The sequence below is a fragment of the Anomaloglossus baeobatrachus genome, chromosome 1, assembly GCF_048569485.1.
Source record: "Anomaloglossus baeobatrachus isolate aAnoBae1 chromosome 1, aAnoBae1.hap1, whole genome shotgun sequence".
Taxonomy (NCBI): domain Eukaryota; kingdom Metazoa; phylum Chordata; class Amphibia; order Anura; family Aromobatidae; genus Anomaloglossus; species Anomaloglossus baeobatrachus.
In genome coordinates this window covers 599,099,059-599,171,147 of record NC_134353.1, presented here as the reverse complement: position 1 = coordinate 599,171,147, position 72,089 = coordinate 599,099,059, and the positions used below count along the sequence as shown (strand labels likewise).

The following is a 72,089-nucleotide window of genomic DNA, read 5'->3' as shown; positions in this document are numbered from 1 at the left end:
TTACAGGGTGCAGGGTGGTGAACACAAAATTGCAGCGTGTAGACATGACGCACCCCATGGCTTTGGGGTTCTCGGTCCCAGGCCTTGTATTCACTGGGACGTATCACGAGTGGCCGTTGCCAAGTTCCGTGACCCTGGGGGTCGCTTAAAAAGGGGATTTGTACAAGGGAAAAATAAAAATAAAGTGTTTTTCGTGACACCACTTGCAGTAGGCGGGAATGGGGAAAGCTGCAGCTGCAAAGTCTCTCACTGCTGGGGCTGGTGGTATTGGGCAGCTTGGATATTATGTCTCTCCGCAAGTAGAGCTAAGCCCCAGGGGAAGATGATGGTGGTTGTAGCATGGGGATGCAGAAGTGTAGGAAGAATTCAGACAACACAGGGGCTATGGTTTAACTTGTGCTTTACTCACTGGTTTGGAGTGGCTGCAACCCGGCTTGTGCTAGTTTCTACCAATCCGGTATTCCCTTTGTGCCAGTGTAGTGACCTGGTGAGCTTTACTTCCATACACCCATCTGTAGTTGGTGGGTCCCCGTAGTCTGGAGTGTTTTGGGGGCCCCTCCTGTTGTCACAGCCTGGCCCATATGGCAGGCAGCTTGAACCTCTCTTGGGTCGGACCTCTGTCCCCATTCCCGGGTTCCCTCTTTGCTACTGTGCCCTGGACACTAACGTCGGTGAGGTCCTGAATGGTCCCCTCACCGGGCAGATTTTAACAGGTGAGCTTGCAGCGTCATCCTGAACTAGGGCTCTGTACCCCGCTGGTGCTCGGTCCAGTGAGTACTCGCATCGTACTCTCCCTGGCAACAGTACTCCTTTTACTCAATCAGTTACTTTACACTTTCCATCTGTGTACTGACTTCTGACTGAACGTCTTACTGACTTCATGTCTTCCGACTTACTGTCTAACTGACTTCTGTCTGAGAAGATGTCCATCTCCCATCATTTCACTGACTAGCCCCTCCACCTCCCAGGTTTCTGACTGGTGGATTAGATGAGTCCCAACCAATAGGTGGCCATCCATCAGGTCCATCTCTAGCTTGGTACCCAGTCTAGGGAAAAGGGCGTGGATTTGTGTGTGTGTTGTGGTGTTTACCGCCACTGATCTTCCAGGAATCCGGGGTTAGATGTAGTACCCTGTAGCACCTGATACTCAGGGGCGCCACATTCATTCCCTCATAGAAAACATACGAGCCAAGCCCTCCTGTATGGAGGAGTCACGGAAGATAACTGTCAACTGAACGATCATTCGGCCAGCAGCCATCTAATAAGTATCTGAAAACATATATTCTCAGCCAAAATCAGTCTCTATGATCTGTCCTTTGATCTGTCCTCTGTCCCCCTTGAGGAAGTCGCTACGAAACATGCGCGCGTCGGGGCAGGCGTCGCATAACTGGAGGAGGTTGTGCTCTGTGGCCATTGGTAATTATACCATTGCTTAATATTTCTTCCTATTAACTTTGACATTTTTACTGTGCCGATTCTGACACTTGCTTAATGTTACATAAACTTAAGTATATCTTCCTTTCCCTCTGGCTAATACCATCTGAGCCGTCCTCCTTTTTCTATATCCCACCTGCATTTTTTAGGCCATCGGCTTAGTATTTCGTGGAATTCATGCATGATGTGTTTATAGGGTGTCAGCAGCTGTAACTTTTGCTGATTGTCAGCTGCAAATTTTGCTGATGATAGTTTCAAATTGTGATATAATTGCTGCTATAACCCCTCAGCACTTGACACTTTATTCCATGTCTATATATATATATATTTTTCTACGTCCATATTTATTTATTTATTTAATTAGTATGCCTATGCATAGCCTCTGAATTCCCGTATACTACCCTTTGTCCTATTGTACTATTGTTTGATTAAAATTATGACTTATTAATATTGTTATCATATGATATGTAGGTTTTGACGCCGTTTTTCCAGTTCACAGCTCTGTGTTTTTTATATTTATTTTTATTCAAGTGTGTGTAATTTTACATTAATAAAGATATATTAAGTGACCATATTGTTCGGTTCCTCTTCTTTGGTTCAGTATTTAATCCGAATGGTCCCATTGATCCTATATCCCCACATTTTGGTTATATATCATTGACCTTATATTTAAAATATACTGTAAATATACTAGTAATATAAATGTGGTACGGATTCTATCCTTCTATTATTGGTGTTATGATCTGTCCTTTGTATACATTTGTTTGGATATCATTGGTATATCTCCCGGATTTGTGCATTCCTTAACTAAGAATTAACAAAAACACTAGTGCATGCCCTCATCATCTCCCACCTCGACTACTGCAACTTCATGCACTTCTAACACTCTTGCACCCCTCCCATCTATCCTAAACTCTGCGGTCCGATTAATCCACCTCTCCCCCTGCTATTCCCTGGCCTCGCCACTCTGTCAATCCCTTGATTGGCTTCCCATTGCTGAAAAACTACAGTTTAAAACACTAACCATGCCATACAAAGCCATCTGTCTCATCTATATATCTGTGACCTAGTCTCCCGGTACCTACACGCACGCAACCTCAGATCCTCACAAGATCTCCTTTTCCACTCTTCTCTTATCTCCTCTTCCCACAATCGCATAGAAGATTTCTCCCGTGCCTCCCCCATACTCTGGAATGCTCTATCTCAGGATATCAGACTCTCAGCTACCGTAGAAAGCTTCAAAAGGAACCTGAGGACCCACCTCTTCTGACAAGCTTACAACCCCCAATAACTCTCAGACCAGTACACCACTGCGCAAACAGCTCTGTCCTCACCTACTGTCCCCTCACCAATCCCCTGTAGTCTATGAGCCCACTCAGGCAGGGCCCTCTCTCCTCCTGTACCAGTCTGTGCCTTGTATTGTTCATGATTATTGTACCTGTTTTTATGTATACCCTTTTCACTTGTAAAGTGCCATGAAATAAATGGCGCTATAATAATAAATAATAATATAAAAGTGGGTCACGGTATCAGTCTATGGACTTTTCTATGCTTGTATGGAAATCATAATAATATCATAGGTTAAAGGCTTGAAAAGATTATTACCATTTATTTTTCAGGTCTACATAATTCATTCTGACATCACTGAAAAATCAACCTGTACAAAATCTATCATCTATTACATGTTCTACGAAAGGCCATAAAAGTAAAGAAAAGTGTCCTCTAAGCATTGTTCATTTCACCTTCTCTGATGATCAGATACATGGAAGTGGACAGAGTTCAAAGCTTTGTCAGAGATGAGCTGGATCATTTAGTTTATCTGTACAAACAGTAGATAAGACCGTGTGTATTTATGGTGGACAATCTTGACAGCTTATCTGCAGAGGGAATTTTGTAATGCGGAACAAATCTACACGAGGGAACATTTTACATTTCAACTTTTCAATAGTTCATGTCTAGATTCGTTTCATGTAGTTTCTCTTAATAAAAATAATAAAGCATTGTAAAAAGAAATAAAAAAAAAATACATCTGTTTTTTCAATTAAGCTCCATTCATTTGGCATCAATACGGTACTTCTATTTTTCACAGGATGAATGATGGATATGACAGAAGCATTTTATAATCGATCTTGGCAACTTATAATGAGTTTGTCAGGATAGATTTTGTTATTCTGACGGTAAAGGAATATAGAAAGATGATGAAGTAAAACAATAACATGAGTGTGAACAGAGATTTTATAGGCATTGTCTCTTTTTGACTTTACTTTTTGTTAGAAAGTCATCCAGTAAAAAGATGATTCTAGAGTGTTCTGCTTGTATGGAGAAACTATTAAATTCCTGTAAAGTAACCAAAGGAAAATGAACATCTCTTATAGCAAGGATGTATGGCACACAATAAAACTTGTACTAACATGGTATTGGTACTCAAGTGGTGTCTAAACAATGAAATTCTCATATACACTCATGTAGAATAGCTCAATATATCCTAGATGCTGCTGTTCAAGTCTAAAGGCCGCTTTACATGCAACGGCATCGCTAACGAGATGTCTCTGGGGTCACGGAATTCGTGACACACATCCGGCCTCATTAGTGACGTCGTTGTGTGTGACACTTACGAGCGACGATCCCAAATAGTCACCAAATCGTTGATTGTTGACACGTCGTTCATTTTCAAAATATCGTTGCTCGTTCTGGACGAAGGTTGTTCGTCGTTCCTGAGGCAGCACACATCGCTACGTGTGACACCCCAGGAACGACAGTGTTCCTGCGTCCTCCGGCAACGAAGTGGGAGTGATGTTTATGAGGCTGCTCTCCGCCCCTCCGCTTCTATTGGTGGCCCGCTGTGTGACGTCGCTGTGACGCTGCATGAACCGCCCCCTTAGAAAAGAGTTTGTTCGCCGGCCACAGCCACATCGTTAGGATGGTACATTCGTGTGATGCGCACTACTGATATTGTTCGCCATGGGCAGCGATTTGCCCATGACGCGCAAACGACAGGGGCGGGTGCGATCGCTAGCGATGTCGCAGCGTGTAAAGCGGCCTTTATTCTATTAAGTGATACAAATACTACTCACATATGAGACACATGGAGCGCACACTGCTCATAAATCAGACACATGCAGAACATACCGCTCACAAATCAGACTCATGGAGCATACACTGCTCACATATCAGACACATTGAGCATATACTGCTCACATATCAGACACATGGAGCATATACTGCTCACATATCAGACACATGTAGCACACATACACCACTCACATATCACTCACAGGCACACCACTCACATATCAGACACATGCAGCACACACCACTCACGTAGCAGACACATACAGCACACACCACTCACATATCAGACACTTACAGGCACAACACTCACATATCAGACACATACAGTATAGCACACATAATCCACTCACATATCAGACACATACAGTACATATATATCACTCACATATGAGACACATGCAGTATACATATAGCACTGACACATCACAAACTTTTTCAAGTCTCCCAAGAAGGCTTTGTCTCCCTCAAAAGACAAATACAAAAGAGAACAGGATAATGCAGAGAATCTCCATGGGTAATCGTTTCAACACTGCAGCTGGAATTGCTGGCCAGTTCAGCACTGAACAGGTAAGGATCTGTGTCGTCATACAGTGTCATGACGTTTAAGAGCAGTTGGACTGAAAGCCCACTCTGAAGTGAGCAAACCTCTCATTAGCAGAAAGAATCAAAAGCATAGACTCACCTTTGGGGAGGAGCATGTTGTGTGGTCAGAGCAGTAGTGGTCCAAAGTTCATTTTAGGCTGGAAACACATCTATGCGAGTAAAATCGGTCCGACTGGGCTGAAAAAAACTCGGCTGATTTTAGTTCACGTTAGGTGCGAGTGCAACGCAAGTGCGATGCTATTTCTGAATAAATTAATGATTTTACTAGCGTGTGTAATGCGTGTGTAATGCGTGTGTAATGCGTATTTTTTACTATGTCATCTGCCATTCAGCGCTGCTACATGGTCGCTGACAGCAGACACAGACAGCCATGTAGCAGAGCTGAATGGCAGATGACAGCAGACACAGACAGAGCCACACAATCAGAATGAACTCGGGTGAACTTCACCCGACTTCATTGTCATGCTGCGGCTCTGTCTGTGCCGCATCCTGATTAGCGGTCACCAGTGAAGGGCTCACCGGTGACCACTAATCCCCCGAGTGACTGAAGTTACCAGCCCTCTCTCATACTCACCGATCCCCGGCGCCGCGCTGCACGGCATTCACACTGCTGCGGCGGCTTTTACTATTTTGAAAAAGCCGGCCGCTCATTAAACAATCTCGTATTCCCTGCTTTCCCCGCCCACAGGCGCCTATGATTGGTTGTAGTGAGACACGCCCCCACGCTGAGTGACAGGTGTCTCACTGCACCCAATCACAGCAGCCGGTGGGCGGGTCTATACTGTGCAGTGAAATAAATAATTAAATAATTAAAAAAAATGGCATGCGGTCCCCCCCAATTTTAAAACCAGCCAGATAAAGCCATACGGCTGAAGGCTGGTATTCTCAGGATGGGGAGCTCCACGTTATGGGGAGCCCCCCAGCCTAACAATATCAGCCAGCAGCCACCCAGAATTGCCGCATACATTATATGCGACAGTTCTGGGACTGTACCCGGCTCTTCCCGATTTGCCCTGGTGCGTTGGCAAATCGGGGTAATAAGGAGTTAATGGCAGCCCATAGCTGCCACTAAATCCTAGATTAATCATGTCAGGCGTCTATGAGACACCCTCCATGATTAATCTGTAAGTTACAGTAAATAAACACACACACACATGAAAAAATCCTTTATTAGAAATAAAAAACACAAACACATTCCCTCATTACCAATTTAATAAGCCCCAAAAAGCCCTCCATATACGGCGTACGTATTTAGAAAATCGGATGTCACTAGGATGGTGTGAGTGCCGTCCCGTGACATCCGATTTTTTACACGCTCCCATAGACTTGCATTGGAGAAACTCGCAGTAGAAACTCGCAAAAAAGCAGCATGCTGCGATTTTTTTCTCAGTCCGATTCGGACTGAGAAAAAAATCGCAGATGAGAGCTGAATCATTCACTAACATGTGTCCGATTCCAATGCGAGATTTTCTCGCATTGCTCTACTGCGAGAAACTCGCAAGTGAGAAGCGGCCCTAAGTGATGAAAGCAGTTTAATTTACTTGGGTTTGATGGGAAACATTATGTTCGCCGACAAACTGTGGAAAGACAACCCAAAGTGTGTTAAGAAGTCAGTGGAAGGTGGTGGAGGAAGTGTCATGGGTTGCGGAATGTTTTCTGCAGCAGGAGTTGGCCCTCTCATACAGCTACATAGCAGAGTGAATGCAAGTGTGTATCAGAATCTTCTTCAACAACACACGGTTCCTTACTTGTGTTCATCACTCAATCAGCCAACAATTTTCATGCAGCCAATGCCCCCTGTCACGCAGCAAAACGGGTAAAGCAGTTCCTTGAAACCAAAACATTGAAACAATGAAATGGCCAGCCCAGAGTACTGATCGAAACACTATAGAAAACATCTGGAAATTCTTGGTGACAAAGTTATGGCCAAGAAACCCACAACAGTCAAAGAACTGTGGAAGAGACTGGGAGAAGAGTGGACCAAAATCACACCAGAGCAGTGTGAGAGACTAGTGATGTTCTATGTCTGTAGATGTGCTGAAGTAATTGAAAGCAAAGGTTTGTACATTTCCTACTGATTGGTGACTGTTGTTACCTTCAGATAATTTAGTTATAATTGTTCTCTGTGCTACAGTCATTGTTGTTCTCTAATTATGATCATCACATTTTGGTCAAAATATAGGTTTTATATTGATAAACTTTAGATCTTTTGTAAAACACTTTTCTAGTAGCAGGGTGTACCCCTTACAAAAAACCTTCAAATGTTGAGCAATGTAGAATACATTATTTCTGAAAACAGAAAGAGATCATAGATTGTTGTCTAATTTTGATCTCCAGAGTATACTAAACCACTCACATATCAGACACATGCAGCACACACATTGCTCACATATCAGACACATACAGCACACACATTACTCACATATCAGACACATGCAGCACACACATTGCTCACATATCAGACACATACAGCACACACATTACTCACATATCAGACACATGCAGCACACACATTGCTCACATATCAGACACATGCAGCACACACATTGCTCACATATCAGACACATGCAGCACACACATTGCTCACATATCAGACACATACAGCACACACATTACTCACATATCAGACACATGCAGCACACACATTGCTCACATATCAGACACATGCAGCACACACATTGCTCACATATCAGACACATACAGCACACACATTACTCACATATCAGACACATGCAGCACACACATTGCTCACATATCAGACACATACAGCACACACATTACTCACATATCAGACACATGCAGCACACACATTGCTCACATATCAGACACATACAGCACACACATTACTCACATATCAGACACATGCAGCACACACATTGCTCACATATCAGACACATACAGCACACACATTACTCACATATCAGACACATGCAGCACACACATTGCTCACATATCAGACACATGCAGCACACACATTGCTCACATATCAGACACGCCACTCATATATCAAACACATGCTGCACACACTTGATTCACATATTAAACACATACAGCACACACATTACTCACATATCAGACACATACAGCACACACATTACTCACATATCAGACAATACAGTGCACACATCAGTCACATATCAGACACATACAGCACGCATATACCTCTCACAAATAAGACACATGCAGCACACACATCATTCACATATCAGACACACCACCCATGTATCAGACACACACAGTCACACCACTCACATATCAGATACATTCAGCACACACTTCATTCACATATGAAACACATACAGCACACACATTACTCACATATTATTATTATTATTGTTTATTTATAGAGCACCATTGATTCCATGGTGCTGTACATGAGGGGGTTACATACAGAATACATGTACACGTTACAATAGACAGACTAGCACAGGGGGAAGAGGGCCCTGCCCTTGCGGGCTTACATCCTAAAGGATTTTGGGGAGGAGACAGTAGGTGGGGTGTAGGTGGGGCGGCAGCTCCGCACGGTGGTGGGGCGGCAGCTCCGCACGGTGGTGGGGCGGCAGCTCCGCACGGTGGTGGGGCGGCAGCTCCGCACGGTGGTGGGGCGGCAGCTCCGCACGGTGGTGGGGCGGCAGCTCCGCACGGTGGTGGGGCGGCAGCTCCGCACGGTGGTGGGGCGGCAGCTCCGCACGGTGGTGGGGCGGCAGCTCCGCACGGTGGTGGGGCGGCAGCTCCGCACGGTGGTGAAGTAGTGAGGTCATTGAAGGTTATAGGCATTTCTGAACAGATGAGTCTTTAGGTTCCGTTTGAAGCTTGCGAGTGTAGTAGATAGTCTGACGTGTTGAGGCAGTGAGTTCCAGGAGACTGGGGATGCTCGGGAGAAGTCTTGGAGTCGGTTGCATGAGGAGCGAATGAGAGAGGAGGATAGAAGGAGATCTTGGGAGGACCGGAGGTTACGTTTTGGAGTGTAGCGAGAGATTAGTTCAGAGATATATGGAGGAGACAGATTATGGATAGCTTTGTAGGTCAGTGTTAGTAATTTGAATTGGATACGGTGGAAGATTGGGAGCCAGTGGAGGGACTTGCAGAGAGGAGACGCGGGGTGGTATTGAGGAGAGAGGTGGATCAGTCGGGCAGCAGAGTTAAGGATGGACTGGAGAGGGGCAAGTGTGTTAGCAGGGAGACCACAGAGGAGGATGTTGCAGTAGTCGATGCGGGAGATTATGAGGGCGTGCACTAGAATTTTTGTAGATTGGGGATTGAGAAAAGGGCGGATTCTGGAGATACTTTTGAGTTGAAAACGGCAGGAGGTGGTGAGGGATTGGATGTGCGGTATGAAGGACAGGGCAGAGTCAAAGGTCACTCCGAGGCACCGAACTTTGGGTGCTGGGGAGAGCGTGATGTTATTAATTGTAATGGATAGATCAGGTGGAGAGTGCAGGGGAGATGGAGGAAAGATGATCAGTTCAGTTTTGGCCATATTGAGCTTTAGGAAGCGAGAGGAAAAGAAGGAAGATATAGCAGATAGGCACTCTGGGATTCTGGACAGCAGAGATGTGACATCTGGACCAGAGAGGTAGATCTGAGTGTCATCAGCATATAGGTGGTACTGGAAGCCATGGGACTTTATGAGTTGTCCCAGGCCAAATGTATAGATAGAAAAAAGTAAGGGTCCCAGGACAGAGCCTTGAGGGACACCAACAGAGAGAGAACGGGATGAAGAGGTTGTGTGGGAATGGGAGACACTAAAAGTGCGGTTGGAGAGGTATGAAGAGATCCAAGAGAGAGCGAGGTCTCTGACACCAAGGGAAGAGAGGATCTGTAGTAGCAGGGAGTGGTCAACAGTGTCAAAGGCTGAGGATAGGTCTAGGAGTAGGAGTACAGAGAAGTGGTTGTTAGCTTTGGCGGTAAGTAAGTCATTTGTGATTTTAGTCAGGGCAGTTTCAGTGGAATGATGTGGACGGAAGCCGGACTGTAGGTTGTCAAAACATATATGACAAATGCAACACACACAGCTCTCACATATCAGACACATGCAGTTGACATGTTATATACTTTAATCACTAATCGATTGGACAGATGTGTGTAACTTTTGATGTGCATCATTTTACCAACATCAATTAAAGGGATGTCCACTACCATACTCAGAATTGCTATATAAAATAAAAACAGCCTATACTTGCCAGCAGAGCCGGCACCATTCCAGTGACTGCGGTGCTGGGGCTCGCATGACGTTGTTATGCCACGTGAGCCCTGCAGTCAATCTGCAGCTGTTTCCCTCTCAAATCCTTGGGACTAAACTGTTTAAAAGAACTGAAGTCCTTAGTGATTGATACCTTTTAATGGCTAACTGAAAAGATGGTAATAATAGCAAGCTTTCGAGACTGCTCAGGTCTCTTCTTCAGGCTCAAGAAGAGACCTGAGCAGTCTTGAAAGCTTGCTTTTACCATCTTTTCAGTTAGCCATTAAAAGGTATCAACCACTGAGGACATCAGTTCTTTTAAACAATTTTTTCTCTCTATTGGCTAACACGGTACAAAGATATACTTTACCTGGGACTAAACTGACATATAGAGAAAGTCAGAGCAGCAGCAGCTCTCACTTCTTACAGATGTCAATTTCCTCTGAAGGAAGTGAGAGTGAAGCAGGCACTGAGTGGATGCATGGCTCATGTGGCATAACATCACTCCAGCCCCAGGAGACCTGCCGCTGATGTTGTAGGAATGGCGCCAGCATCAGAGGTTAGTACAGGCTGCTGTTATTTTACATTTAGGTATATAGCAATTGAGACGGGATTGTCTGCATATTAGACATCCCCCTTTAAGGCCAATTTACATTAGCTGATAATTATCCGTTATAATCAGGAATCAGCGACAGTTGCAGAGACTGTATAGGGACAGGTGAAGATACTATGGACAGGTGTCCAATCTACCCCTGTAACTAGCTACAGGGCCCTCAGGATATCTGCACATTCTCTCATCACTAAGTGCCATAGCTTTTTTTTTATGTTTTGTTTTTTTTTTCTGAATGAGCCATTTTAGGGCTTGCTTGGTTTTTTTTTTGTTGGACAGTGTGATGTTTTCATCCCTACCATTTTTTTCTTTTTTTTACATATGATATATTGATCACTTTTTATTAGATTTTTGTGTCAGTATGATCCCAGTTTTACACCGGGTTGTTCCAAACACAAATACCAATTATGTGTACTTTTTCCTTTATAGTAATGGCTGTATGTTGAGTTACTTAGAGGGTACACCAAATTTACACTATTACACAAGCTCTACACTGACTACTCTACAGTGTATCAAAGTGTCATATCTGGCCTCGATTCCTTAGGCCCCATACTGTTACATCACTGGACGGAAACCAGATTACTCTGGCTCCGCCCCAGTTGACTTTTCCGAATTCAGGTGATTGATAGGTCTCTGTCTATGTACATGGGAGGGACAGACCCATCAATCACCTGTAACCACCATACAAGCTGAGGAGGCCCTATACAGGGGAGATACCTGTGATGTTACTGAAGTCACATGGGGGGCTAAAACATAACATTAAAAATAAAAGCAATCTAAAAAATATAAGGTTGAATTACTTCCCTGTCCTAATCCAAAAGTATGGGAATTGGGAAAAAAAAACAAACAAAAAACGATTCAATATTATTGCATCCATAACAGTCTAATCTATTAAAATATTAAATTGTTTAAACCATAGGATAAGCACTATAAAAAATGCCATTCTCCTGTCATGGCCACTATACCCTCCCCACCACCAAAATACAATTTAAAACAATGAAGATGTCCCAAAATGGCTAAAGCTTGGCACACAAAACAAGCTCTCTTACAACTCCATCAATGAAAAACTAAAAAACATATGGCTCTCTAAAATGATATGGTAAAAGGAATAGTGTCATTCAAAAGTATAATTCCACCCACAAAAAACAAGCCCTCATATGGTTTTAGTTAGGGAAAAATAAAAATGTTAAAGCTCATGGAAGAGGAGGTAAAGATCAAAGTGCAACAACAAAAGTTGGCATAGGCTTTACATCAAGCAGCAATGGCTCATTCAGACATCCGATTTTTTTGCATATCAATGGTATCCATTATTTCCATGCTTAGCACTCATCCCTTTAAAAGTCTATGGGGACATTTATGTCCGGGATTTTTTTTTCCATCCAAGGCGTCGTATCAAAATTGGCAATACAAATCTATGGGTCTATCAAGAAAAAAAAATAAAAAAAAATCAGACAGCACTTAGCGGACATCGAAATGAGGACAGATTTTCATGGACTGTCAGAGCGAAGGGGGGAATTATTTTTGCTTGGAAGGTTTTGTGCTGGTATAGAAAAAAAAAAAAAAGGAAGGAAGAAGCCAGAAAGAACTACGCATTATCCTTGGGTAAGTTAATCATTTCTATACATTCTACTTACTCATGCAAATTCATAAAGTGTGAGCACATGTGACACGTTTTCAGGTTTTATGACTATACATTCATGTCACTTTAGCCTACAAAATCTATAGCAGTAGGTAAAAGTATGCAGAACTGTTTTTTTCATTGGTTAAGTTAAAAGCACCACTCCAGTGTTTTTTGTTTTCTTTTATTTCAGTACTGGAGTGGAGCTTTAAATCTAAGGGGCCCTTTGCACACTAAAACATCGCAGGTGCGATGTCGGTGGGGTCAAATCGAAAGTGACGCACTTCCGGTGTCGCTCTCGACATCATAGTGTGTAAATCGTTTTACCTACGATTACCGAGCGCAAAAGCGTCGGTATCGTATGATCGGTGTAGTGTCGGTCATTTTCATTATTTTGGCTGCAGCTACGGTACGATGTTGTTCCTCGTTCCTGCGGCAGCACACATCGCTGTGTATGAAGTCGCAGGAGCGAGGAACATCTACCTGCGTCCCGTCTGCAATGAGGAAGGAAGGAGGTGGGAGGGATGTTTACGTCCCGCTCATCTCCGCCCCTCCGCTTCTATTGGCCGCCTGCAGTGTGACGTCGCTGTGATGCCACACGACCCGCCCCCTTAGGAAGGAGGCGGGTTGCCGGCCAAAGCGACGTCGCAGGGCAGGTAAGTGCATGTGAAGCTGCCGTAGCAATAATATTCGCTACAGCAGCTATCACAAAATATCGCAGCTTCGACGGCGGCGGGGACTATCGCGCTCGGCATCGCAGCATCGGCTTGCAATGTCGTAGTGTGCAAAGGGCCCCTAAATCCGCTGCCCCGTCTTATACTCATCTTCCGGCATCTTCATCTATTTTCACCGACATTCCCGTCAGTGTCAGGCAGTTGTGGCACACCAGTAGCTCGAGTGTTTCATGGAGCGCTTGGGCGGTCACAACTCAATGTAAGTCTATGACAGACTCGTTCTGGCTCTCATAGACTTGTATTAAGCGCTTATGATGTAATGTAACTTCTGTCCAGTCAGAAGTCATGGGCACAAGATGGCTCCATAGGACTGGAATTCTGCTGAAAAGAGGTGAAGACACCAGAGTCATGTCCAAATTATTGCATGAAACTCTATGACAAAGGCTCTGGGTCAAAGCCGAAAACTATTTTGCGTGTTTTAAGAATTTTCCAATACAGGAATGATGCCCACAATTTTTGAGACTTCTTCTAGGCCCCTTACACACATGCGCATAAATGCAAGTGTGGCATAGTCCGTTTTGACCATCAGTGTGTAGTACACCAGATCTGTCATAGTCCACAAATTAAAACCTGAAAAAAAAACCCCACACAAAACATACAGAGAAATAAAATAAGACACTTTCCCTAGTTCACCACTTTATTTAAAAATTAAATAAACTCCCAAACAGTTTAAACATAGCCCAGTGAACAAAGTCTATGGAGCATCCTTCTGACACTCCATACTTTGTTAATGTCCACTTCCGAGTCCTGCTGTGGAGCGCAAATACAGACCACACTAAAGAGTGATGACAGCAGTAACATTACTGCTCTTTAGCATCACAGAATCATGAACAGTGCAGCATGATCTGGCGACTCTTAAGAGCAGTAACACTACTGCGGTCACCACTCTTCAGTATCACCGGGTCTCGTGCAGGGCAGCATGACTCGGAAGCGGCAATTAGCAAAGTCTTTGGAATGTCAGAACGACACTCCATAGACTTTGTTTGTCAGACCTGTGTGGGAGGAGTTATTATTTTTTTTTGTAATAAAGTGGTGAATGAGGATAAAAGTGCGTTTTATTTTTCTGTAATTACAGTGCCTTGCGAAAGTATTTGGCCCCCTTGAATTTTTCAACCTTTTCCCACATTTCAGGCTTCAAACATAAGATAAAAATGTTAATGTTATGGTGAAGAATGAACAACAAGTGGGACACAATTGTGAAGTTGAACGAAGTTTATTGCTTATTTTTTTTTTTTTAAATAATAAATAACTGTAAAGTGGGGCGTGTAATATTATTTGTCCCCTTTACTTTCAGTGCAGCAAACTCACTCCAGAATTTCATTGAGGATCTCTGAATGATCCATAGTGGTCCTAAATGACTGATGATAATAAACAACATAATCCACCTGTGTGTAATCTAGTCTCCTTATAAATTCACCTGCTCTGTGATAGTCTCAGTGTTCTGTTTAAGCACAGAGAGCATCTTGAAGACCAAGGAACACAACAGGCAGGTCCGTGATACTGTTGTGGAGAAGTTTAAAGCCAGATTTGGTTAGAAAAACATTTCCACAACTTTAAACATCAAAAAGAGCACTGTGCAAGCAATTATATTGAAATGGAAGGAGCATCATACCACTGCAAATCTACCAAGACCCAGTCATCCATCCAAACTTTCATCTCAAACAAGGAGAAGACTGATCAGAGATGCAGCCGAGAGGCCCATGATCACTCTGGATGAACTGCAAAGATCTACAGCTGAGGTGGAAGAGTCTGTCCATAGGACAACAATCAGTCGTACACTGCACAAATCTGGCATTTATGGAAGAGTGGCAAAAAGAAAGCCATTTGTCAAAGATATCCATAAAAATTGTTGTTTAAAGTTTGCCACAAGCCACCTGGGAAACACACTAAACATGTGGAAGAAAGTGCTCTGGTCAGATGAAACCAAAATCGAACTATTTGGGCACAATGCCAAACAATATGTTTGGTGTAAAAGCAACACAGCTTATCACCCTGAACACACCATCCCCACTGTCAAACATGGTGTTGTCCGCATCATGGTTTGGGCCTGCTGCTCTTCAGAAGGGACAGGGAAGATGGTTAAAATTGATGGGAAGATGGATGGAGCCAAATACAGGACCATTCTTGAAAATCTGTTGGGAGTCTGCAAAAGACCTGAGACTGGGACGCAGATTTGTCTTCCAACAAGACAATGATCCCAAACAAAGCAAAATCTACAATGGAATGGTTCACAAATAAACGTATCCAGGTGTTAGAATGGCCAAGTCAAACTTGCAGGGTGGATTTGATTTAAATCTAACTGATTTAAATCACGATTTAAATCACTAGTCAGTAAGGCTTGATTTAAATCAGTGATTTAAATCAAAGTTTCTACCTAAACTAGTTCTTGCTACTTTAGCATGCAAGTAGATGAAGATTTTTAGAATCACTTTTTATATTACTTTTTTCTCCCCAGTTTAATGGGTTAATCATTCATATTTGGACACCACTGTTCTGTTGTACTTAGGAAGGAGAAAAATAATCCTGACCTTAATAACAATTTAAATAGATTTATTCAACTGAAACAATAACAACATTACAGCATAAGTTATTTGCTTAAACAAACATCCATGTTTGTTAACTAATTTGGCTAAACAAAATATATATATTTTAAGAAACTTAGGCTGTCAGCCCAGCCAACACATAAAAAACTTAAATACTACTGTCCCTGCTGTCCTCTGTAGCTCACTTGTCGTCATCTTCATCATCATCTTCTTCTTTGTTCCTATTCATAATCTGGAAAAGAAAAACAAGCTTTCCTGCTTTATTGGTCCCAACCGATTTCTCAATTTAGAATGAATGAGTCCAAAGGAAGAGAATATTCTTTCAACGCCTGAAGAAGAAGCTACTGCTGTTAAAAGTGAAATCATTACTTGAACAGTCTCTAAATCCAAGCGCTTAAGTGACTTCCACCAGTTTACTGGTGTGACCTTCCTTAAAATATCTTCAGCAAACATATATTTCTTGAATGGTTCCCCCTTAGCTCTGAAGTTTATTATAGTTGGCATTAAAGATGGATGATTGCTGGATACCCATGTCATAGCTAACTCCTCTTCCTCAGCACTTAGGTTTTGACCCTGATATTGGATATTGACAATATTTGCCAAAAAATGAGCTGGAGTCAGTGCTTGTCCCATTCGTTTGTTTACGGCTTGTAATTTAATTCTGTCCATGTGTAGTTCTGTTTTTAAGTGTTCACTCAGTTCCTTCCAAATTTCAACAGCATCCGCAATAAAACAGCTATTTTTCTGTATTTTGTTTAACGCTTGAGAGATGGGTTTCAGGAAGCTCAGGATATGTTCAACATTTCTCTTAAGCCCAATGTTGAGGATTTTGGCCGTGACAGTGCCATCTATTTTATCTCGATTTTCTTCACAAAGTGTCATCAGAATAGGCCAGTTTTTGATATACTGCTCAAAACAGTCCACCGCAGAGTTCCATCTAACATCTTGTGGGAGCGTTAGCTTGGTTCCACCCATCTTTTTCAGAGCTGCTGCAGCAAAATGATTATTACGGAAGTATTTAGCAATTTCAACAACATTAGCTTTATTTCTGGAACACTTAAGTCTTTGGCTAAGAGGTGCAGCAAATGAGCACTGCAACCATATGTTATATTCCCTCCCTGCTCTTCTAAATCTCTTCTCATCTTGGATACGTTTGCAGCATTGTCAGTGACCAAACTGCGTACTAGACATTTGAATTTTTGTTCACATGTCGTTATAGTTTTTACTGCCACTTCTTGTAAGTATTCTGCTGTGTGTGCATTTCGTGACGTATCAGTTGTTTGTGCAAGGAAGACTTTACCTTCTTCTGTTATACAAGCACATACAATAGGATCATTGTGGACATTACTCCACCCATCAATACTTAGGTTAACAATTTTACCCTCCAGAGCTGTTGCACATTGCTCCATTTCTCTGTCATACACTTGATCCAGCAGTTTCCCTGCAACATCAGCTCTGCTGGGTGGACTGTATCCTGGTCTCAGTGACTGAACCATATTAATGAAATGTGGGTTCTCAATCAGACGGAAAGAAGAGTTCGTTGCATAAATAAACTGGACAATTTTTTCATAATCAACTCTTTTTCTAATCTGCTAGTTCTTATCACAAACCTATCTATAGTGGTTCCAGGAGGTAAAGGTTTTTTCTTCCTTTTGGGTGATGGTGATATGTGGCTGTGGGTGTCTGATGATGATGATGCTGCTGCTAATGAAGCACTATCCTGGATGGATAACTCTGAAACTGTAGAACAGGATGATGGTGATCTTGGAGGTGGATAGTTTCCAGAATCCATGAATTCCCCTAAACAAAAGTCAATGCTGTTATTTTTTTGTTTATTATACAATTTCTGCTTATTGTACACAACACATCACTGCCCCTGCCCCAAAAGGAATATTTGTTTTTTTTCATAACTGTACCAAATGACAGTAACATGCAGTAATAATAAGAAATATAATTTTTCTCACACATGACAGTTCAGTCTTTAGAAATAGGATTCAATAAAAATGTTTACCAACCTGAAGATCCTGCCTGTTCAGAAGTGTTTCATCTTCATCACCGCACTTCTCATGATGTTGCCTCATTCGCGCCACCAGGCCTTGCATCTCTTTGTTGCATCGTTTGCATTTTGCACGCATGCCTGCCTTACCGATAGGCGAAGAAGCTTCATTAAAATATTCCCAAACTGGGTCTCTCTTACGGCCTGCTGCCATTATAAGGAAAGAATGTAATAAACCTCAGATCGTACACGCAAACAGATCCAGACTTGTCTGTCTGTGGCTATGCTGCAGTATTGTGCTCAAAGTTTCACTTTCATTTTCTTGTCTGCTTGCCCTTCCTCCTCCTCACACTTAGATTCACATTCTTCTTGTGTTGTGCAGATCTATTCTACTCCAAACAATCAGAAACATATTGTCTAACTTCTTGGACTTGGCACTGAAGGGGTTGATTCTGTATTCATAGGTTTGTAGAACAATAGGATTAAGGTCTTTTTCTCAACTCTGTTCATATTGTAATATTTTTGCCGTGAAGAAGAGGCTTGGACCTCTGCAAAGTCAAATTCAGTTTTGAGAACTGCGTAAGTAAAGCGAGCGTCTGTGATAATATAGGAGAGAAACTGCCCACTAATCCTACAGAAACCTCTGGAAGAGCATGGCATTGTGAATGTTACACATATACAGCCTTTATTCTACCGAGTTAAACAACTCAGCTTTATCTCATGATGGAAGAAAAGCAGTTTATTAAAAAAAATCCGATTTTTTTTATTTTTTTTAAAAAAAACATTGATTTTTATCCACCCTGAATCAAAGTCTAGACCTGAATCCAATCGAGAATCTGAGGAAAGAGCTGAAAACTACTGTTTATAAACACTCGCCATCCAACCTCATTCAGCTCGAGCTATTTGCAAAGGAAGAATGGGCATGAATGTCAATCTCTCAATGTGCAAAACTGATAGACACATACCCCAAGCAACTTGCAGCTGTAATCGCAGCAAAAGGTGGCACTACAAAGTATTAACTTAAAGGGGCCGAATAATATTGCACGCCCCAGTTTTCAGTTATTAATTTTAAAAAAAGTTTAAAATAAAGATAAAAATGTTATGTTTGAAGCCTGAAATGTGGGAAAAGGTTGAAAAATGCAAGCAAGCAAGCTGAATACTTTCGCAAGGCACTGTATATGTTTTGTTTATAGTTTGTTTTTTTAGGTTTCAATTTGTGGACTAAGACAAATTCAGTTGACCATGCCAGACCTTGACATATAGCACCACCAGATTTTTTTTTTTATCTCCCAGCAACATGGTCGCCATTTCTGTTTGAAACCTTAAAGTGGTTACCAGTTACATTGTTTCACTATTTTGTTGAGCTCAGTTCACTCGGTTGGTCATTCCCCATCTGCCTTGTGACTGATGTAAAGACAGACATGAGAGCTAGCTGAGCTAATCAATGGAGCCAGGAAGCTGACACCCATTAAATCCCATCACAAGTCACTTGCTAGCACAGAGTTGAAAGTAGTTTTTTGTGTTGGAGTCAACCTAGAAGTAGAGAGGACTAGGTCTGAGCTTGGGACATGTCTTGATTGTAATTGTGACAAATGCCTGTATTCCCCCAATTTCGGCTACTGTCCAATATACTTTTGTTCTTTTTTTGAAGAAATGGTCAGCGAGGATGCAGACCAGACTATGTGCCTGTGTGAGCCACACGTGTTCTCATGAGAACCATACTGGGACATCTCCATGTTTTTTACAGCAACACAGACGGAAAAAGTCAATATACTAGTCTATGGTCAGAGTAAAGGGGCAAAACACGTACAGTGTGACATGTACCAGAGCAAAATGCATCAATTATTTGTATCTATTTTAAAGATGATAGATATAGTGAGTTGGGGGGGGGGGGTAATATTTGATCCCTTGCTGATTTTGTCTCACTGCCAAAGACATGAACAGTCTATGATTTTAAACGTTAAAATTAACCTAACAGTGAGAGATAGAATATCCAAAATAAAATCCAGAAAGTCAAATTATATAAATTCTATCTACATTGGTCTAGTGGCATGATTGTCATTTGGGCTGCGAGAGGTCATAGGTTTGAATTCTGGCTCATGGCCTCTGGCAGGCTGTTGGGCTGTGACCAATGGTTTGCTCCAATGTTGGGAGCCACCTACATGTGTTTCTTTGAAGACCGAGCCTAGGTGTTGTCTTTATCTACAGATTTTGAAATTTAACATGACGTAGCAAATTTAAGGTGCCAAATCGTGATTATACAAACCATCAGAAGGTTTTTGCATGAAATTGGGCAGCTATAGACGTCTAACTACGTGTTTCATTGGGTTCACACCACCATTCTTAAAAGCCATTTTGGTGCAGAGGAAGAAGGTAACAGAGGTCTGTCCTTTTCAATTAAGAGTCCTGCTTTTGTCTTTGATGCAATGATAGCGAGAGATTGGTCTGGAGACCACACTATACTATTAAAAGGCCCGCACAAGGCACTTGAAATTATCTGATACATTTTTTTTCCTTCATAGTAATGCCAGCCAGCATGTTGTTAGTGCCACTGTGAGCAGCTTGTATGGCCTAAATATGTTCCCTTTCTTGCCAGCACCTCAACTTGTGCCAGATGTGCCTTATGGTAAGCGTTAGGATTCAGTGACCGAGGAGGATCAAAAATGCAGAAACCCAAAAAGTAACCAGAGTGGCTGGAACCTTAACGGACTGCAGACCTTAACCTGACAAACAACTAGAAGTAGCCGTGGGACGAGCCTGCGATGACCTAGTAGCCTCGACACAGCTGGAGAACAATATATTCTTACAGATAGAAAGAAAAGCTAATCTGCCGCGGAGCAATGCCCAAAGATATAGATAGCCCCCCACATGTAAAGACTACGGTGATATAGGAAAATACTATACAAAGCTAGAAAACAGATTCAGCAAAGATGAGACCCAAACTATCTTTATAGGAAAGAGCACTGTCTGCAGCCATAAAAACCCTAATAAATCTCAGCACGCCCGATATGGAAAGACCCTGAGCCCACACAGGCTCTCCCCCACTATATCAGTACTTTGAGGTTACTGGGATCCAAAAACACCAATATAGATGAGGGACTGAATTTAATACAAAGCATGACAAAACACAATACATAGCAGAATCATGGAGCCAAGTATACAGACACTCCAAGCAGGGAATAATCAATTCCACCAAGAACTCCACACAGGCAAAATAGGAATCAAGCATTAGTATCAAAAACAGAAAAAAAAAACAAAACAAGAAAGTGGAAACAATAAGCAGAGGTACAAAGACCAACTTATCTGAGAGGAGTTCTGGTCGAGAGAAGGGCTGGTTTCAGAATGTCCTTAGCACACAGGAGATCCATTGAGCATCGGCAAGTAACAGGAGAAAAACTACTCAGTTATATAGGCCTCATCTGAAAGACCCCATTGCCAGTCCTCCACAGGTGTCTGGCTGTCATTCCACAAGTCAACTGCACAGCTAGCACTGACCACAAGAAGGAGCCCCAAACTGGAAAATGTATTCACAACAGGTAGATATCACTGTTTGGCAATTGTAAAGGAAGCTGCCAGCAGCAGACCTTGATGATTTGCATGCCCAAGTGCATTCAGGGGAACATTCCACATACAACCATTAATAATCTAATTGATAGCAAGCCAAGGAGTGCAAGTGCATATTTTTCTGTATTTGGTGCTCATACTTTATACTGAGTAATATTAACCTCATAACGACGGCCGTACGACTTAAAGCGGCGGCAAAACAGGGTACTTATTCTGTTCCACCGTTTTAAAGCGGCAGCCCAAAAAAACCCTGTAGCGCCCCCCAGCGACCGAAAATCTCGGGGGTTTCAGCTACCGGGGGTAGCCGAGACCCCCCAGATTATGAATCGGGGTGTTTTTTTTGGACCCCGATCATGTGATCGGCGGTATACACTGTATACCGACGAACACATGAAAAAAAAAGAAATGGCCGGTAAAACTGATTTCTTTTTCATCTGACATGATCAAATATGTCAGATGAGAAAGAAATCTAAACCCCTAGTGCCCCCAAAGCCCCCGGTACCGGAGAGTCCCCCCACCCCCACCCCTACCCCCACCGGACATCCAAAATGGCGCCGAAGCGCACAGAAAACTGCTGCCGGCGCCGGCTCTGCATTCATTTCCCTCCGATCTGAAATGATCAAACATTTCAGATCGGAGGGAAATGTCCTCCCCCTGACCCCTCCTCCGGTACACCGGAGATCTCTGGTCCCCGGAGCCCCCTCCGGTCTCCAGAGCCGCCTCCCCCCTCCGAAGCGTGGAAGATGGCGGCGCGCGGCCGCATTCATTCTGCTCTTTCTGCCGCATGTGACACGTCACATGCGACAGAAAGGTGTCCCCAGGTCCCGCTAGGTCACCCCCCCCCCAGCCCCCGGTCATACGTTACCTGTCTGGTGATCCGTCCCACGATCACGCCGCCTCCTTCTTGAATGCTGGCGGCGCATGCGCAGACAGCGGCTGTCAGCTGGATCCCTGGGACGCTGACGTCGCTGCTGCACAAGCTGCTCCACTGTGGACCGGGGGAGAGTGAGTGCAGTAATCAGCAGTCTCTCCATGTGAGGAGTGTGGTCCTCACATGGAGAGACTGCTGTTCCAGAAAATGGGGGGGTACGTTCTGTGAGCGTGCCCCTCATATTCTGGAATGAGGTTACTGCAGGTCACTCTGCCCTAAGTTGGACCGGGGCAGTGTGAGTGCAGTAATTCTCAGATTACTGCACCCACACTGCTCATGGAGAGCTTGCTCTTCCAGAAAATGGGGGATACATTCCCTGAACGTGCCCTCCATATTCTAGAAGATCCAGAGTCGGCGTGGGACCTCCAAAATGGATTACAGCGACCGGAATTTCTTTATTTTCAATAAATTGGGGAAAGAGGAATGTTTCGGGGAGTGTTTTTTCAAATAAATTTTTTTTTTGTCTTTATTTTTTTCTATTACTTACTGGGTTAGTGATGTCGGGTATCTGTTCAGATGCCGTGACATCACTAACCCCAGGGCTTGATGCCAGGTGACATTACAGCTGGTATCAACCCCATATATTACCCCGTCTGCCACCGCACCAGGGCGCAGGATGAGCTTGGGCGAAGCGCCAGGATTGGCGCATCTAATGGATGCGCCACTTCTGGGGCGGCTGCGGCCTGCTATTTTTAGGCTGGGAAGAGTCCAATAACCATGGCTCTTCCCACCCTGAGAATACCAGACCCCAGCTGTCCGCTTCACCTTGGCTGGTGATCTAATTTGGGGGGGACCCCACGTTTTTTTTTTTTTTTAAAAAAAAACGCCTGGGGAGCCCTCCAAGTTGATCACCAGACAAGGTGAAGCTGTCAGCTGTGGTTTGCAGGCTACAGCTGTCTGCTTTACCCTAGCTGGCTATCAAAAATAGGGGGGACCGAACGTCGTTTATTTTAATTATTAATTTTTTGGGGGGCTAAATACAAGGCTAGGCACCCTTTAGTGCCACATGAAAGGCACTAAAGGGCGCCAGCTTAGAATATGCAGGGGGTGGGACGTTATATATGTTTGACATGTATTCATCCATTGTAGCATTTTAGGCTGTGCGCCCATAATCGGGATTTGCAGCGTTTTGGGCGCAGAGTGTGTCCATAGTGTTTTCCCTGCGTCCATAGTGCTGCGTTGTGCAGTAGAAGCACAGTGGAAGGATTTTTGGAGATCCCGTGCCCAATGTGCTTCTTTTCTCCGCAGCATAAACCGACCTGTGGCGCAGCTTCCCGAGCCTCAGCATGTCAATTTATGCTGTGGAGATGAGTGTTCTCTGCAGGTAGCATAGCGCTCCACAGCGGCCTGAACCCAAATCGTGGGCATGGGCAGCTGCGTTCTCCCGTGGACAACACTCACATCTCTGCAGGAGGCTGACACTGTGTACTAGACGCCGTGTCGCTGGATCATGGCCACATAGCCTAAAAGTGTGACATTTGTTGCTACAGCAACATTTTTGTGAAGTACCTGTGGATTCAAAATGCTTACTATACTCCTGAATAAAATCCAGTTTCCAAAATGGGGTCACTTGTGGGGGGTTTCTAATGTATAGGTACCCAAGGGGCCCTGCAAATGTGACATGGTGCCCGCAATTTATTTCAACTTTTCCAGAATTCAAATGGTGCTCCTTCCATTCCAAGCCCTCCCATTTATCCAAACAGAGGTTTTTGTCCACATGTGGGGTATCCCTGTGCTCATAAGACATTGGATAACAACCTGTTGGGTCCACGGTTTGTTGTTGTCTCTTGAAAAAGTGAGAAATTTGATGCTGAAGCAACATTTTTGTGAAAAAAATGAAAATTTTCAATATGGCAACCTAAGCTTATCAAATTCTGTGAAGTATTCGTGGATTCAAACTGCTCACTATACACCTAGATAAAAGCCTTGAGGTGTCTTGTTTCCAGAATGGAGTCACTTGTGGGGGACCGCCACTGTTTAGGCACCTCAGGGGCTCTCCAAATGCAACCTGGCGTCCGCTATTGATTCCAGCCAATTTTGCAGTCAAATGGCACTCCTTCCCTTCCGAGCCCTGCCATGCGCCCAAACTGTTGATTTCCACCACATATAAAAGGTATCGCCAAACTCAGGAGAAATTGCACAATAAATGTTATGCTGAATTTTTTCCTTTTACTCTTGTAAAAAAAAAGCTGCCTGGTTGAAATAACAATTTTGTGGTAAAATTTTATTTTTTTTTTCATGGCTCAACGTTATAAAATTCTGTGAAGCACCTGGGGGTTCAGGGTACTCACCAAACATCTAGATAAATTCCTTGAGGGGCCTAGTTTCCAAAATGGGGTCACTTGTGCGGGGTTTCTGCTGTTTAGGTACCTTAGGGGTCCTCCAAATGTGACATGGTGCCCGCAATCTTTTTCAGCCAAATTTCCTTTCCAAAATTCAAATATTGCTCCTTTCGTTCCAAGCCCTCCCATTTGTCCAAACAAAGGTTTCAGACCACATGTGAGGTATCACCGCGCTCATAAAGAAGGGAATTTTGTTTACTTACCGTAAATTCCTTTTCTTCTAGCTCCAATTGGGAGACCCAGACAGTGGGTGTATAGCTACTGCCTCTGGAGGCCGCACAAAGAACTACACTTAAAAGTGTAAGGCCCCTCCCCTTCTGGCTATACACCCTCCCGTAGGAGTACGGATTCCTCAGTTTTAGTACCAAAGCAAGAAGGAGGAAAGCCAATAACAGTTTCAAAAACAAATTCAATCCGATAACAAGATCGGAGAACTTAAGAAACAACATGAATAACATGTGCACCCGAAAAACGAAACCCTAAGAACAAATAGGGCGGGTGCTGGGTCTCCCAATTGGAGCTAGAAGAAAAGGAATTTACGGTAAGTAAACAAAATTCCCTTCTTCTTTTTCGCTCCTAATTGGGAGACCCAGACAGTGGGACGTCCAAAAGCAGTCCCTGGGTGGGTAAAAAGATACCACATGAACGGGCTGTCAGACAGCCTCTTCCTACAGGTGGGCCACCGCCGCCTGAAGGACCTGTCTACCTAGGCTGGCATCTGCCGAAGCGTAGGTATGCACTTGATAGTGTTTGGTAAACGTGTGCAGACTCGACCAGGTAGCCGCCTGGCACACTTGCTGAGCCGTAGCCTGATGCCGCAATGCCCAGGACGCACCCACGGCTCTGGTAGAATGGGCCTTCAGTCCAGATGGAATCGGAAGCCCAGCAGAACGGTATGTGTGAAGAATTGGTTCCTTGATCCACCGCGCCAGGGTGGATTTGGAAGCTTGCGATCCCTTATGCTGACCAGCGACTAGGACAAAGAGCGCATCAGAACGGCGTAGAGACGCCGTGCGAGAAATGTAAATCCTGAGTGCTCTCACCAGGTCCAACAGATGTAAACCCTTTTCAAATTGGTGAACTGGATGCGGGCACAAAGATGGCAAAGTGATATCCTGATTGAGATGAAAGGAAGAAACCACCTTGGGAGAAAACTCTGGAATTGGACGCAGTACTACCTTGTCTTGGTGAAACACCAGGAAGGGAGATTTGCAAGATAACGCCGCTAGCTCGGACACTCTTCGAAGAGACGTGACCGCCACAAGAAAAACTACCTTTTGTGAAAGCCGAGAAAGGGAAACCTCTTTCAAAGGCTCGAAAGGCGGCTTCTGGAGAGCAATGAGAACCTTGTTCAGATCCCAGGGTTCCAATGGCCGTCTGTAAGGAGGAACGATATGAGAAACTCCTTGGAGAAACATGCGTACTTTAGAAAGCCGTGCCAAGCGCTTCTGAAAGAATACGGATAGCGCGGAGACTTGACCCTTAAGAGAGCTAAGCGACAAACCTTTTTCCAACCCAGACTGCAGGAAGGAAAGAAAAATTGGCAATGCAAATGGCCAGGGAGAAAACCCTTGAGCCAAGCACCACGCTAAGAATATCTTCCACGTCCTGTGATAGATCTTAGCTGAGGATGGTTTTCTAGCCTGTCTCATTGTGGCAACAACTTCATGAGATAAACCTGAGGCCGCTAGGATCCAGGACTCAATGGCCACACAGTCAGGTTCAGGGCCGCAGAATTCAGATGGAAAAACGGCCCTTGAGACAGCAAATCTGGACGGTCTGGTAGTGTCCACGGTTGGCCTACCGTGAGATGCCACAGATCCGGGTACCACGACCTTCTTGGCCAATCTGGAGCGACGAGTATGGCTCGATGGCAGTCGGACCTGATTTTCCGGAGAACTCTGGGTAACAATGCTAGAGGTGGGAACACATAGGGGAGTCGGAATTGCGACCAATCCTGAACCAAGGCGTCTGCCGCCAGTGCTCGGTGATCGTGAGACCGTGCCATGAAAACTGGGACCTTGTTGTTGTGCCGTGACGCCATCAGATCGACGTCCGGCGTCCCCCAGCGGCAACAGATCTCTGAAACACGTCCGGGTGAAGGGACCATTCTCCTGCGTCCATGCCCTGGCGACTGAGAAAGTCTGCTTCCCAGTTTTCCACGCCTGGGATGTGAACTGCGGATATGGTGGACGCTCTGCTTTCCACCCACGTCAAAATCCGCTGGACTTCTTGAAAAGCTTGGCGACTGCGTGTTCCCCCTTGGTGGTTGATGTACGCCACCGCCGTGGAATTGTCCGACTGAATCCGAATCTGCTTGCCTTCCAGCCATTGTTGGAAGGCTCGCAGGGCAAGATAGATTGCTCTGATTTCCAGAACATTGATCTGCAGGGTGGACTCTTCCTGAGTCCACGTCCCCTGAGCCCTGTGGTGGAGAAACACCGCTCCCCACCCTGATAGGCTCGCATCCGTCGTGACCACTGCCCAGGACGGGGGAAGGAACGACTTTCCCTGTGACAATGAGGTGGGGAGAAGCCACCAACGCAGAGAGTCCTTGGCAGTCTGAGAGAGGGAGACAGTCCTGTCGAGGGACGTCGATTTCCGATCCCATTGGCGTAGAATGTCCCATTGTAGAGGGCGCAGATGAAACTGCGCGAACGGGACTGCCTCCATTGCTGCTACCATCTTTCCTAGGAAATGCATGAGGCGCCTCAGTGAGTGCGACTGGCTCTGAAGGAGAGATAGCACTCCAGTCCGTAGCGAGCACTGCTTGTCCAGTGGAAGCTTCACTATCGCTGAGAGAGTATGAAACTCCATGCCAAGATAAGTCAGAGATTGGGTCGGGGTTAGATGAGACTTTGGAAAGTTGATAATCCACCCGAAACTCTGGAGAGTGTCTAGTGCCACCTTCAGACTGTGCTGGCATGCCTCTTGAGAGGGTGCCTTTATAAGCAGGTCGTCTAGATACGGGATGACCGAGTGACCCTGCGAGTGCAGAACAGCTACTACTGCTGCCATGACTTTGGTGAAGACCCGGGGGGCTGTTGCCAGACCGAAAGGTAACGCTACGAACTGCAGGTGTTCGTCGTGTATGACGAAGCGTAGGAAACGCTGATGCTCTGGTGCAATCGGCACGTGGAGATACGCATCTTTGATATCTATTGATGCTAGAAAATCTCCTTGAGACATTGAGGCTATGACGGAGCGTAGGGATTCCATCCGGAACCTCCTGACTTTTACGTGTCTGTTGAGCAACTTTAGATCCAGGACGGGTCGATACGATCCGTCCTTTTTTGGGACCACAAACAGATTGGAGTAAAAACCGTGACCTTGTTCCTGAAGAGGGACGGAGGTCACCACTCCTTCCGCCTTTAGAGCGGCCACCGCCTGCAACAGAGCATCGGCTCGGTCTGGTGGTGGAGAAGTTCTGAAGAAACGAGTTGGCGGACGAGAACTGAACTCTATCCTGTACCCGTGAGACAGAATATCCCTCACCCAACGGTCTTTGACGCGTGACAGCCAAATGTCGCCAAAGTGGGAAAGCCTCCCACCGACCGCGGGTGTGGGAATCGGAGACTGCAAGTCAGGAGGACGCCGTCTTGGCAACGGTTCCTCCGGCTGTCCTTTTTGGGCGTGACTGAGACCTCCAAGAATCTGAGCGTCTCTGGTCTTTTTGAGTCTTTTTTGACGAGGCGAATTGGGACCTGCCCGGTCCTCGAAAGGACCGATAACCAGACTGACCCTTCCTCTGTTGGGGTTTGTTTTGTCTGTGTTGCGGTAAGGATGAGTCCTTACCCTTGGAGTGTTTGATGATTTCATCCAAACGCTCTCCAAACAATCGGTCACGAGAAAAAGGCAAATTGGTTAAGCACTTCTTGGAATGAGAATCTGCTTTCCAATGTCTCAACCACAGGGCCCTACGCAAAACAACGGAGTTGGCTGACGCCACTGCCGTGCGGCTTGTAGCGTCAAGAACAGCATTAATCGCGTACGACGCGAATGCCGCCATTTGCGAGGTCAATGGTGCTACCTGCGGGGCAAATGCACGTGTGACTGAGTCGACTTGCGCAAGCCCGGCTGAGATAGCTTGGAGTGCCCATACGGCCGCAAAAGATGGCGCTAACGACGCTCCAATCGCTTCATAGATGGATTTCAGCCAGAGCTCCATCTGCCTGTCAGTGGCATCTTTAAGTGCCGCTCCATCTTCAACTGCAACCAAGGATCTAGCTGCAAGCCTGGAAATTGGAGGATCCACTTTTGGACACTGGGTCCAACCCTTGACCACCTCAGGGGGAAAAGGATAGCGTGTATCTTTAAGCCGTTTAGAAAAACGCCTTTCAGGATAAGCGTGGGGTTTCTGGATTGCGTCTCTAAAGTCAGCGTGGTCCAGAAAAGTGCTTAATGTACGCTTAGGGTATCTGAAATGGATTCTCTCGTGCTGCGAAGCTGACTCCTCTACAAGAGGAGCTGGTGGGGAAATATTTAACATCTTATTGATGTTAAATATAAGATCATTAACTATGGCGTCACCATCTGGTGTATCTAGATTGAGAGCGGTCCCAGGATCAGAATCCTGATCAGTTACGTCCGCCTCATCACCCATAGATTCATCTCGCTGGGATCCTGACCATTGAGATGAATGTGAAGGCCCGTCATAGCGAGCCCGCTTAGGCTGCCCGGGGCCATCGTCCGAGTCAGAGTCTTCACCCTGAGGTGTATGTGCCCGTCCCGGAGCTTGGAGGTAATTCAGCTGAGGGGGACCAGGGGGCAATGATTGCACAGTGTCCGTGGCCTGAAGTACAGGCCTAGCTCGCAATGTGTCAAGAATTTGTGACATAGTGAGAGACATTCTGTCAGCAAAAGCTGCAAACTCAGTTCCTGTCACCTGGACAGCATTCACAGGTGGTACACCCTGGGTCACGTCCAGCAGAGGTCCCGACTGTGCAAGCGCCGCAGGGGCCGAGCACTGCACACAATGGGGGTCCGTGGAGCCTGCCGGTAGAAAAGTCCCACATGCGGTGCAGGAAGCATATAATGTCTGTGCCTTGGCACCCTTGCGTTTTACGGACGACATGCTGCTGGCTCTCTGCAATGTGAGAGAGTCTATAGCCAAAGGGCGACCAGCGCTATGCAATACAAAGTATTTGTAGAAACAAAATACTAAGAATACTACTGGCACAAGAGGGGGTGAGCCCTGAGGGCTGCTTACCGCCCGCTGAACAGCGGGTAAGAGGCGCAGAATTCCTTGTCTGGGTCTCCCCGGCTCCCCTCTGCAGCTCAGCGTGTCAGCAGGAATGGCTGCCGGCGTCTGTGGAGAGGGGCGGTCCGTGGGAGTTCCTAAACAAAAGTGCGGGAAACAGTGTCCCCTCTGTGCCGATTGTGAGGGCTGGAGTATGTAAAAACGACTCCAGCCCTCGGCGCTGATGCACTGACCAGCGTCCCGCCCCTCTCCTGACTGGCAGGTCTGGGGGCGGGAACGAACGGAAGCAGGCCGCAAAAGCCGGGGACTCGAGTTATCAGCGCGGCCGCCGTAAAAGCGCGGCCCGCGCTGAAGTCCCCGGCGCACCACAAGTGCCAGCCGCGCCGCAGTCCCAGCGGCCGGCGCGACCGATTCCCAGAAGTGTGCCTGCTTCAGCGAAGCTGAATGAGGCCATGGCACAAGCGCCGCAGCGCTGATGTCCCCGGCGCACTACAACACCCAGCATGCTGCGGTGTGAGCGCCAAATGCACGGGGACACAGAGTACCTTGAGGAAGCAGGGCCATGTCCCTGATGTACTCCGCTCCATCCAGCATCTTCTCCAGGGGCTGTAGATGGAGCACGGTCTCAGTGCCTGGAGACCAGTAAATCCCACTTCACCCAGAGCCCTGTAAAAAGGGATGGGGAAGGAATCAGCATGTGGGCTCCTGCCGCCGTACCCGCAATGGGTACCTCAACCTTACAAACACCTCCGACATACAGTGGGGTGAGAAGGGAGCATGCTGGGAGCCCTGTATGGGCCCTCTTTTCTTCCATCCGACATAGTCAGCAGCTGCTGCTGACTAAAAACAATGGAGCTATGCGTGCGTGTCTGACCTCCTGCGCACAAAGCTAAAACTGAGGAATCCGTACTCCTACGGGAGGGTGTATAGCCAGAAGGGGAGGGGCCTTACACTTTTAAGTGTAGTTCTTTGTGCGGCCTCCAGAGGCAGTAGCTATACACCCACTGTCTGGGTCTCCCAATTAGGAGCGAAAAAGAAAAAGTGGTTAACAAACTTTGAGGTCAAATTTTTGGAATTACCTCTTGAAAAAGTGAGAGAATTGATGCTAAAGCAACATTTTTGAGAAAATTATTAAAATTTTCAATATGACAACGTAACGTTAACAAAATCTGTGAAGTACCTGTGGATCTAAAATGCTCACTATACCTCTAGATAGAAGCCTTGAGGGGTCTAGTTTCTAAAATGGTGTCACTTGTGAGGGGTTTCTTCTGTTTAGGTACCTTAGCAGACCTGTAAATGCAACATGGTGCCCGCAATCTATTTCAGCCAAATTTGCTTTCCAAAAATTCAAATATTGCTCCTTCTGTTCCGAGCCCTCCCATTTGTCCAAACAGAGGTTTCTGACCACATGTGGGATATCGGCGCACTCATAAGAAAGTGGGGAACAAGTTTTGGGGTCCATTTTGTTGTGCTATTTCTTCTAAAAGTGAATAAATTTGGGTTAGAGCAACATTTTTAGGTAAAATTTAATTTTTGCTTTTTTTCATTCCACATTGCTTTTGTTCATGTGAAGCACCTGAAGGGTTAATAAACTTCTTGAATATGGTTTTGAGTACTTTGGGGGGGGTGCAGTTTTTAGAATGGTGTCACTTTTGGGTATTTTCTGTCATCTAGGCCTATTGAAGTCACTTCAAATGTGATGTGGTCCCTAAAAAAAATGGTTTTGTAAATTTTGATGTAAAAATGAGAAATCGCTGATAAACTTTGAACCCCTCTAACTTCCTAACAAAAAAAAAAATTTTGTTTCCAAAATTGTGCTGATGTAAAGTAGACATGTGGGAAATGTTATTTATTAACTATTTTGTGTCACAGAAATCTCTGGTTTAACGATATAAAAATTCAAAAGTTGAAAATTGCTAAATTTTCAAAATTTTTGCCAATATTCAATTTTTTTCATAAATAAACGCAAAAAATATTGTCCTAAATTTGGTACTAACATGAAGTCCAATATGTGACGAAAAAAGAATCTCAGAATCACCGGGATCCGTTGAAGCGTTCCAGAGTTATAACCTCATGAAGTGACACTGGTCAGAATTGCAAAATTTGGTCTGGTCATTAAGGTGAAAATTAGCTCCGTCACTAAAGGGTTAAGGAGATGTTTTAAGAAAGAAAAAAAAAAAAAAAAAAAAAAAAAAAAAAAAAAAAGTGAAAACATTTATATATCATTAACATGTCAATCTTCTGATTTCCACAACTCCAAGACTTGTCCTTCGAATGTTGGCAGCCAGGCTTTGAATTATGCGGTCCATGATTTAACACACATATATATATATATATATCTCAAGACCAGTCTGGAATTATGATAAAACATTTGCAATTTGTATGAAGACCTTGTATGCATTAAAAACAAGACACCTACATACTATGCACTTACTACAATACACATTTTATTATCTTTGCATAAAAATATGCAGGCACATCAATTGTCTCAGGACAATATTTTGACCTCTATTTACAGACAGGAAAAATAAAGTACAAGCAGTCTAACCAAAGATGAGGAATTGTCACCAAATTAGTAACCAAATGAATATGTATAACATATGGAATTCCCAGCACGCGCTGAAATAAGTCTTCCAACAGTTGGCACAAGTCTTGACTTATAGACAGGTAGCCAGGGATGTGTAATAATACAACCTAATCTTAAAGAAAGGTTATTGCAAACATCACTCATAAGAAAGAAGGCAAGTACTATTGGGTTTTTGCTACATGAGATATTGACAGTTTACAAACAAATTTATACACTATGAAAATAGCTTATTTGTTAAGAGCCATCCTTTATACAGTAGCGATATGAAAATAGAATGCATATTTGCCGCGCAGCTCATCACTGATGAGTCTCCTTGAAGTGTCTCATGAAATCTGCCAGTTTTTCAACATCATCCACAGTGACAGCATTGTAGAGAGAAGCTCGGATTCCTCCTACAGATCTAGAGGAAGACACAAATTTAACCCATGAAAGTCCAAAACATGTCAATTAACAAGGTCTGTACAATAAATAAAGCTTGTAAAACCATGTTCTCATAGACAACCTCGATACACATGACAACAACTTCATCCCAAATATTACAAATTTTAGGACAGGTCCATACTGTTTGTGCCCAGTGTCAGCACATACGCTTAGGAGATACATGCCCGACAGTGGGCAGTCAGGATGTACATTGAGGTCTCCATTATCTATATAGAGACCCTCTAGTAAAGCACCCCCCTAAGCAAATTATCTAGCACTGCAGGGGTGCTTTTACTACAAGGTCCCTGCCCCTACTCTTGTACTCGCCCTCAAGCAGCTTCACATTTTACCAACACTGCTACAGTACTGCAGTGCCAACATCTGAAAGCACAGAAGCCTGACGTTACGCCACAAGCTCTCAATGAAAGCCTATGAGAGCAAGAACGAGGTCCTCAGACTTACATCGAATAGTTTTATCCAGTTCACTAAATGAAACATTAGAGCGCACCAGTAGGTCACAAACTGCAGTAGACCAATAGGAGCGGCTGTGATAGAAGATGATGGAGGCGGGTAAGTATAAGAGTAGGGTCAGGGAACTTAGATTTAAAGCACCACTCTAGCAGTAAAATAATAAAATAACCAAACTCTGGAGTGGTGCTATATGAAACGTTCACCATATGGTATCTTATACCTAATGGTAGGTTTCTTTGTAGTGGCAATTTAAACAGTATGAGAAAATTAAGCAGACAGCTTCCCTATACATACGGTACGCATGCACTTTTGGCCTCCATGTGAAGAAAGCTTGCCTATGGCAATATTACAGCATAAATCGGAAAAAGCTCAAAGTATACTGTAGGCTAGGTGTACAGATAGGTGTACCTAGCCTTATTCTATGTTTACACCCCAACTGTAGAAATCAGTTACTCAAGTAACATCACTTTCACTTAAGATAACCCCTTTTTAAATAGGTATTTGATATCTGGGACTTCAATTTTTTTTCTCATTGGGCTAAGGCTATGTGCGCACTGCACTGCACCTAAAAGGTGCGCTTCAGAGCGCAGCTGAAAAGCTCCGTTCTGAAGCGCATGGTGCCGGCAGAGAACGTGCGCTCTGCCTGCAGCTCCTGCCATAGACAGAGCAGGGGCTGCCGGCAAAGCGCACGGAAGAAGTGACATGTCACTTCTTAGAACGCAGCGATTCGGGCAGCAGCCGAAGCGCTGCGCTCTAAGACGCCACGTGCGCACGGCTCCTGCACAATCTCCATAGATTGTGCAGGGGACGCAGGACGCATGCAGTTACGCTGCGCTACAAAGCGCAGCGTAACTGCATGAATTACGCACATATCACCTGCCTGTCAGTTCTTAGGCTAACTACCTGCCTGTTCTATCCGGAGCTATCGCAAAGCGATCATAGACGCTCCTGCTGTTCACAACAGAGCAGCTTTTCTCCATTCTGTGGTTTACAGTCACAAGAGTGATCCGTGACCACTCTGTGCCAACAGAAACCACAAGTTCATAGGCCCATTAAAAAAAAAAAAAAAAATTAAATAAGAATAGTCCCAGATAACCCCCTTTAAAATCATCATAAATTAGATACTGCCAGAAACAATTTCTACCTGTGTCCTTTAAGAGACATCATGCCAAGAGCCACAGCTTTCTCAAGGAATTCTTTCTCCAAGGCACTGTCACCCTTGATACTTCCGATATGGAAAGGAATGTTCATTCTGCTCCTGCTTTTTCTCTCAACAGGACATCTTAAAAAAAAAAAAAAAAAAAACAAAAAAAAAAAGGTATGGTTCGTCTGTAAGACAAGACAAATCCTGGGAGAAGCAGAAAGCTGAAGGTTTGAAAACCATGGACCGCGAGCTGCACCATACTCTCCCTGACACCCATCTGCTGCCGCCTGCTTCCCCAAGATACAGACACGGCAGTGAACACATTGATGAAGGACTGTGCTGCTGGCTCCATCTTTCATAATCCCCGTGAGTAGCAGCAGATGCCATGACATCACATCTTCACGTGTGCCTCGGTATTTTTGTATGTGCATTGGATGTTTACACGTATATAGGAGGATGTGGGTGCTCAGAATTTTGTATAGAGGGGATATGAAACCTATATAGGAGGCTTTATAGGTGCTCAATGTATTGAGACTATGTGGGGGTTCAATGTATATAAGAAGATTTGTAGGTGCTCATAATTTATATAGGAGGCCATGTAGGGGCTCATAATGTATTTAGGAGGCCATGTGTGAGGTGATACTGTAGTTAGGTGACTGACGGGGCTCACACTGTATATAGAGTGGCTAGATGGGGGGGGCTCATAATGTATATATAGGGGCAGTGGGCATTCATACTGTATTTATGGGGAATTCAGCATACTTCATTATACACAATATTAAGTGATATATATATATATATATTCTTTATTTTCATGACTCTGAAAATTGTAGATTCACATTGAAGGCATCAAAACTATGAATTAACACATGTGGAATGAAATACTTAAAGTGTGAAACAACTGAAAATATGTCTTATATTCTAGGTTCTTCAAAGTAGCCACCTTTTGCTTTGATTACTGCTTTGCACACTCCTGGCATTCTCTTGATGAGCTTCAAAAGGTAGTCACCGAAAATGGTTCACGTCACAGGTGTGCCCTGTCAAGTTTCATAAGTGGGATTTCTTGCCTTATAAATGGCGTTGGGACCATCAGTTGTGTTGTGCAGAAGTCTGGTGGATACACAGCTGATAGTACTACTGAATAAACTGTTAGATTTTGAATTATGTCATGATAAAAAGCAGCTAAGTAAAGAAAAAACAAGTGGCCATTATTACTTTAAGAAATGAAGGTCAGTCAGTCCGAAAAATTGGGAAACCGTTGAAAGTGTCCCCAAGTGCAGTGGCAAAAACCATCAAACGCCACAAAGAAACTGGCTCACATGAGGACCGCCCCAGGAAAGGAAGACCAAGAGTGACCTCTGCTGCAGAGGATAAGTTTATCCGAGTCATTAGCCTCAGAAATCGCAGGTTAACAGCAGCTCAGATTAGAGACCAGGTCAATGCCAGAGTTCTAGCAGCAGACACAACTCTAGAACAACTGTTAAGAGGAGACTTTGTGGAGAAGGCCTTCATGGTAAAATAGCTGCTAGGAAACCACTGCTAAGGACAGGCAACAAGCAGAAGAGACTTGTTTGGGCTAAAGAACACAAGGCATGGACATTAGACCAGTGGAAATCTGTGTTTTGGTCTGAGGAGTCCAAATTTGAGATCTTTGGATCCAACCACCGTGTCTTTGTGCGACGCAGAAAAGGTAAACGGATGGACTCTACATGCCTGCTTCCCACCATGAAGCATGGAGGAGGAGGTGTGATGGTGCTTTGCTGATGACACTGTTGGGGATTTAGTCAAAATTGAAGGCATACTGAACCAGCATGGCTGGCTACCAGGGCATCTTGCAGCAACATGCTATTCCATTCGGTTTGCGTTTAGTTGAACCATCATTTATTTTTCAACAGGACAATGACCCCAAACACCTCCAGGCTGTGTAAGGGCTATTTGACCAAGAAGGAGAGTGATGGGGTGCTACGCCAGATGACCTGGCCCCCACAGTCACCAGACCTGAATCCAATCAAGATGGTTTGGTGTGAGCTGGACCGCAGAGTGAAGGCAAAAGGGCCAACAAGTGCTAAGCGTCTCTGGGAACTCCTTCAAGACTGTTGGAAGACCATTTCCGGTGACTACCTCTTGAAGCTCATCAAGAGAATGCCAAGAGTGTGCAAAGCAAGAGGTGGCTACTTTGAAGAACCTAGAATATAAGACACATTTTCAGTTGTTTCACACTTTGTTAAGTATTTCATTCCACATGTGTTAATTTATAGAATTGATGCCTTCACATTGAAGGCAATGTGAATCTACAATTTTTAGAGTCATGAAAATAAAGAAAACTCCTTGAATGAGAAGGTGTGTCCAAACTTGGTCTGATATAATATAATATAATATAAATATATATATATATATATATAAAAATTATAATCCATGTTAATATTAAGCAGAATTAACTTTAGCTTACTGGTTCAGCCCTCCACACCAGTCAGTGTCTCTTATGTGGCCCCAAGGGAAAATTTCTTAACCCCTCCCCCTAATAATACGATCCCATAGGGTGGTGTAATATTCCAAAGATAAAAAAAAAACGAAGTGGGATTTTAGGTTTTGGGCTTCCTTAGAAGAAAAAGCCTTCATTTCATGTCTACCATGTAATATGCAGAAACTCATTCAACAAAGAATAGGTTACAGCTTAAAACTTACACAAATAATCCATTGGATTCATCTATAATATTGTAAATCATATCCGATTTGATGATGCTTAGCTTCTCCATGCACGCGGCACCTCCATTATTCTTAATCCATTCCAACACCAATCCCATTATGTAGATGCTGAAAGACAATGTCATAGTGTATAAGCCCAATACTACCAAATTATGTTGGTTACATTGTGCAAGATCATCTAATGCTCAGCTGTGATAAAACACAGAAATGGTATTTTTATGTTTTGGGGGTGTTTTGTTTTTTTTTTGACAAGGGGCAGACTAACCAGTTTGCCAAAATCTTACATTAAATAAAAGAAAATGATCACATATATTCTAAAATGTACTCACAGCAAAAAAGGGCAACCAGTCCAGTTAGCCCAGGCCAACACATCTAATGCACAAACAGGATGCAGACAAGCCTCTCAACATGGACACTTCACAGGTGCAAGGTAAATTGCACACCAGTGGCGCGCATAGGGCACTGTTCACACTTGTATGCGCATGGTGTCCAGCCAGCAACCTATTACCACGCCCTTACTATTAGATTAGGCGGGCTACTCGGACACTACTCACTGCAGCACGCAAGGGACAGAAATTCCACTATGCACGGCCGTATTAAGAGGCCCGGCTGCACCCCGCATAGTCAAAGTGCAAAAAATACATATAAAATATGTGAGGTATTAGTTTGTAAATTGGCCAATGTACGTAAGCCCACAATCCTCATCACGGATCCTCACGCTTGCGGGTCCCTATTTTTGATATTTATCAGTGTAGGGACCCGCAAGCGTGAGGATCCGTGATGAGGATTGTGGGCTTACGTACATTGGCCAATTTACAAACTAATACCTCACATATATTTTATATGTATTTTTTGCACTTTGACTATGCGGGGTGCAGCCGGGCCTCTTAATACGGCCGTGCATAGTGGAATTTCTGTCCCTTGCGTGCTGCAGTGAGTAGTGTCCGAGTAGCCCGCCTAATCTAATAGTAAGGGCGTGGTAATAGGTTGCTGGCTGGACACCATGCGCATACAAGTGTGAACAGTGCCCTATGCGCGCCACTGGTGTGCAATTTACCTTGCACCTGTGAAGTGTCCATCATGTTGAGAGGCTTGTCTGCATCCTGTTTGTGCATTAGATGTGTTGGCCTGGGCTGACTGGACTGGTTGCCCTTTTTTGCTGTGAGTACATTTTATAATACATTTTTGGGGGAGTTTTTATCTCCTCTTTTTGTTGCTATTTTTCACATATATTCTAAGTAACAAAGGGGAAACATCATGCAGAAGTCAGAAGTCAGTACATAACAATTGCTGTACAGGGGATTTGCCTAATAGGCTATGGAGACTTGGCAATATCATAATTTTGGCGATATTACGCCTTTGCTATTAAAGACCACATATGACAGTTACATACCTGAAGCACGGAGGAGTATTATACAGAGAGCCATTTCCTGCCTGGATTTTGTAATCAAGAATCGTAGGGCATTCTTTCAACGCAAAACCCAAGAGATCTTCTCTTACTATTACTACTGTGACCCCGGCACAGCCAATATTCTTTTGAGCTCCAGCAAACACAAGTCCAAACTAGAAAGTAAAAACAAAAATATATAGAAATATAATATATAGACACACATTTTTTTTTTGTAGAGTGATAGCAGTTGTCAGCTCAAAGCCTTGTTGAGCGTCTGCATGCTATCAGCTGGTACTAAATTGGTTGCTTTCTGCATTATGTAGCCTCATTGTCAGGGCTTATGTACACAGGAAGAGGTTACCATTGGATTCAATAAGATTCAACTACCACCATGGATATGAAGAGTGAAGCCCCCTGTATGGCAGTGCCTAGATGGCTTTAACCTCAAGGAGCCACACAGGCATTGTCTCTGTCTCAAGTGTACGTAAAGGTACCTTCACACTTTAGCGATGCAGCAGCGATCCGACCAGCGATCTGACCTGGTCAGGATCGCTGCTGCATCGCTACATGGTCGCTGGTGAGCTGTCAAACAGGCAGATCTCACCAGCGACCAGCCCCCAGCCAGCAGCGACGTGCAAGCGACGCTGCGCTTGCACGGAGCCGGCGTCTGGAAGCTGCAGACACTGGTAACTAAGGTAAACATCGGGTATGGTTACCAGCGCACACCGCTTAGCGTGTGCAGGGAGCAGGAGCCGGCACTGGCAGCGTGAGCTGCGGAGGCTGGTAACGAAGGTAAATATCGGGTAACCACCTTGGTTACCCGATGTTTACCTTGGTTACAGCTTACCGCAGGCTGTCAGACGCCGGCTCCGGCTCCCTGCACATTCAGGATTGTTGCTCTCTCGCTGTCACACACAGCGATGTGTGCTTATCAGCGGGAGAGCAACAATAAAAAAAACGAACCAGGGCTGTGTGTAACGAGCAGCGATCTCACAGCAGGGGCCAGATCGCTGCTCAGTGTCACACACAACGAGATCGCTAATGAGGTGACAAAAAAACGTGACTCAGCAGCGATCTCAGTAGCGATCTCGCTGTGTGTGAAGCACCCCTTAGTCCTTCAAGAAGTTGTGATTACTACGACTAATAGCATACAGTGATTTGTTTCCCCCCCCTCCCTCCCCAACCCTGCACCTACCACCTGATCACAATACATAGTCCTGTTTGCTTCACTTTAGACATCTTTATGCCCAGATTATAGCCTACATTTTATTCTTCTGAGGTCGTCCACCAATCCCATGATGCATTAGTATAGAGACACCTGGACAGCTGGACATACATTTCATCTTTACCTGCTGCTAAGAGGATACCAGTTATTCTTCCCTATCCTCCTAAATGAACTACTAAATTTTTAAAGTATAACATTTATCTTCTTCAGCAGGGTTTCAAAGTAGCTCTATGACAAGCATGGAGGTTTTCAGTAGACCCCTGGCCGTCAGTGCAAACCACTCAGGATCAGCGATCACATCACGAGTGTAGTGATGGGAGCTTCAAATGGTGCAACCCTATGCTAGCGCATATTAAAGGGAATTTGTCACCAGGTTTTTGCTACTTCTGAGAGCAGCATAAGGTAGAGACAGAGACCTTGATTCCAGCAATGTGTCACTTACTGAGCTGTTTGATAAAAATCAATGTTTTCTCTGCTGCAGATCTTGCAGTTATACAGAGCTCATGAATATGCAGGTGTACCTGGCAGCAGCCAAGTAGTCCTCTAATGAGAACATCACTGATTAATCAGCAGGAGACAATCAAAACTACACTAAGCAGCCCAGTAGGTGACTCATCGCTGAAATCAGGATCTCTGCCCCTACGTTAAGCTGCTCTCCAATTAGGTGGCAAGAACCTGGTGACAGAATCCCTTTTAATGTCTTTCAGTTGTCCAAATAAAATGTAAAAAACAGCAACCACAGACTAACAACTGCCAAAAGAAGCATAACTAGAAAGTAGGAAGCGTCATAAGGCTGTGTCCGCACTTTGCGTCATCATAGTGTAGTTGCAGTTCTAAACGCATCCTCTGGCAGAAATTGCTTTTGCCAAAGTTGCTTTTGACCACAAAATCGCGGTAAATACGCGTGCCTTTTTTCTGGCTTTTAGCCGCATTTTTAACCTGTGTTTCCATTGCTTAAAGTCAGATGCATTTTGATTACAAAGACACTACAAAATAAAGTTTTGACATACAAACTATGAAAAAAAAAATTATTTAAATCATAACGAAAGTAGTTATATTTAATATAATTATAGCAGTTTTATACTATTTATGGCTATAATTAAAATAAATTTATATTTTTCATTAATATAATTGTCAGACTATGTGTGTATGTAAAGGGACATATTATTCCATTATTTTGAAGTCAGAAAAGCATGCATTTATGTAGTCCAAAACGCATTCTTTCTGCAGCCAAAAAGCATGTAAAACGCTGGAATTTTGATGTTGCTTGCTTTTTACAACTGCTCATTGACTTCAATGTTAGCAAAACGCAGCCCAAATGGCAACAATTGACATGCTGCTTCTTTGAACGCAGAGTTTTTGTTCAAAATTATGCAAATTAAACGCAGCGCTTAATACTGCAAAGTGCGCACAAGAAATCCACTTTTCCCATAGACTTTGCTGGAAAATCAAAACGAATGCATTTTGGCATGAAAACGCTGCAGTTCAAAATGCTGCAGAAAAGCAGGTGAAAACGTAAAGTGCGGTCACAGCCTAAGGGCAGCTTTGCACGTTGCAACATCGGACGTGCGATGTCGGTGGGTCAAATCGAAAGTGACGCACATCCGGCGTGACTTTCAACATCGTTGTGTGTAAATTCTAGATGATACGATAAACGAGTGCAAAAGCGCCGTTATCGTATCATCGTTGCAAGCTCCGACTTTTCCATAATGTTGCTTCAGCGATTGTACGATGCTGTTCCTCGTTCCTGCGGCAGCACACATCACTGTGTATAACGCCGCAGGAGCGAAGAACTTCACCTTACCTGCCGCTGGCGGCTCTACGGAAGGAAGGAGGTGGGCAGGATGTTTACATCCTGCTCATCTCCGCCCCTATTGGCCACCTTCCGTGTGACGTCACTATGACGCCGCACAACCCGCCCCCTTAGGAAGGAGGCGGGTCGCCGGCCAGAGCGACGGTCGCAGGGCAGGTGAGTGCATGTGAAGCCGGCATAGCGACGGGGGCGGGGACTATCGCGTGCGACATCGCAGCATCGGCTTGCGATGTCGCAACGTGCAAAGCCCGCCTAAGAGTTTGTATTCTATGGGACCAATCAGAAGGCGGTTTGCAAATCTTAATATAAAAACTTATTTGCACAATTTTTTTTTTTTTTTTTTTAGAAAAGTAACAAAAATAGCCATATACCTTGGAAATATCAATTGGTCTGGACAGGAAGTTTGAAGACATATCACAAACCAAGATTGCGCCTTTCACATCAGGAATATCGTGAAACTCCACGCCATGTACAGTTTCATTGCCACAGTAGTAAACATAGGAAGCTTCTGGATTAAGATTCCAGCTGTCTGAATCTGGGATTTCTGAAAAACAATCATTCATATTTATGTCCTAATAAAAGCGAAGATTCATACTCATTTTGACTTTGCTCGCATAAATACGATGGACATTTTTAATTTTCTGTAAAGCAAATAAGTCAGCGAGGTTTTAGTATTCATCTGAGAGTAGCATAATGTAGGGGCAGAGTCTGATTCCAGGGATGTGTCAATTAGGAATGTTTCACACGTCAGTGAAAAACAAAGACTTTTTTTCCACCGACGTGTAAACGCATATGGTTCTCAGTGTGCCGTGATTCATGGCACACATGGGTTGGCCATGTGCAATCCGTGATACATACTCCGTGATTGCACATGGACGTTTACTCACCTGTCCCAATTCCTGCTGTCCGTGGTGCTGAAGTCTCCAGCTCTACAGCAACCAGCCCCCGCTGTCTCTCACCTCTGCAGCTACTTCTGGGTTGGCTCTGGCTGCATACATGAATATGCATACCATACTGAGCCAGCCAGGAAGCTGCAGACAGCAGAGGCAGAACACAGCATCGCTGGAGAAGGGGAGTTGAAAATGTTTATTTTCAATGTACGTTTTTTTCTGGTACGGATTTCACGGACCACACCATAGTGTGGTCCGTGGGACATCAGTGATGCCAAAACAAAAACAAAACCACACACACACACACACACACACACACACGTGTGCGCAGACCCATTGATTATGAATGGGTCTGCATATGTCATCGATTCTGGTACATATATATATAAGCTAGCACATACGTACCAGAATCACTGATGTCTGAAACAGGCCTTAGACTGTGTTGTAGTTTCAATACAATCAGTGTTTTATCAGCAGGATAATATCACTAGAGTGCAAAGTTTCATGTGCAGAACAGTCCAGCTAAACTGTACAACCCCGCCCACAACGATTGGCAGTTTATTGACAATGAACAGTGTACACAGGAAGCTGCCAGTCAGTGATGTGGGCGAGGTTCTACACGGCTCAGCTACATATACAATAGAGAAAACAGGGATGCTTTCAAAACTACACAAAGAAGCCCAATTAGTGACACATCGCTAGAATCAGGATTTCGGTTAATACATTATGCTACTTTCAGATTACATATCAAAAATCTGCTGACAGATTCCCTTTAAAGAGCAGCTTATAGATCTGCACTGTGACAACCATATTGAAGAGGACGTGATAGTTAGCCAGTGCTCTTTAACCCCTTTGCAGTAAACACGAACTACAGACTTTCCCTTAATTTTATTGAAAACCCAGCCTAATAAATATGCAAAGAGCTGATTTAGTACCTGTGTAAGTTGCGAGCTTAGGGTGGACGATGTTTACTTTTCCATACTTCTCCGCCTCCTTAGCCGCTTTTGCTGACCAGGCGCCTGTAACTATGTAATCTGCACACTTCGCTTCTTTCAAAGCAATAAGATTAAGAGGCACGGCACAAAACTGGCCACTTCCACCTCCTTGAAGGAAAAGTACTTTATAATTGTCTGGAATATTTCTGTTTAAAATAAAAGCAATACATAATAATGTAGAAATATGAATTTAGCACATAAAGGACAATTTGCAACAGACTCATTGGACTGATCATGATTTATGTGAAGGCAGCATGTGACAGATATGATGCCAATGAGAAAGAATGATATATATAGAAAGACTTGATTATTCAATTTCCTCAACCACACTCAATTTCAGGTAGAAAGAAGCAAATAATCCTGTGTACAGGAGCATGGATTTAAAGGGAGCATGTGTTGGGCTAACATTCATTCAGAAATAAGCAACTGCACTGCAATGAACCGTACTGGGGTTGCTCAAAGGAGGAAAAAAAAAAAAAATATAAAATGTGATCTACTTTTGCAGAAAACCATCTTGTGATCTGATGATGTACCATATTTTTGGTTTAAGACACAACAAAAAAAAAAAAAAAAAAAAAAAAGGGGGGGGGGGGGGGGTTTGTTTTATAGTCCAGTGGCGTCTTACCCAAGGGAGGGAGGGAGGGGGATCAAAAGAGCCAGGGGCTGTTGCAGAGCAGGGTGATTCTGTCGGCGGTGCAGTGGGTGTCTCAGAAACAGTCAGTGGTGACTGCTGGTGCTTTAGTGGCTGGGCTGGGGCTGCAAGTAGAGTCGGCGCGTGCGCAGGTTGAGCTATAGGCTGAATGACAAGCTGGAGATCTCATCTGTGCATGCGCCACCTCTGGGCACCATTTTCTTTAATTACGCTGCTGGCTGATCAATGGGCCGGAGGCGGCGCATGTGCAGATGAGATCTTGAGCCGAGAGCTCCATCTGCACGCTCACACTCTGGGCGCAATTATTTTAAGCCCTCACCGCCTGCAGTCCCAACCCAGCCGCCGCAGCCCCTCTAAGCCCTCACCACCACCCACCGGTTAGCTACATTCAGATTATAAGACACACCCCTCACTTTCCTCCCAAATTTTTGGGAGGAAAAGAGCATCTTATAATCAAAAAAAAATAAAAAAAAAAAATATATATATATATATATATATATATATATATATATATATATATATATATATACATACACACATACACACACACACACACACACACACACACACACACACACACACACACACACACACACACACACACACACACACACACACACACACACACACACACACACACACACACACACACACACACACACACACACACACACACACACACACACACACACACACACAGTAATTAGCTACTTAAAACACTGTGGCAAACCTTTTTTTTTTATTAACCAACAGTGCCAGATACAGGTCGAAGCTACCCTACATACCTATGTGCTTAGCGCAGAACAGAGCTTTGAACTGACAAGCTCCCTTTAAATTAGTACTAAAAGTTCCTCCAACATTTTTTTTTCCCCTCAAAAGCTCATGCTGCCTTCAGATAAAAATGGGATGATCAGCTCTGTGTCCACTTAAATAACTAACCCTCCACTCATCCGCTCTACAAGTACCACATCACGAGTCGCCAATCAATCGTTTTTGCAGTATACACACTGGTAGACTCAGGCAGAAAAGGACACTTATTCAAGAACAGTATAAGGGCTCTTAGCAGAACTACTGGACTGCAATGACAGAAGCTCCTTGCTTGTTTGGTGGTAGAAATGTCCTCTTGGGTCCCTGGGCAGCTGCACCAGTGATATAGGCGCCCCTGAATGTAAGGATTAGTGTCTAGTGAGGAGCGAGCACTACCATGCTCGGGTGCTCAGTAACTGTAACAAGCAGTTGGATGCGCAGAAGGACTCGACTTGTGTACTGAGTATCATAGATATCAATGGGGGAAGCCAAGCAATTTTCTGAGAAATCTTCCAGAAAAATGCTCGAGTTCCCCATTGACTTCCATTATACATGGGCACTCAAGTCGCTCTGATCCAAGCATCTAATTGGTCGTTACAAGTACCAAGCACCCGAACATGGAAGTGCTCACTCATCACTATTATTGACACATTTTAAAAAAATATAAATAAAATAAAGAAAGAAATCCACATATACCATTCCATTTGAAACTAGGGTTAGTTATTTGCGGAGCATTGTTTAGTGCAGTGTATCCTGAAACCTTGCAGGAACTTACAGCAGTTCTCTCATGAACAGCTCTGTAGTATTTAAAATCTTCGTGAAATCAGAGGATCTGTGGCTCATTTCTGTAGAAGACAAATGAAACGCTGGAAGTTAAGATTGGAAATTCCATTCACGTTACAAATCAAGGGGTTATTGGAGCATGCTATGTTTGTCAAACAAACTACATCATGTCCTACCTCTTGTGTTTGTGATCTTTTGGCAAGATGTGACATACAAATTCAATTGCTACACGGATGCAGGCCCAGAGATACTAAGAATGGAGTTTATGAAAAAATTAAAAATGCAACACTCCTCACAGAACAAACACCGCTTTTACTGTAGGTATTAGCTTGAATTAGTTCTGCACTCACCATTGCTGCTTGTTAGTCTTAGGCCTCCTTGACCCATCCAGTTCATGTGAAAACAGACATCACACGTACCGGAGACACGGACTCATGTAGACCCAGCAAGAACAAAACAATGGGCTTGGTCACATAACCGTGTATGCCACAAGGCGACATGTAAGTTCTCAAGGCAGCACAGGTGTCACAAACCGCACACTGATGTGATCTGTGACATGTACCAGAGAAAACACAGGTTACATAAAAATAAAGAATTTTTTATACTTACCTGTCTCCTACACTGCTACTTCCAGGCCCCGCTCATTACATATTCAGTGCACTCACCGCGGACCCAACAGCAGCGATGGGGACAGGCAAGTATACAAAATTCATGCTATACGGACACACACACTTACACCACATTTTGCTCAGATGTGTGAAGGTGGTCTTAGACTGTTTATCCACAATGATTTTTCAACGACGCATAGTTTTGCATCAGATATGTAGCGTTTTCCAGCAAGGTGGATGAAACTTCTAGAAATATCATGCCCCACTTTTGTTTTTATTAAAATTCAGGATAAACTGATCTGCAGTTAGTGTTTCAAACTGCATTAGAGGTGGAAAATCAGAAAAGGGAAAAAAAAAAAAAAAAAAAAAAAAAAAAAAAAAAAACACACAACTGGTTTTTTTGTGCGTTTCTCTTGCCGAAAAACGCCAAAACTGAATTAAAAAAAAAAAAAAAAAAAAACACACAACTGGTTTTTTTGTGCGTTTCTCTTGCCGAAAAACGCCAAAACTGAATTAAAAAAAAAAAAAAAAAAAAAAAAAAAAAAGGCGCAACAAGAGGAGATAAAAACTCCCCCAAAAATGTTATGTACTCACAGCAGAAAAGAGGGCAACTAGTCCAGTCAGCCCAGGCCAACACATCTAATGCACCAACAGAATGCAGACAAACCCTTCACAGGTGCAAGGTATATTGCACACTAGTGGCGTGCATAGGGCGTTGTCCCTGTGTGCTGCATTTGAGTAGTGTCCGCCTAATCTAATAGTAAGGGCGTGGTAATAGGTTGCTGGCTGGACACCATGTGCATACAAGTGTGAACAGTGCCCTATGCGCGCCACTAGTGTGCAATATACCTTGCACCTGTGAAGTGTCCATCATATTGAGGGGTTTGTCGGCATTCTGTTGGTGCATTAGATGTGTTGGCCTGGGCTAACTGGACTAGTCTTGTCTGCTGTGAGTACAAAAGAGAGAAAAAAAAAAAAAAAAAAAAAAAAAAAAAAAAAAAAACACAAGTAACCTAATTTATTTAAAAAGGAAATCTGTTGAGGAGAGCCATAAGATGAAATACTTAACCTCTGGACATACAGCACTGTGAGAAGTGTGTTCAAATAAATCAATTCTCTATACATAAGCCAGTCACTCTTCAGAGGAAGCAAAGATGGCCCCCGATGACATCACAGACCAAGCCATCAGCATGGATCCACCAGATGACGTCCCTACCATCACCATGGATCCATCCGATGACGTCATAGACCCGCCTACAATGACGCCCACCAATCAGCTCATGGACTAACATTGTTCAACCCACTGACCAATGGACACATCCAAGTATGCTCACTGTGGGGCTGCCCCTTTCCTAGGTTATATAAAGGCATGCCCTTGAATAAATCAGGCAGAGCATGAGCTGACTTCTGTCGAGGAAAGATGAATATCCGACTGTGTCTGATCTCATTTTTCAAGCATGCACTCAATCCACACCAATCAGGCCATGCAGTAGGCAACTAGTGATCTCTGATTAAGAGTTCACCCTGACAAATCTGTCGGTCGGTTTTTGCTACCTCATCTGAGAGCACCATGATATAGGCAGAGATCCTGAATCCAATGATGTATCACTTAGATTCTATCAGAACGGCTACAGCCACTAATCAGAACTTTTAGGTTTAGTCATGTAGCAGAGTCCAGAGACTGTCCCGCCCAACCAGGCTCTTTATAGTGCTTGTACATTGACAGTGAGGTGAAAATCAGGGGCATGCCAGACTGCTGTGCTCATGAGCTTCTAGTCCTGTAAGATAAGGGTGGTGCTGCTCAAACATAGCAAATAAACAAAAGATTGGACTGTGACAAAACAGGCACTGTGTTAACCCTTGCAGTGTACTGGCTTTAGCTTACATAGCAAAAATCTGCTGACAAATTCAATTTAATTGTTGGAGGAATGCTGCAACATCAAAAACTCACCAAAAGCTCATTGTGGGAATGTAGCCTTTGGCCCTGTTACAGATGCATAGTACAGTGACCTCAAGATGCAATGGAGCTATGCTGTACTTTTGCTTGCCTGCTATTTAGAATGGAGATATTGGGTTTTACAATTTATGAAATAAAGGCTACAGAGACAGCATATAAGAGAACTTGTTATCATTCTAGTCTTGACACATTTATTTAATTACAACTCTGCCTTCTTCATAAGACAATACGTCTTGTTCCACTCCAAGGAAATGCATTAACTTGAAAATTAGGCATCACCATTCCTCTTGCCACTGGAGCATGTTCTTTCACATTCGGACAGCATCATGAACAGTGCAAGATTCTGTAAGGGCCCACCCCAACGATTAGCAGTTAGTAACGCCCACCGAGACTGGATGTACACTGTCTACAGAGCTGGGACTGATCCTATGTACGATAGATGCAATACTCAGCTGTACTGCCCTGTGCACTGTGCACTCCTGCCCGCAGCCAGAGGTATAAAACGACTAATCAGTGAGGGTCCTACAGACTAACACTGTTAGGCTATGTACCCACGGATATATCCTCAGGTATGGTCGCAGCTGATCCCCAGAATCCGCAGCCATTTATAGCTGTGGGATTCCAGCGAAATAGCTGCGGTAAACCTGCGGACATTTGTGCAACTTACCTGCGGAAGTCCCATCCTCTATCTCCATAGTGGAGGGCCGGGATTTCCGCGGTAATAATTGACATGCAGTTACGTGCGGCTGCTGGACATCCGCAGCCGCACATACCGCAGCATAGACACAGACGCTCCCCATGTCCCATAGGATAACATGGTGAGTGTCTGCTTGCTAAACTGCAGATTTATCTAGAAAATCCAGATAAATCCGCAGGTTTTCCGCTGCATATTCCGCGGTTACAGAGTTTTGTGGGTACATAGCCTTAATTGCCAGACAGCTAAGGCTGAAGCTAAACTGATGTCTACAGTCAGTAAAATATTGAGACTAGCAAAACATGTGGCTGTAACAAAACAACATTAACAGTGGCGTAACTAGAGTCCGATAAGCTCCAATGCAAAGTTTGGGCCAAGTCCTATAAAGACATACTAGACACACACACAAAATGTAGTACAGTCCCCCCATCCTGGGCCACTTCCTGGTAAATATGTCTCCAATCCTGGAATACATGTCCCTCATCCTGGTATGTATAGCCTCATCCTGGGCCCATCCTGGTATATATGGTCCCCATCCTTGAATACATGTCCTTTTCCTGGGCCTCTTCCTGGTATATATGGTCCCCATCCTTGAATACATGTCCTTTTCCTGGGCCCCTTCCTGGTATATATGTTCTTCATTATGAGCCCATCCATCCTGTTATATATGTCCTGATCCTGTGTTCATGCTGGTATTCATGGTCCCCACCTTGGTATACATGTCCTTTTCTTAGTATATACAGTACCCATTCTGTCTCTAATTCATAACATTACTATCATGAGCCACCCCCAGTCATGTGCACACTGACGCCAGCCACTGTTTGGCCAGTAGCTTGTATTCCAGAGCAGGGACTAGACGTGAGTTCTGCAATACATTTCGAATGCACATCCCAGCACTGGGGTCGGCGGGATTAGGCTGCTTTCACACCTCCGGTTTTAGCAGAGCCAGCCTATCCAGCTCTAAAACCTATGCAACGGATGCAGCGACAATATGGCATCCTTTGCATACGTTTTTGACATGCGGCCTGTCCGGTTTTTGCCGCTTGCGGCACACTGAGCATGTGCAGTGGAAAAAACGCATGCGGCTGCCGGATGCGGTGTTTGCCGCAGGACGCCACATGCGGCGTCTATAGGCATGCATTGCAAATCGCCGGATGCAGTGCGATGCGTTTTTTTTTTTGCCGGACAAAAAAAAAAAAAAAAAAAAAAAAATAAAAAAAAAAAGTGCCAGGCAACGTTCCATCCGGCTGCCGCATCGGCTAAATCTGCCGCATGTGGCAAAAACCGGTCCGAACGCAAGCCCATGTGGCACTAATTAAAGTTTATACAAAAAAAACGCAACCTGCCGGACAAAAAAAAAAAAAAAAAAAGTGCCAGGCAACGTTCCATCCGGCTGCCGCATCGGCTAAATCTGCCGCATGTGGCAAAAACCGGTCCGAACGCAAGCCCATGTGGCACTAATTAAAGTTTATACAAAAAAAAACGCAACCTGCCGGACAAAAAAAAAAAAAAAAAGTGCCAGGCAACGTTCCATCCGGCTGCCGCATCGGCTAAATCTGCCGCATGTGGCAAAAACCGGTCCGAACGCAAGCCCATGTGGCACTAATTAAAGTTTATACAAAAAAAAACGCAACCTGCGGCATAAAAAAAAAAAAAAAAAAAAGTTGCGTTTTTTTTTGCAAAGCGCCGGATTGTGCCGCACAGGAAAAACCGGATGTGTGAAAGCAGCCTTAGTCGCAGTCTCTGCAACTGTTATCTCTATGTCCCGGATCATTAACCTTCACAAGAATAAAGCAAATAATTTCCATATTTATTTTACTAACTGGACGACTGTGGAAAGGATATTTAAGAATCTGTCTACTTACCAAGGACACTTATGCCAAGTCCCTTATAATCAACCAATTCTTTCTGAGCTTCTAGCAAAACCTAAAATAAAAAAGGAGAGAATTAGATCTATATATATTAGTGTGTGTTTGAAGTATTAACAATACAACCAGTTGTATCATTCCCACTAGTTATGCATGTAGTAATAACTATAGAAGCTACTATGTACACTAAGCCATGCCTAAAGTGCTGGATGGAATCCTTCTATGGACGGAATGATTGGATTATCAGTTATCAATTTTACATCATTCACCAGTCATCACTTAGCATTGCTCTTCATATCATGACTTTTTCGAAAAAGTCCTCTTGGCACACGAACCACAACATTGTTTTTCCTCTCTTCTTTCTTTCAAGAATTGGCCTTATGAAAGCGGACTTGAAATAAATTCAGCCAATCATGTGCATAGATGTGGGAGAAACGCTGACAGCGCAGAAGTATTGTGACTTAGGCAGATAATGTGGCTAAACCACACCCCCACTTTTTCTCCCCCCACTGATTGGTCAGATGGTGACAGGTGATGCAACTTCTCTGTGCTGAATGTCATCATTTTGTACCAGCTGAAAAAGCCACCACTGTCCAGCCCGGTGCCCCCCCACCACTGTCCCACCCACTGTCCCCCACCACTGTCCAGCCCAGTGCCCCCCACCACTATCCCACCCACTGTCCCCCACCACTGTCCAGCCCAGTGCCCCCCACCACTATCCCACCCACTGTCCCCCACCACTGTCCAGCCCAGTGCCCCCCACCACTATCCCACCCACTGTCCCCCACCACTGTCCAGCCCAGTGCCCCCCACCACTATCCCACCCACTGTCCCCCACCACTGTCCAGCCCAGTGCCCCCCACCACTATCCCACCCACTGTCCCCCACCACTGTCCAGCCCAGTGCCCCCCACCACTGTCCAGCCCAGTGCCCCCCACCACTGTCCAGCCCACTGTCCCCCACCACTGTCCAGCCCAGTGCCCCCCACCACTATCCCACCCACTGTCCCCCACCACTGTCCAGCCCAGTGCCCCCCACCACTATCCCGCCCACTGTCCCCCACCACTGTCCAGCCCAGTGCCCCCCACCACTATCCCGCCCACTGTCCCCCACCACTGTCCAGCCCAGTGCCCCCCACCACTATCCCACCCACTGTCCCCCACCACTGTCCCACCCACTGTCCCCCACCACTGTCCAGCCCAGTGCCCCCCACCACTATCCCACCCACTGTCCAGCCCGGTGCCCCCCACCACTGTCCAGCCCAGTGCCCCCCACCACTGTCCAGCCCAGTGCCCCCCACCACTGTCCAGCCCAGTGCCCCCCACCACTGTCCAGCCCAGTGCCCCCCACCACTGTCCAGCCCAGTGCCCCCCACCACTGTCCAGCCCAGTGCCCCCCACCACTGTCCAGCCCAGTGCCCCCCACCACTATCCCGCCCACTGTCCCCCACCACTGTCCAGCCCAGTGCCCCCCACCACTATCCCACCCACTGTCCCCCACCACTGTCCAGCCCAGTGCCCCCCACCACTATCCCACCCACTGTCCCCCACCACTGTCCAGCCCAGTGCCCCCCACCACTATCCCACCCACTGTCCCCCACCACTGTCCAGCCCAGTGCCCCCCACCACTATCCCACCCACTGTCCCCCACCACTGTCCAGCCCAGTGCCCCCCACCACTATCCCACCCACTGTCCCCCACCACTGTCCAGCCCAGTGCCCCCCACCACTATCCCACCCACTGTCCCCCACCACTGTCCAGCCCAGTGCCCCCCACCACTGTCCAGCCCAGTGCCCCCCACCACTGTCCAGCCCACTGTCCAGCCCGGTGCCCCCCACCACTGTCCAGCCCAGTGCCCCCCACTACTATCCCACCCACTGTCCCCCACCCACTGTCCAGCCCAGTGCCCCCCACCACTATCCCACCCACTGTCCAGCCCAGTGCCCCCCACCACTATCCCACCCACTGGCCAGCCCGGTGCCCCCCACCACTATCCCACCCACTGGCCAGCCCGGTGCCCCCCACCACTGGCCAGCCCGGTGCCCCCCACCACTGGCCAGCCCGGTGCCCCCCACCACTGGCCAGCCCGGTGCCCCCCACCACTGGCCAGCCCGGTGCCCCCCACCACTGGCCAGCCCGGTGCCCCCCACCACTGGCCAGCCCGGTGCCCCCCACCACTGGCCAGCCCGGTGCCCCCCACCACTGGCCAGCCCGGTGCCCCCCCACCACTGGCCAGCCCGGTGCCCCCCACCACTGGCCAGCCCGGTGCCCCCCACCACTGGCCAGCCCGGTGCCCCCCACTACTATCCCACCACTGTCCAACACAGTGCCCCCACCACTGTCCGGTGGCTCAGTGGTTAGCATTGTAGTCTTGCAGCGCTGGGTCCTGGGTTCAAATCCCACCAAGGACACCCTCTGCAAGGAGTTGTATGTTCTCCCCGTGTTTGCGTGGGTTTCCTCCCACACTCCAAAAAAATATGCTGATAGGGAATTTAGATTGTGAGCCCCAATGGGAACAGTGTTACTGATGTATATAAAGCGCTGCGGAATATGTTAGCACTATATTAAAATAAAGATTTGCTTTGAATGCCTCCACCATTATACAAGGCATTCCTGGCAATCCTTCCATTTATCAGGATTTCCTTGACTAATGCACCAAGATAATTTGCTCAGTTGTGCACATTGCTGTGCTGCTGCACGCTCACCATGTGAGTACTGCGAGTGTGCACATCTCACAGATGCATGTCCATAGGGGTCTATGGTACTCCTGTTACCTGCATTACCCAGGAGGGCATACATTCACTTATAGATGCTCATAAGAACAATCCAATCTGTTACATCATCCAATTCCGGTGTTCATTGCAGGCACAGTCTATAGCTGCACGGTGTGCATAAGAGGTGCTCCACAATGCATGGAGAGGGGCAGCTGCCGGCACCTTTCAATACTAGATGCCACAGGAGTGCGGGCATCATCACTGGTAAGTATAGCATTCGCCACTATCACAGCAGTACTTACAGATGGCGGCAGCTTGGCAGGTCCTGCTCCAAAATTAAGAACCTGGGTGATGATGTCCATGGCTGCGGAGGAGCAGACAGCGCAGTGTGCAGGCTCCCGGCGGTACTGGAGCAGCTTTCATGCTCTGCATCTCAGCCTCGGAGAATATCAAGCACAGCGGCGCGTTCTCATTGGTCAATTTCACATGGTGATTTTTGCTTCAGCACGATGATTGGACATATACCGCAGCCGGGATTTCTGATTGGCTGACTGTCCACGAGCTCGGCGCGTGATCAGCTAAGTAGCGATGCAAGGCAGAAAAGAGATTGCACCATCCAGCAACAAACCTACATGTGGAGGGGGCGGAGCCTCAGCTCATATACATGTGCATCCACTGTGCATCCACTATATGGACTCCTACACCTCTACTGCCTGCCTGTATATATACATCCAGCAACCACCTATATATGAAGGGGCGGAGCCTCAGCTCATATACATGTGCATCCACTATATGGACTCCTACACCTCTACTGCCTGCCTGTACATATACATCCAGCAACCACCTATATATGAAGGGGCGGTGCCTCAGCTCATATACATGTGCATCCACTATAGACTCCCACACCTCTACTGCCTGCCTGTATATACATCCAGCAACCACCTATATATTGAGGGGTGGAGCCTCAGCTCATATACATGTGCATCCACTAGACTCCTACACCTCTACTGCCTGCCTGTATATATACATCCAGCAACCACCTATATATGGAGGGGCGGAGCCTCAGCTCATATACATGTGCATCCACTAGACTCCTACACCTCTACTGCCTGCCTGTATATATACATCCAGCAACCACCTATATATGGAGGGGCGGAGCCTCAGCTCATATACATGTGCATCCACTATATGGACTCCTACACCTCTACTGCCTGCCTGTATATATATACATCCAGCAACCACCTATATATGGAGGGGGCGGAGCCTCAGCTCATATACATGTGCATCCACTATAGACTCCTACACCTCTACTGCCTGCCTGTATATATATACATCCAGCAACCACCTATATATGAAGGGGCGGAGCCTCAGCTCATATACATGTGCATCCACTAGACTCCTACACCTCTACTGCCTGCCTGTATATACATCCAGCAACCACCTATATATGGAGGGGCGGAGCCTCAGCTCATATACATGTGCATCCACTATAGACTCCTACACCTCTACTGCCTGCCTGTGTATATACATCCAGCAACCACCTATATATGAAGGGGCGGAGCCTCAGCTCATATACATGTGCATCCATTATAGACTCCTACACCTCTATTGCCTGCCTGTGTATATACATCCAGCAACCACCTATACATGAAGGGGCGGAGCCTCAGCTCATATACATGTGCATCCACTATAGACTCCTACACCTCTACTGCCTGCCTGTATATATACATCCAGCAACCACCTATATATGGAGGGGCGGAGCCTCAGCTCATATACATGTGCATCCACTATATGGACTCCTACACCTCTACTGCCTGCCTGTGTATATACATCCAGCAACCACCTATATATGGAGGGGCGGAGCCTCAGCTCATATACATGTGCATCCACTATATGGACTCCTACACCTCTACTGCCTGCCTGTATATACATCCAGCAACCACCTATATATGAAGGGGCGGAGCCTCAGCTCATATACATGTGCATCCACTAGACTCCTACACCTCTACAGCCTGCCTGTATATACATCCAGCAACCACCTATATATGCAGGGGCGGAGCCTCAGCTCATATACATGTGCATCCACTAGACTCCTACACCTCTACTGCCTGCCTGTATATACATCCAGCAACCACCTATATATGCAGGGGCGGAGCCTCAGCTCATATACATGTGCATCCACTAGACTCCTACACCTCTACTGCCTGCCTGTGTATATACATCCAGCAACCACCTATATATGAAGGGGCGGAGCCTCAGCTCATATACATGTGCATCCACTAGACTCCTACACCTCTACAGCCTGCCTGTATATACATCCAGCAACCACCTATATATGCAGGGGCGGAGCCTCAGCTCATATACATGTGCATCCACTAGACTCCTACACCTCTACTGCCTGCCTGTATATACATCCAGCAACCACCTATATATGCAGGGGCGGAGCCTCAGCTCATATACATGTGCATCCACTAGACTCCTACACCTCTACTGCCTGCCTGTATATACATCCAGCAACCACCTATATATGGAGGGGCGGAGCCTCAGCTCATATACATGTGCATCCAATAGACTCCTACACCTCTGCTGCCTGCCTGTATATACATCCAGCAACCACCTATATATGAAGGGGCGGAGCCTCAGCTCAAATACATGTGCATCCACTAGACTCCTACACCTCCACTGCCTGCCTGTATATATACATCCAGCAACCACCTATAAATGGAGGGGCAGAGCCTCAGCTCATATACATGTGCATCCACTATATGGACTCCTACACCTCTACAGCCTGCCTGTATATATACATCCTCAACCACCTATATATGGAAGGGCAGAACCTCAGCTTGTAAACATGTGCATCCACTATATGGACTCCTACAGCCTGCCTTTATATATACATCCAGCAACCACCTATATATGAAGGGGCGGAGCCTCAGCTTATATACATGTGCATCCACTATATGGACTCCTACACGTCTACAGCCTGCCTGTATATATACATCCTCAACCACCTATATATGGAAGGGCAGAACCTGAGCTCATAAACATGTGCATCCACTATATGGACTCCTACACCTCCACAGCCTGCCTGTATATATAAATGCAACAAACACCTATGTATGGAGGGGGCGGAGCCTCAGCTCATATACATGTGCATCCACTATATGGACTCCTACACCTCTACAGCCTGACTGTACATATACATCCAGCAACCACCTATATATGCAGGGGCGGAGCCTCAGCTCATATACATGTGCATCCACTATAGACTCCTACACCTCTACTGCCTCCCTGTATATATACATCCAGCAACCACCTATATATGAAGGGGCGGAGCCTCAGCTCATATACATGTGCATCCACTATAGACTCCTACACCTCTACTGCCTGCCTGTATATATACATCCAGCAACCACCTATATATGGAGGGGCGGAGCCTCAGCTCATATACATGTGCATCCACTATATGGACTCCTACACCTCTACTGCCTGCCTGTATATATATACATCCAGCAACCACCTATATATGGAGGGGGCGGAGCCTCAGCTCATATACATGTGCATCCACTATAGACTCCTACACCTCTACTGCCTGCCTGTATATATATACATCCAGCAACCACCTATATATGAAGGGGCGGAGCCTCAGCTCATATACATGTGCATCCACTAGACTCCTACACCTCTACTGCCTGCCTGTATATACATCCAGCAACCACCTATATATGGAGGGGCGGAGCCTCAGCTCATATACATGTGCATCCACTATAGACTCCTACACCTCTACTGCCTGCCTGTGTATATACATCCAGCAACCACCTATATATGAAGGGGCGGAGCCTCAGCTCATATACATGTGCATCCATTATAGACTCCTACACCTCTATTGCCTGCCTGTGTATATACATCCAGCAACCACCTATATATGAAGGGGCGGAGCCTCAGCTCATATACATGTGCATCCACTATAGACTCCTACACCTCTACTGCCTGCCTGTATATATACATCCAGCAACCACCTATATATGGAGGGGCGGAGCCTCAGCTCATATACATGTGCATCCACTATATGGACTCCTACACCTCTACTGCCTGCCTGTGTATATACATCCAGCAACCACCTATATATGGAGGGGCGGAGCCTCAGCTCATATACATGTGCATCCACTATATGGACTCCTACACCTCTACTGCCTGCCTGTGTATATACATCCAGCAACCACCTATATATGAAGGGGCGGAGCCTCAGCTCATATACATGTGCATCCACTAGACTCCTACACCTCTACAGCCTGCCTGTATATACATCCAGCAACCACCTATATATGCAGGGGCGGAGCCTCAGCTCATATACATGTGCATCCACTAGACTCCTACACCTCTACTGCCTGCCTGTATATACATCCAGCAACCACCTATATATGCAGGGGCGGAGCCTCAGCTCATATACATGTGCATCCACTAGACTCCTACACCTCTACTGCCTGCCTGTATATACATCCAGCAACCACCTATATATGAAGGGGCGGAGCCTCAGCTCATATACATGTGCATCCAATAGACTCCTACACCTCTGCTGCCTGCCTGTATATACATCCAGCAACCACCTATATATGAAGGGGCGGAGCCTCAGCTCAAATACATGTGCATCCACTAGACTCCTACACCTCCACTGCCTGCCTGTATATATACATCCAGCAACCACCTATAAATGGAGGGGCAGAGCCTCAGCTCATATACATGTGCATCCACTATATGGACTCCTACACCTCTACAGCCTGCCTGTATATATACATCCTCAACCACCTATATATGGAAGGGCAGAACCTCAGCTTGTAAACATGTGCATCCACTATATGGACTCCTACAGCCTGCCTTTATATATACATCCAGCAACCACCTATATATGAAGGGGCGGAGCCTCAGCTTATATACATGTGCATCCACTATATGGACTCCTACACGTCTACAGCCTGCCTGTATATATACATCCTCAACCACCTATATATGGAAGGGCAGAACCTGAGCTCATAAACATGTGCATCCACTATATGGACTCCTACACCTCCACAGCCTGCCTGTATATATAAATGCAACAAACACCTATGTATGGAGGGGGCGGAGCCTCAGCTCATATACATGTGCATCCACTATATGGACTCCTACACCTCTACAGCCTGACTGTACATATACATCCAGCAACCACCTATATATGAAGGGGCGGTGCCTCAGCTCATATACATGTGCATCCACTAGACTCCTACACCTCTACTGCCTGCCTGTATATATACATCCAGCAACCACCAATAAATGGAGGGGCGGAGCCTCAGCTCATATACATGTGCATCCACTATAGACTCCTACACCTCTACTGCCTGCCTGTATATATACATCCAGCAACCACCTATATATGAAGGGGCGGAGCCTCAGCTCATATACATGTGCATCCACTAGACTCCTACACCTCTACTGCCTGCCTGCATATATATACATCCAGGAACCACTTATAAATGGAGGGGCGGAGCCTCAGCTCATATACATGTGCATCCACTATAGCCTCCTACACCTCTACTGCCTGCCTGTATATATACATCCAGCAACCACCTATATATGGAGGGGCGGAGCCTCAGCTCATATACATGTGCATCCACTATAGACTCCCACACCTCTACTGCCTGCCTGTATATACATCCAGCAACCACCTATATATTGAGGGGTGGAGCCTCAGCTCATATACATGTGCATCCACTAGACTCCTACACCTCTACTGCCTGCCTGTATATACATCCAGCAACCACCTATATATGGAGGGGCGGAGCCTCAGCTCATATACATGTGCATCCACTATAGACTCCTACACCTCTACTGCCTGCCTGTATATACATCCAGCAACCACCTATATATGGAGAGGCGGAGCCTCAGCTCATATACATGTGCATCCACTAGACTCCTACACCTCTACTGCCTGCCTGTATATATACATCCAGCCACCACCTATATATGGAGGGGCGGAGCCTCAGCTCATATACATGTGCATCCACTAGACTCCTACACCTCTACTGCCTGCCTGTATATATACATCCAGCCACCACCTATATATGGAGGGGCGGAGCCTCAGCTCATATACATGTGCATCCACTATATGGACTCCTACACCTCTACAGCCTGCCTGTATATATACATCCTCAACCACCTATATATGGAAGGGCAGAACCTCAGCTCGTAAACATGTGCATCCACTATATGGACTCCTACAGCCTGCCTTTATATATACATCCAGCAACCACCTATATATGAAGGGGCGGAGCCTCAGCTCATATACATGTGCATCCACTATATGGACTCCTACACCTCTACTGCCTGCCTGTATATATATGTGGCGCCCCTGACCTGGTCAGGCACCACTGAGTACTGCACCCATGCTGGGGACAGTACAACACAGGTAATCCAGAAGGCTGACCGGGGTGTGGAACACAGGCGCATAGTGATCAGGTCTCACACATGTACCCATGAGAGGACCCCTGGGGATCCCAGGAGGGGGAAAAGCCTTCACCTTCACTGGAATAGTGGAGGGGGCCAAAAGCCTCCATCTCCTCTCAAGGGGTGTGGTAAGAGAGTCTGGTTGCTAGGTGGCGTAGGCAGGCACAAAAGGGAAAAGAGAAGGAGGAGTAAACAGTCTAGAGTCTGCAGCAGAGTGTGGAGGAGTGAGGAGCAGGAAAGTGAAGCTCAGACAGGAGCAGCAGTGAAGGTCCCAGATGTGAGCCGGTTCAGAGCAGCGTCCAGGGAGCTCCGAGGAGCTGACCCCTTCCCCTGGGCTGCTGTAGTCTGACAGCGTCCGCGCAGTGGCTACCGACGGGGGAGAACGGTCAACTAGGAGGGCTACCCGAAATCCATCTTCAGCTAGAGAGAAGAGCACGGAGTGGGAAGTAAGGAGACTGCTAGAGAGTACCAGGCTCAAACGGGCGGCAGATCCCGAAGCGGAGATAGATCCAGCTTTCTTTTGCTAAACCTGCCGGTGTGGGGCTCTCAAAGCCCACGCCACAACACCACAAAAGCCGCAGCCACGTAGCCACAGTTAGGGCCCATAGGTCACAGGAGGCAAGCAGCTGGAGTGGCCTGGTCCAGGCGACAAGCAAACGGCAAACGAAGGGGAGAGAGGCTGCAGCATCTTCCCTGGGTGACCCCCATAGGGACTCAAAGTCGGGGTTACCCCAAACCACCAAGGGCTAAGGAAGGCGAGTTAGTAGTCACCCTCACAAGTCAGCCTGAAGGACACCTGGTTCCCACTTGGTTCATCCCAGCTACGCCCGGGTCACTCACCCTGCCATCAACTGTGAGTAAAAACTCTGAAAGACATCCTGCTTGTGTGGAGTCATTCTGCGCCTTGTAGTTCTACACACCTATACAGGGCCCTGGGGCTTGCCTCACTCTCAGGAGGCTATTCCAACTAACTGCATTCACCATCAGCCCCAGGCGTCCCTCAACCTGCAGTGGCGGTCCCCACTGACCGCAATTCTGAGAGTGGCGTCACGACAAGAAGAAGATCTCCTACCTGTGACAAGATCCAGCAGAGTGGAGTCCCTGAAGGTAATGCACCAACACAACACCTGTGGGGCTTCACATCTGGCGTCACGAACAGGATAAGGACTAGACCTGTTCAGACAGGTGACCATGTGCCTGGGCGGTCCGCTTGAAAAATTGGAAGCGCCGCCATATTGCCACCATGAAAAGCGCGCTGAAAAACAACAGCAGCCCGCGCTGGAAGAAGTTACCGCCCACGAAGAGGTGTGGCTACCCAGAGATCCCCTGCAGAGTTCTGACCTCGCTTGTGAAGAGAGCGGAAGCGTCCAGAGACGGCGGGAAGGAAAGAGACCCACAAGCCTGCTGCTGCAGAGAGAAGAGATGGAGTCCGGACGTGGATACCCAGAACCAGGCTCTGCTGCCTGGTGGTGCCGGGAGCTTGCTATCTTCTGCGATCAGCTGGAGGCCAGGATCATGCGACAGCTCAGTGAGGGACGCACGGAGCTTCTGGAGATGGCTGCGGCGGTTCGGACCTACGAGGAGGGAGCCGCGCGACGCCTGCCAGATCGAGCGGCGACGACTCAGATCCCGATGGTGCCACTGATGGGTGAGTCCAGAGTTGCCCCGGCCAGTGCAAGTGCTCCAACCCCTGCTGCTACGACCGCGGTCCCAGAAGAGGCGCCCGGCGCGGCGACGCTGAGCCAGGCCGCAGCCATGCCAGGTGCGGCCCGCCAAGCCCCGGCCGCCGCAGCGATGCCCTGCTCGGCCCGCCAAGCCCCGGCCGCCGCAGCGATGCCCTGCTTGGCCCGCCAAGCCCCGGCCGCCGCAGCGATGCCCTGCTCGGCCCACCAAGACCCGGTCCCTGCAGCGACGCCCAGCCCAGCCTGCACAGATCCCATCGCAGCTGCGACGCCGATCCAGGCCGCCGCCATACAGGGCGCGGCCCGCCAAGACCAGGCCGCCGCCATACAGGGCGCGGCCCGCCAAGAGATTGCATCACCATTTACCCCGGCCTGCAAGGCCAGAGCAGACACCGCTCCCCAGCCTAAGGAAGTCCCTACTAGGAAATCCCTGATAGGTGAAGACTCCGCATACTGGCAGCTGAAGGCTGACCTGGAGGCTAAGTTCCCACAGGAGATGGTGGACCGATACATGCTCCCTCCGAACACCCCTAAGGCAACCCCTGCAGCAACCACGCTGAAGAGTCCACCGCCTGAGCCAGCTGAGGAACACTCATCCCCAGCGCTGCCACGACCAGAGTGCAGCGAAGAACTAAGGGGGAGAGGAGGGCAAGAAGCTGAGGAGTTGCCCCCGGAGCCAGCAGCAGTGCTAGTCCCAGAGCCGGAGATGCTGCCATATTCCCGTTGGGACGAGGAAGACCTGACACCTCCTGCGGAAGAAGACCTGCCCAACCGCCCCACCTGGGAGCTTGTAAGCTGCACTTCGCAGAATCCAGCCTGCAAGACACAGCGCCGCAGCAGAACCCAGTTTTCCCCTGCACCGCCATCCCCAGAGCAGAGAGAAGTCACGGCCAGAGACCTACAGGAGAAAAGGTTCCTGAGAAGAGCCAAAGCCCAGGCCAGAGGACCCCTTTGTAGAGGAGTAGTGGAGGACTTCAGCCTCAAGTCAGGATACGGGTTCATCGTAGCACCTGGTATCAAAGAAGGTATTTTTGTCAATCGGAGAGACGTCAGAGCTAATCTGCCCAGACGACATCCTGGAAGGAACCTGCGTACAGGAGACTCCGTACAGTTTACCCTGCATCAAGGCGAAAGAGGCTGGTACGCGCTAGATGTAGTGCCATGTCCCAAAGAAGAAAGGAAAGACAGCCATAAAGAAAGAAAAGACCAAAGACCTAATGATGAGACCACTACAGATGAGGAAAAAGGTCAAGAAACCAACAGGTGCCGCAGCCCTACAGGCCCAAGCCCTGGTGAAGAGGAGTCTGCATAAGTTTAAGTAAAGTACAGCAAGTTTTGACCAGTTTGGAAAGTTTGTTTTGCAACGTTTTAAAGTTCAAGAATGTGCCCACAAAAACTATTGTGAGAAATAAACCTTAAGGCTATGAACTGGCTATAGCCACAAACTCTCGCAGTGTAAATAGTTACACCAAAAGGGCACCACCACCGCCAGAGTCAGCCTGTTTAGGGGCTTGGCTCGTCTGCAACCAGGAGGAGCCCGTCCGTATATAGGGCCTTGGCTCACCTGCGACCAGAGAGCATGCCTGTTTATGGGGCCTGGCTCTCCACCACAAAGAGGGTACCTGGTCAGCACCAACTGTGGAGGCCGCCTCTACATCCTGCCAGAAGAGGCTGAAGGCGCGGATCCACCAGGCCAGGTATACCCTGAAACCACCAGCCCATGAAAGCCGCCTCTACATCCTGCCAGAAGTGGCTGAAGCCGCGGCCAACGTGAGAGGGTTTTGGGTGGGTTAACGGACTTGTGGGTGGAGGGTGGTGATGTATGGTACCTGGTGCTTTTAAATGTTTTACATGTTTTAATGTTTTATGCATTTTAAAATGTTGTCTTGCAGCCCGAGGACGTGCTGGTGATAACTAAGGGGGAATGTGGCGCCCCTGACCTGGTCAGGCACCACTGAGTACTGCACCCATGCTGGGGACAGTACAACACAGGTAATCCAGAAGGCTGACCGGGGTGTGGAACACAGGCGCATAGTGATCAGGTCTCACACATGTACCCATGAGAGGACCCCTGGGGATCCCAGGAGGGGGAAAAGCCTTCACCTTCACTGGAATAGTGGAGGGGGCCAAAAGCCTCAATCTCCTCTCAAGGGGTGTGGTAAGAGAGTCTGGTTGCTAGGTGGCGTAGGCAGGCACAAAAGGGAAAAGAGAAGGAGGAGTAAACAGTCTCGAGTCTGCAGCAGAGTGTGGAGGAGTGAGGAGCAGGAAAGTGAAGCTCAGACAGGAGCAGCAGTGAAGGTCCCAGATGTGAGCCGGTTCAGAGCAGCGTCCAGGGAGCTCCGAGGAGCTGACCCCTTCCCCTGGGCTGCTGTAGTCTGACAGCGTCCGCGCAGTGGCTACCGACGGGGGAGAACGGTCAACTAGGAGGGCTACCCGAAATCCATCTTCAGCTAGAGAGAAGAGCACGGAGTGGGAAGTAAGGAGACTGCTAGAGAGTACCAGGCTCAAACGGGCGGCAGATCCCGAAGCGGAGATAGATCCAGCTTTCTTTTGCTAAACCTGCCGGTGTGGGGCTCTCAAAGCCCACGCCACAACACCACAAAAGCCGCAGCCACGTAGCCACAGTTAGGGCCCATAGGTCACAGGAGGCAAGCAGCTGGAGTGGCCTGGTCCAGGCGACAAGCAAATGGCAAACGAAGGGGAGAGAGGCTGCAGCATCTTCCCTGGGTGACCCCCATAGGGACTCAAAGTCGGGGTTACCCCAAACCACCAAGGGCTAAGGAAGGCGAGTTAGTAGTCACCCTCACAAGTCAGCCTGAAGGACACCTGGTTCCCACTTGGTTCATCCCAGCTACGCCCGGGTCACTCACCCTGCCATCAACTGTGAGTAAAAACTCTGAAAGACATCCTGCTTGTGTGGAGTCATTCTGCGCCTTGTAGTTCTACACACCTATACAGGGCCCTGGGGCTTGCCTCACTCTCAGGAGGCTATTCCAACTAACTGCATTCACCATCAGCCCCAGGCGTCCCTCAACCTGCAGTGGCGGTCCCCACTGACCGCAATTCTGAGAGTGGCGTCACGACAAGAAGAAGATCTCCTACCTGTGACAAGATCCAGCAGAGTGGAGTCCCTGAAGGTAATGCACCGACACAACACCTGTGGGGCTTCACATATACATCCAGCAACCACCTATATATGAAGGGTCGGTGCCTCAGCTCATATACATTTGCATCCACTAGACTCCTACACCTCTACTGCCTGCCTGTATATACACATCCAGCAACCACCAATAAATGGAGGGGCAGAGCCTCAGCTCATATACACAGGGCCAGATTAAGGTTGGTGGGGGCCCCTGGGCAGAAAATCTGGTGGGGGCCCCATAACGTTAACATTTTTAGCCATAACAGTAGAGCACGAACCGTAGCATTTAGATATAAATCCAATGAACATTTATCTTATCCTGTTCTGCCACATTCAGATTTACAGCACTACAATACAGATACAGTCCAGGATAAATCACAGCTGTCCACTTACACACAGAAAGTAGAGTTAGGGCTGCTTTACACATTTCGATCTCGTATGCGATCGCACACGCCCCCATCGTATGTGCGGAACAGGCAATTTGTTGCCCGTGTCGCACAAACGATTAACCCCCGTCACACGTACTTACCTTCCAAATGACCTCGCTGTGGGCGGCGAACATCCACTTCCTGAAGTGAAAGGGACGTCACACAGCGGCCGGCCAATAGAAGCGGAGGGGCGGAGATGAGCGGGACGTAAACATCCCGCCCACCTCCTTCCTTCCACATTGCCGGCGGGACACAGGTAAGCTGTGTTCATCATTCCCGGGGTGTCACATGGAGCGATGTGTGCTGCCTCAAGAACGATGACCAAAGACGTTCAATTTTTAGAAAATGAACGACGTGTATGCAATCAACGTTTTAACGCACAATCAGGGTCGCACGTAGCTGTCACACACTACAATATCACTAACGATGCCGGATGTGCGTCACTTACGACGTGACCCCGCCGACACATCGTTAGATATATTGTAGCGTGTAAAGCCCGCTTTTGTCACATATTTTTTATTGATCCCAATGTTAAGGCAGCGAGGGCCAGCTCCAGGGTTTTGTGGCCTCCGGGTGAGTCTCAGTGGACCCCATCCACACACAGACACTCACACACACACACAGGCATACATATACATATTTGAAGACAAATTCAGAAAAATACATATAAACAGACAAATATATGCACAGTCATATACACTGACATATATGCAGACACAGACGCATTAGGGCTCGTGCACACGTTGCGTAATTACATGCATTTACGCTGCGTATAGCACTGCAGTGTAAATGCATGCGTCCTGCGTCCCCTATACAATCTATGTAGATTGTGCATGATACGTGCACCCATTGCTTTTATGAACGCAGCGATTTGGGTGCTAAAATGTTGACCCAAATCTGTGCGTTCATAAAATGAGCATGTCAATTTTTCCGTGCGCTATGGATGCAGCTCCCACTCTGTCTATGGTGGGGGCAGCAGCCAGAGCGCATGAAATCGGCTTTTTTTGTACAGAAAAACTGCATCCATTATGCAGTGATTCTGCAGCGATTTGACGCGCACATGTGCTGTCAAATCGCTGCAGAATATTCAGCAGTTACGTGCGTATGAGCCCTTACAGGTATTAATATGGTAACAGAGGACAATAGAGAGGGGTGTTTAATGCCGCGCCAAAAGATCACTTGCTCAGATAGTCAGACCAATGTCACTTTATTTTCATCCAGGTCTACGCGTTTCAGGAGCAACTGCTCCCTTCCTCAGGACCGTCAGTATACAGCAGCCTCACTCACCTCTCCCGCTTGTTTCCGTCCAGCTCCTTCAGGACATGTGGCTGTTTCACGATGGCTGTCACTAACACACATGACTGCACACTGACAGCACTGCTGTATATACATCACAGGAGGGGCTGGGGGCTACGATATATACATTACAGGAGGGGCAGGGGGCATAGACGTTACTGGAGTGGCAAACAGCTCTGGTGGTGTACTCATCACTGCGATGGGTGACATAGCGCTCTGGGGAACCCATATAGTTCGGGGGGGGGGCGCACAGACTGCTCTAATTCATATATACACACACAGTACTGCTTCTTACACACACATCTCTGACACACACACACACACACACTACAATGCACCCCCCATCACCCCCTACACACACACACACACACACACACACACACAATACAATGCACCCCCCATTACCCCTACACGCACACACAATACAATGCACCCCCCATTACCCCTACACACACACGCACACACAATACAATGCACCCCCCATTACCCCTACACACACACACTACAATGCACCCCCCATTACCCCTAAACACACACGCACACACACACACAATACAACCCCCATTACCCCTACACACACACACACACACACAATACACCCCCCATTACCACTACACACACACACACAATACAATGCACCCCCCATTACCCCTCTCCCCACACACAATACAATGCACCCCCATTACCCCTACACACACACACACACAATACAATGCACCCCCCATTACCCCTACACACACAATACAACCCCCATTACCCTTACACACACACACACACATATAATACAATGCACCCCCCATTACCCCCACACAATACAATGCACCCCCCATTACCCCTACACACAATACAATGCACCCCCCATTACCCCTACACACACACACAATACAATGCACCCCCCATTACCCCTACACACAATACAATGCACCCCCCATTACCCCTCCCCACACACAATACAATACACCCCCCATTACCCCTCCCCCTACACACACACACACACACACACACAATACACCCCCCATTACCCCTCCCCCTACACACACACACAATACAATGCACCCCCATTACCCCTCCCCCCACACACAATACAATGCACCCCCATTACCCCTCCCCCCACACACATTACCCCTCCCCCCACACACACACACACACAATACAATGCACCCCCCATTACCCCTCTCCCCACACACAATACAATGCACCCCCCATTACCCCTCTCCCCACACACAATACAATGCACCCCCCATTACCCCTCTCCCCACACACAATACAATGCACCCCCCATTACCCCTCTCCCCACACACAATACAATGCACCCCCCATTACCCCTCTCCCCACACACAATACAATGCACCCCCCATTACCCCTCTCCCCACACACAATACAATGCACCCCCCATTACCTCTCTCCCCACACACACACAATACAATGCACCCCTCATGACCTCTCCCCCCACACACAATACACCCTCCATTACCCCTCCCCCCCACACACAATACAGTGCACCCTCCATTACCCCTCCCTCCACACACAATACAATGCACCCTCCATTACCCCTCCCCCCACACACAATACAGCCCTCATCACCCCCTGCACACACAAATTACACTGCTCCATCCCTACACACTCCTGCCTCCCCCCCTCCCTCGGAATACAGTACTCCTCCTCTGCCTGTCACAGAGCTGTGTTCCTTCACAAATGTTCCCCATTATGTGTCCTCTGCCCCTCCTCACTCATCCCCATTAATTACACCTGTCTCTTCAGCTCCTTCATGGAGCGCTCGCTTCCTCATGTCCCCAGTGTGGCGCCGGCAGCACTGTGATGATGTCAGCAAGGTGCTGATCTCATCACGTTGCTGTACGTCGGGGGCGGGGCCCAGTCCCGGAGCGCTGTTCAAATGTATTTACGTCTGAAAGACGCAAATACATTTGAATAGGAACGGAAACAGGAAGCTGCGGTCATTGGCTCTGCTGCGCTCCTCTGCAGTGTACATGCCGGCACACAGCAGAGCCGGCACACAGCAGAGCCAGCACACAGCAGAGCCGGCACACAGCAGAGCCGGCACAGCACGCTGCCTCCTGCTCCTGCTAGTGTGCCTGGCATGTAAGGAGCGCAGCGGGGACAGCAGACAGCGGCCCACCACACCGTGCCCCTGCTTCTAGGTACGGCCGCAGCACATAGCAGGGAGCATTAGCACACCTCTGACCCCGGAAGTTCAAGCGGCCGCTGGTACTTCCGAGGTCAATCAGCGTCCTGTGCCCGCAGTTTGTTTTTGCGTCTTAAAGACGCAGATGCAAATAAATAGCGGTGCCCCCCCCCCCCCGAAAACACAGCTGATTTATTAGACTGTCTTTACGGAGGGGGAGAGGGTGTGAAAAAAAAATGCTGACAGGTGCCTAGTGCCAAGTATGGTGGGGGCCCCCTTAGAAGCTCTTTTGGTGGGGGCCCCTGGGCTCCAGCCCCGCCTGCCCCGCCTATAATCCGGCCCTGCATATACATGTGCATCCACTATAGACTCCTACACCTCTACTGCCTGCCTGTATATATACATCCAGCAACCACCTATATATGGAGGGGCGGAGCCTCAGCTCATAAACATGTGCATCCACTATAGACTCCTACACCTCTACTGCCTGCCTGTATATACATCCAGCAACCACCTATATATGGAGGGGCGGAGCCTCAGCTCATATACATGTGCATCCACTAGACTCCTACACCTCTACTGCCTGCCTGTATATATACATCCAGCAACCACCTATATATGCAGGGGCGGAGCCTCAGCTCATATACATGTGCATCCACTATAGACTCCTACACCTCTACTGCCTGCCTGTATATAAACATCCAGCCACCACCTATATATGGAGGGGCGGAGCCTCAGCTCATATACATGTGCATCCACTATAGACTCCTACACCTCTACTGCCTGCCTGTATATATACATCCAGCAACCACCTATATATGGAGGGGCGGAGCCTCAGCTCATATACATGTGCATCCACTAGACTCCTACACCTCTACTGCCTGCCTGTATATACATCCAGCAACCACCTATATATGAGCCTCAGCTCATATACATGTGCATCCACTAGACTCCTACACCTCTACTGCCTGCCTGTATATATACATCCAGCAACCACCAATAAATGGAGGGGCGGAGCCTCAGCTCATATACATGTGCATCCACTATAGACTCCTACACCTCTACTGCCTGCCTGTATATATACATCCAGCAACCACCTTTATATGAAGGGACGGAGCCTCAGCTCATATACATGTGCATCCACTAGACTCCTACACCTCTACTGCCTGCCTGCAAATATATACATCCAGGAAACACCTATAAATGGAGGGGCGGAGCCTCAGCTCATATACATGTACATCCACTATAGACTCCTACACCTCTACTGCCTGCCTGTATATATACATCCAGCAACCACCTATATATGGAGGGGCGGAGCCTCAGCTCATATACATGTGCATCCACTATATGGACTCCTACACCTCTACAGCCTGCCTGTATATATACATCCAGCAACCACCTATATATGAAGGGGCGGAGCCTCAGCTCATATACATGTGCATCCACTAGTCTCCTACACCTCTACAGCCTGCCTGCATATATACATCCAGCAACCACCTATATATGGAGGGGCGGTGCCTCAGCTCATATACATGTGCATCCACTAGACTCCTACACCTCTACTGCCTGCCTGTATATACATCCAGCAACCACCTATATATGAGCCTCAGCTCATATACATGTGCATCTACTAGACTCCTACACCTCTACTGCCTGCCTGTATATATACATCGAGCAACCACCAATAAATGGAGGGGCGGAGCCTCAGCTCATATACATGTGCATCCACTATAGACTCCTACACCTCTACTGCCTGCCTGTATATATACATCCAGCAACCACCTTTATATGAAGGGGCGGAGCCTCAGCTCATATACATGTGCATCCACTAGACTCCTACACCTCTACTGCCTGCCTGCAAATATATACATCCAGGAAACACCTATAAATGGAGGGGCGGAGCCTCAGCTCCTATACATGTACATCCACTATAGACTCCTACACCTCTACTGCCTGCCTGTATATATACATCCAGCAACCACCTATATATGGAGGGGCGGAGCCTCAGCTCATATACATGTGCATCCACTAGACTCCTACACCTCTACTGCCTGCCTGTATATATACATCCAGCAACCACCTATATATGGAGGGGCGGAGCCTCAGCTCATATACATGTGCATCCACTATATGGACTCCTACACCTCTACAGCCTGCCTGTATATATACATCCTGCAACCACCTATATATGAAGGGGCGGAGTCTCAGCTCATATACATGTGCATCCACTATAGACTCCTACACCTCTACTGCCTGCCTGTATATATACATCCAGCAACCACCTATATATGGAGGGGCGGAGCCTCAGCTCATATATATGTGCATCCACTATATGGACTTCTACACCTCTACAGCCTGCCTGTATATATACATCCAGCAACCACCTATATATGAAGGGGCGGAGCCTCAGCTCATATACATGTGCATCCACTAGACTCCTACACCTCTACAGCCTGCCTGTATATATACATCCAGCAACCACCTATATATGGAGGGGCGTTGCCTCAGCTCATATATATGTGCATCCACTAGACTCCTACACCTCTACTGCCTGCCTGTATATACATCCAGCAACCACCTATATATGAAGGGGCGGAGTCTCAGCTCATATACATGTGCATCCACTATAGACTCCTACACCTCTACTGCCTGCCTGTATATATACATCCAGCAACCACCAATAAATGGAGGGGCGGAGCCTCAGCTCATATACATGTGCATCCACTAGACTCCTACACCTCTACTGCCTGCCTGTATATATACATCCAGCAACCACCAATAAATGGAGGGGCGGAGCCTCAGCTCATAAACATGTGCATCCACTATAGACTCCTACACCTCTACTGCCTGCCTGTATATACATCCAGCAACCACCTATATATGGAGGGGCGGAGCCTCAGCTCATATACATGTGCATCCACTAGACTCCTACACCTCTACTGCCTGCCTGTATATATACATCCAGCAACCACCTATATATGGAGGGGCGGAGCCTCAGCTCATATACATGTGCATCCACTATAGACTCCTACACCTCTACTGCCTGCCTGTATATACATCCAGCAACCACCTATATATGCAGGGGCGGAGCCTCAGCTCATATACATGTGCATCCACTAGACTCCTACACCTTTACTGCCTGCCTGTATATAAACATCCAGCCGCCACCTATATATGGAGGGGCGGAGCCTCAGCTCATATACATGTGCATCCACTATAGACTCCTACACCTCTACTGCCTGCCTGTATATATATATATATCCAGCAACCACCTATATATAGAGGGGCGGAGCCTCAGCTCATATACATGTGCATCCACTAGACTCCTACACCTCTACTGCCTGCCTGTATATATACATCCAGCAA

The 72,089-nt window shown here is 46.7% G+C and overlaps 1 protein-coding gene across 1 annotated transcript; it reads right to left on the bottom strand.

The window, feature by feature from the left end:
• Window positions 1–32,256: 32,256 nt before the first annotated feature.
• On the bottom strand, window positions 32,257–53,994 carry PSAT1 (phosphoserine aminotransferase 1). Its single transcript, XM_075340305.1, has 9 exons — window positions 53,855–53,994; window positions 50,837–50,897; window positions 45,705–45,774; window positions 43,411–43,616; window positions 41,957–42,129; window positions 38,551–38,720; window positions 37,137–37,265; window positions 34,452–34,589; window positions 32,257–32,816 (listed from the first exon to the last, which is right to left on the bottom strand). Exons 1-9 carry the CDS (start codon window positions 53,912–53,914, stop codon window positions 32,714–32,716), a joined length of 1,110 nt encoding a protein of 369 aa, XP_075196420.1. The 5' UTR covers window positions 53,915–53,994; the 3' UTR covers window positions 32,257–32,713.
• Between the last annotated feature and the right edge of the window lie 18,095 nt (window positions 53,995–72,089).

What these genes read in the sequence shown, in the direction of transcription:
- PSAT1 (XM_075340305.1), bottom strand. Translation starts at nt 53,914, where the DNA reads ATGGACATCATCACCCAGGTTCTTAATTTTGGAGCAGGACCTGCCAAG. An exon ending in AATACTCCTCCGTGCTTCAG is followed by an intron (nt 37,266 to 38,550) that starts GTATGTAACTGT and finishes ATTGTCTTTCAG; the next exon opens with CATCTACATAATGGGATTGG. An exon ending in ATGTCTCTTAAAGGACACAG is followed by an intron (nt 32,817 to 34,451) that starts GTAGAAATTGTT and finishes GTCTTCCTCTAG; the next exon opens with ATCTGTAGGAGGAATCCGAG.